Below are 63708 nucleotides of genomic sequence, written 5' to 3'. Positions count from 1 at the left end.
TATTCATTTTAACATATTTTAGTTGTACAAGTGTTTGTATGTTTGTCTATGTTCACCTCTACTTAGTTACTTTCTACTAGAACAGAACAAACATAATGAATGAATATACACGTTTATGATATTTAAATAATATTTAAATAAATTATCAAGTCTTATAAATAAATTAACTGAAAATGAAATGATGCATTAAAATAACAAAAATATTACAAAATTGTGAATAAATCAGTAGGTGAGTTATGAATTGTGAGTAAGTTGATTTACTTATTCTGTGTTTAAATTAAACATTTAAACTAAAGTTTTAAATAAAATGGCAAAATTCATTTTAACATTTAATAAATGCTGTAAATGAAACTTTCTGCTGTTTTAAAGTTCAATTCTTGATTAATTGTTTCAAAACAGAATAATGAGACAAAATTATAAATTTAAAATCTTGTTATAAATTTAAGGCATAGATTTGATGCTAATCATTAATAAATCACTTCATAATTTTTCAATTTGATCAGTTTATTAATGGATTATAATTAAATTAAGAAAAAATTTGGTTCAGATTTTTTTTTGCTTTAGTTACATTTGTTGGCTACTTTCCTAATTTAAGCAACTTCGTTTTTTGTTTGTTGTGGAAAAAGTGGAAAAACAACAATAAACATTAAAAAAAATCTTACAAATGTCCGTGAGTTTAGGTTAATGTTTATTTAAGGATGATGATGTGCTGCTTTACAATAAAGACATGCAATAAGAAAGTACAAACTATTTAAATGTGAAAACAATCTAATGACAGAAATGAAGGATAATATAATAGTGGAGCAGAAGCAGTAAAATAATCATCAGAAGAAAAAACAATGAATAAATGAAAAGTATTTATGGATGAAACTAAAGCAAACAATCTACATCAAACTTAAAATAATAAAATAATGTAACACATTCAGGAGTTGCTCATCCTGTAATCTGTAATCTGAGCAGGTATTTCTGTGTAAGCTTCTTGAAATATTCTTCATTATTTACTGGAAGGAGCGAACTGATGACGCACACATCAAACGGGCCACACCTCATCTCAGATCCACCGTGTGAATGAAAACCCGCAGCTCCTCGCAGATTTCATCTTTATGTTTCTCTCAGCTGTTGTCGAGCAGAAATATGAAGTAAAAAAAATGCTTACATATCATTAATCAGTTCTGTCCTGGAGTAAGTGAATACTTAGTTACTTTCCACCACTTGAAAAAAGCTAAATTTTGAGACTTGTTGCGTGAGGAGAAACGTCATAAACTTTGTGAAACACTGTTTAAAAACACAAAAACAGTATCTGGAACTTTTAGTTAGTTCATCAAACTTTATACATGAATATATTTCTTTGTGTCTGTTTGTTCCAGTGATGCAGGTGTGTATTTACATGAAGAGCGAGGAAGTGAGATCAGATCACATGTTGATACCAGGTGTGAATTGACGGGCTTGAGGACGGATGGTTAAACTAAATGTGACCAGCCTCTTTCTCAGAACGCATCTGATATTTATCTGTTCAAATGTCACTGAGGGTCAACACAACACATGAACCTCACCTGCCACCTCATCGGTTCCTGCTCCTTTGGTTCACTTGTAATCCACAGTCTGCTCACTAGAGGTCGCTGCTCCATCACTTTCTCCTCCTCACATAAACCTCACTGCAAAGCTGAATCTGTCCTAAGAAGATCAAATCAAGTAGATGAATCCAGATGTTGTTAATCAGAGCTGTAACTGTGGGTGAACACACAGAAAACATCAGCTGACTGGACGAACGGATGGAAGTCGACACAAAACAAAACACGACACGTTCTGGTTTCTGTTGTCTTTATTAGTGGAATGGAATATACACCTCTGTGCTTTAATGCTGTTTTCTCCTTCTTTCATTCACCGCTGCACACACACCGAGACCGACTGTCCACCTGTCCACCAGGTGATAAACTGCTGGTTATCACCTCAACACATGACTCATTCACCTCCCGTCTTCTCAGCAGTGAACTGATGTGCTGCGTGTTTGTTGGTTTGAATTCATTTGAAGAACGGAGATCAAACTTGTGAACTTCTGACAGGACGGATGTTTTTAACAACTCAGTCAGTTCAATCAAATGAAAACAGCTGTTGGACAATTTAAGAGCAACTTAACTTCCTGTTTGAGCTGGAAAACACAATTTCACGTAACGCTGGATGAACCTCCAGAGATGTAATAACTGGAACATTTGTTGGTCTACAGCTGTGGCTCCCGGCCCTAAAGGGGTCCTCAGGTGCATCTAAGGGGGCAGAAGACGAATCATTTTCACTGCACAAAATTGCTTATTTTCTTCAGAATATGCTTAAAATTTCACTTCTGTGTTGTGAATTTATCTCCAGTCGACGTGCAGCCGGTGGCGACAGGTCGCAGCAGATATTGCTTTGTTTTAACGGGTCACAGCTTAACAATGTTCACTGGTCAGAGGACAGAGTTACTGGATTTTAACCAGGAAGAAATGAAAGAACAGCTGAAATGAACTGATATCATATCAAACTGAAACTGAACATAAACTGTAATTTTCCAACTTTACTTGAAAGTGTTCAGTTGCTCTTAAAATCTCCCTCTGAGGCCGTGACGAACAGACAACATCTGAGAAGTCTGATGAAGAATTCTTCTCTCACTCCCGAATGTTATGTCAGATACCTTTTTAAAACTTTGACAGGAATGATCAATACTCTGATATATAATTATTATTATCTTAGCTTCATTAGCATGTGTGCTCTTCACATTGATTTTCAGCCAAATACTCATTTTATGCACAAAGATAACGATATGAAAGTAAACAGCTTCACCACACCCCCAAAAATCCTAAATGATAAGTCACATGATGCAAAGATAATCAATTATAATCAGAATTAAGGATCAATCACATTCATCAGAGTTTTCATGATGCTCAAATATGAATACAGGCGACATTAGTTCAATACAAATGTGAAAGTAATTATCTGTTGCAGTTCTGACTGAATACTCTCCAGATGTTTCCTGTTTGTCACGGCGACATCAGAGCGACAGGTGACAGAAATAAAGATTCACGTGACCGGATCAGAACAAACGACAGGTGAAAGAGAACTGACTCCGGATCAACAGCTGATCTCAGTAAAGTGCTGCAGAGCCGCGGCTCCCAGCCAGAACCGAAAACTACCTCAACAAACATTTAATGTCACAGTTTAACGTCACTTCGCTCGTTAAGATCAGGATGGATTTTGAGCAAATGTCTGAAAATATTACAAGAGTAACTTTAAATCAATTCTCAAAGTCATTTTCTGGAGAATTCAGTGATTCAAAACAAACTAAATTTAACAAAACAGGTTCATGACATTAAAAATGTTGAGCAGGTTGATGGAGTGAGCCGTGCATATGGAAGGCCATACGGGACATAAATTCATTAATCAAACATGAAACAATCATTTTAACATTTTTAAATTATAATTACTAATAATTAGAGTGAATGTGTTCAGAAATTGATTCTTTCAAAGTCAGGGACTGCTTTTGAATCCAGTAACTTTAAGCCAAAAACACAATCATAAAGAAAAACTAATAATCAGTATCCATAACATAATCTCAAGGGCCAATCACTATCTTGTTTCTGGAGCTTTTAACAGCATCTGACAAACTCCAATCACTGATGAAGGTGAGGATGACAGGATGAAGCCCCAGGAAAAGTGAGCAAGTGGGCATCATTTTGTTATGTAGGCTCATAGTTATGAGCAGTGCTGGGCAGTAAAACATTACTCAGTAATAAACAGTGTTTGCAACGTGTTATATAAGCAATGTGTTACAGTAATATATTTATTTTAGCAGCAACAGAGTAATATAACGCGTTACTTATAATATTTCAGTAATATATTACTACAGTTAGGTCCACGTTACCGACCGAAGTGAAGTAATATTGTAACATAATATATTACTTTAACATGAAGGTAACTTGTAATATGCAATATATTGCATTTTGAAAGTAACTTGCCCAACGCTGGTAACTGATAATCATAATTTTAAACTATATACAAAAATACATTGCCTGATGAATGAACTTTTGTCCTTTTGGCCTGCTATACAACACAGTTTTAACAGCAGTTTTCATTGTTTAGGTTCAGTCCATCAATCAATCAATCAATCTGTAATATGTAGAAATTTGAAGAGATCCATCACACATCATCGGGGTACAAATAATTAATGTTATCATTCTCGTTAGTTTAAGCACAGAAGTGTTTGTCACTTAAAGAAAATAATCAACTTTTTGACACTTCTGATAATTTTCCTGTTAAATAATGTGGAGGGGAGCGAGGTCAGCTGGGAGCCACGGCTACAAAACAGGGTGGAAACATTAAAACAGCAGAAAATAAAACAGTGACAAGAGTCTCAGTGATAGACGTGGAAGTGTCCAGTGGACAGACAGTCGTCAGTCTCCTCTCTCAGTCGTCTCTCTTTAAACTGCAGGAGAAAACAGATAAAATACCTATAACGGTATCCATGCATATTTGTGACTGCTCATCATACAAACACACACACATTCGTACAAACACACACATACACACACCCGCCCGTTCACACACACACACACACACACACACTCACACACTTTGCATTCTGGCGAGGAACATGCCTGAATGATTTTTATTTTTGAACTCATTTATATAATCTGTTTAGTTTCTTCTCGGTAATCTAACGTACACTTCTCGGTGGTGCAAACACTCGTCTTGAAAAGTTTCGGGTCGGGGGAGGATGAGGAAAACAAACCATGACTGATAGGAGAGGAAAAAAACAGGATTCTTCATGCAAAAGAACGGATGAGATTTTTTTCCCCATTGTGTTGTGTTTTTTTTCTAGCGTTTTTTTTCTCTGATATGATTGATAATTCCTATGATCAGTAGTGCTACTTCTACTGTACGAGGCTCATGCACGGAGGAACGCCGGTCAGACACCCGACGACTTTCATCTCTATCTTTTTTTGTCTTTTTTTCTTAATTTTTTTTTTTTTGGTTTGAGGATTTGATTGGAAGATGCAGGTGAAAGTTTATGATACAAAATATGTTACAGTATGTACGTCTTGTCTCCTGTCTGTGTGTCACTCGCTCACACTCGCTTCTGATTGGTCGAGGAAACGCTTCACCAGAAATACTCACAGCTGGAGTCACATGTGGCCGACGGCGTGCACTCGTTTAGTTTTTAATCTGTGTCTGGGATGTCTCTTCATCAGTCAGGTTACTTTGGTGATTTTAAGGTGAAATCTATTCGTCTTTGGCGGCAATTTCACTGGAGTCGTCTCGTACAGATTCACGGCTCAGACGGCACAGAAAGTCTTCCTGCGCATCCTTGTGATATCAGCCTGTTCTCACTCCCGACGCGTCAAATACAGCAGCATGGTGGACAGCCCGAGCTTCAAAGTTGGACGCTGTAGTTACTGTCGCCCTCTAGTGTCAGTTCTTGAAGCGTCGCTCTAGTAATTTATGTAACTTAGGTAAGAGAAAATATATATGTAAAAGTAGTAGTATATGTAAAAGATGTAAGTGATGTCATGTGTTCGTTAACACAAAGAATAATGTTTTCTTAACCTGACCAAGTAGTTTTTTTTCACATTTAAGTAACCAAACCGCCACCATTTGACAATGTTAATCACATTCGAAGCATTCAGGACGCTTTATTTTGAAAGTCTAACCAGACGTTGTATATGACGCATCAGTGGTGACTTGATCGTGGAGCCCTTCACGTCCAAAACTGAGCCCTTGACTCGACTGGGAGCGTTTTAGGAGCGTCATGTCCGCCTGATGTTGTTGACCTGCTCACATTGTGTTTATTTCATCATTTCCTTCTGATTTTTGTACTTCTGCTGTGGTTGAGTAGCTATGTAGTTAAATCATTTGCTATTTGTCAGTTTTAAATGTGTTTATATTTCTGACTGTGTTGTGCTGTAGTTGGCACACAGCACTTTATTTTGAAAACTGACTGGATGCCGCTCTGCTGTCTGACTTCCTGTCTGGCTCGATCTGCTCTGTGGAGACTTCTGGGACGCTGAAGTCTGCGTCCGTAATGCGGCCATGACGGTTCTGGTGGAGACTGGGTCTGACACTGGAGGAGGTGGCGTCATAGTTTGAAGCATGAGGCCGGTGACCGAACTGCCGGATCTGATGAGTTGGGAGTGAGAAGATGTTGATAAATGTTGTGCTAGGATCTCGGTGACGTAGCTGTAGCTGACAAGCTAACTGCTAACATGTTGGCCATTCTCAACTTATCCAAACTAGCTGGTGGAGCTAATCTCAGCAGTTAGGACGTATTTTTACTGGTTGATGGTCAAAGTTAGTGAAAGTTGAGTTTGATTCTCGAGGATTTATTAACTTCACCATCGCGAGCTAATCCGCTGATGGAGGCAAGTCCAGTGAAATGAACTGATCTTTTCACTTCGGACAGTGAAACTCATGAATGTGTTCAGACTGATGGAGGAAACACTTGAGACCAGAAACTCATTAAATTTACTGGCGAGATCAGTTTGGTGGGAAAAAACTGAACAATGTCAACTTAGCTTACAATCAAACTGAGTAGAAAGATTTTGGGTTGGTTTCATTTTGTGTCTCTACTCAGATCTTTTTGCGTATTTCGCACAAACACATCTTTACCGTCTTGACGACCGTGTTGAAAACGATTTTTTCCCTCGCAGAGTGCACGTCATCGGGACAAACATGATTTTGACGCTGAAGAGCTTTCTGCCGTCGCGTTTCTTCTTCCCGTTTTAATCTATTGCAGAATACTTGTGTGTTCTCTCTCTCGCTGAAAAGATCACATAACAAATGAATTTCTTAGTTGCTTTACATAATGTTCCCTGCAATAATTACTGTAGTTTTATAACACACACATTATTATTGTTATAATTATTATTCTGTTCATTTGTTGATGCTATTTTCCTGCTTGTTGTAATGTTGCATATTTTGAAAAGTAAAAGGCTTCCGTTCCGTCTGGGCGTCACACTGACAAGTACTTCTGAGCTACAGCCAGACCAGACCAGTCCACATCAGACCGCATTCATCCAGTCCAGGATCCCTTATTTAACTCTCTCCATAGTCCCATCAAGAAAACCAGGTGAGCCCGGCGCTGCTCAGACCAGCTCGGTTCAGCTCCTCCACGTTAAGATCAGCTCAGTGTAGTTGTGTGAACAGTATTCAGGCTCAGCATAGATCAGTCAGTTGAGTTCAGTTTGTGAGTTCGATTTCGAGACCTTCATCTTCTTTCACCTCTTCAAACTGGACTCTGGTAAAATCTCAAGAGTTCCTGCTCGCGATTTCTTTACGTTCCTTAAAATGTGACCTGAAGAGAGGAGTCAGTGACGAGATCATCCATACGTGCTCCCAAACCGCAATTTCATCTTAAAGTCCCGTTGCAACCTTTACGTCTCAAGCACAAGAGGTCCAACACGACACTCAGCTGAGCAGCATTCACGCTGCAATCAGTCTGTTCCTGTAAAGAAAGGAAACCTTTGATGTTTGAGTCAAAATCCTCTCTGTATGTGTTCGAGCGGTGTTGGCCTGACCAACCATCAACCAGAATAATCCAAATATAGTCGCCGTGTCCATGAGGGTTGTTTGGTTGTCCACAGATCACATCTGTCACGTTTTCACTGTCACAGAAGACTTTGACGCTAAACCAGCTGAGTCTAAAGATCCTCGTCAGCCGGCAGTCCATCACAATCCTTTCTAAATAAGATCATTCAGTCCATCGGCAGCTTTACACCGAAATGTAGGACGTTGTCCTCCACAGATACGTTGCACCGCTCCTCTAAACGGACGCAGAAACAGACCCAACGAAACAAAGCTGTCGGTTGGTCTCGCGATGCTGAATGTCTCTTTGGGAGTCTTGGCATCTTTTCCATTGTTGGTCCAGGATGAACCCTCCCGGGGTTTGTGCAATCAGATCCAAAAGGTTAAAAGTGTGCAGGGAGGAAAGTGCATGTTGGGGTCGAAAATGCATGAGGGGCTCGGGACAGTCGTCAGGAAGTTATTGTTCCTTTTCAGTTAATTAGATTTTTGCTTGATTTCACAGCTCCAGTCGTCTCCCATGAAGCCAATTTCTCTCAATTTCTGCTCTTTCTAGTAATCCACAAAATGGTGAGAGGAGTGAGAGAAACCAGAGGTACTCAAAGAATCCGTCTGAGTCGTCTTTGTCCCCGAGATCTCGGCTAGCAGTGCCCCGGGTTCAGGATCAGCAGTTCAAAGGTAGTTCAGAGTTCATGGGGAGGTTGGCTGGTGGGGCGGCGGGGTCGGTGGTCAGGGGGAAGTCGTGGGCGTGGTCGGAGGTTATAAGGAGGAGATCTTGACAGTGTCGTGGGTGTAGGCGGTGGCCCGGGTGTTGCGCAGGATGCCGGGTATTGGGGCGGGCGACGGGGGGAGGCTCTCGTCAGGCGTGTTGGCGGGCGGCGTGGGGATGCTGATGATGGCAGCGGTGAAATCTTGATCCCCACAGTTCAGCTTCAGGTCGCCCGTCTGAGCGTTCAGACTGGAACGACTGAGGAGACAAACACACAAACACATGGTTTTAATTTTTAATGAGGGAAAATAAGAAAGAAGAAAAGAAATCATCAGTATGTGCGTTTACGTTTGTGGTGGTATGGAGGTGGTCTTGATGTGCAGGGTGTCCAGCTCCTGGACGCTGCCCCGGCTGACGGACACCGTGGAGTTGGCCAGTCTCATGGCGGCTCTCCTCCTGGCTCGGCGGGGGCAGCAGCCGGTGGAGTTGTTCTGCGCCCCCTGCTGGCTGGACAGGGAGGTGCTGCGACTGGTCCTGTAGCCCACCGACTCCGTCATACACAGCTCGCTGTAGGTGATCTCGTTAGTGAACTCGTGGTTCTGTGAGGATGGGAGGAGAATACAGAAACACGTCCGTGTTCACTTAGATCAACAGTTCATTGACAAGTTTCACTGAAAGATTAAGAAGAGCTCAATAAAATGTTTTAATTTCAAAATCTACAATTCAGTGACGAAGATCATGTGATACAACCGAACGCTCAAGAACAGAAACTTCTGTTTGTGATCTTAAGATTAAATTAAGTTTATATAAAGACGTGTGTAGAGGTAAAAACGAGCTGAAGGTATTTTTAAACTCCACTAATGTCTAAAAATGTAAAAGCAGATATAAACTTCAGATGCGTCTGAACCCTCACCGTCGTCTTCTCCAGACAGTGCAGCAGGTGGTTGTGTTGATGCTCGAACGCTGATCTGTTCTTCACGCACAGAGCCGTGCTGTCGCTGTCGTGGTCCTGAACACAACACAAACACCAAATACACACAAGTCAACCTCACACTTCATCAAGTCAACACGTGGTCGTTTCACATCAGCAGATCTCAATCAGCATTTTCATACTCGACCGAGAATCCTTCAAATTAATTGACTGCAGAGCGTTTTAAGTGTTTTATCAGATGATCAGGATGTCGGCTGGTTGGATCATTTGAGTGTGGAGTCTTGAAAACAGTGGATACTGATGAAATCTGCAGTATTTAACAAGATCTGTGGATCAAGTAACTTGTAGATGTGACAGAACAACACTTGGTTTCACTGATGTTGACTTCAGGCTGTAACTTTACACACGTTTGGTCTTCAGTCCAGCGAAAACTTCAGCTCCTCCTGTCAGACTGTCATGAGGTCTGGATCTCAGTCCTCCTGGAGGATGAGCCCTTGACATGTTTTAATGACTGGCGCCACCTTCAGGACAAACTGTGGTACCATCAGCTACACTGAGTCTGGAGGGTGCTGATGTTAATGAGAAGAAGAAGTGAAGGATGAATGTCTCATGTTTTACTCTGTGATAATGTCTGAGAGTCGTCACACGTTCAGACTCTTCCTTTAACTCGTTCAGAAGGTTTAACTGAAGGTCGGTCACGTCTAATAACCTCATCTCCTCGTTTTCTCCAGCACATCTTCTCTTCATCTAAACATCTTGTAGCATGAGACAAGAAAAATCTGTTTTTTCTATCTTTTCCTCAGATTACAAAAAACCAAGAAGCTTCCTCTCCTCTTCCTCTTCCTCTCCTCTTCCTCTCCTCGTCCTGTATCGTAGCTCTCCTCCTTTTCTTCATCCTCTTATTTCCTCTCTCCACTCCTCCTCCTCTTCATCCTCATTATGCACTCTTTAAATCCAACAGCCATCCCTCTCTCTTCCTCAGTGCTGGAGAGGGATTAAGACTCAACAATATCCCTGTGTGTGTGTCTGTGTGTGTGTGTGTGTGTGTGTGTGTGTGTGTGTGTGTGTGTGTGTGTGTGTGTGTGTGTGTGTGTCTGTGTGTGTGTGTGTGTGTGTGTGTGTGTGTGTGTTCTGCTCTCTGCCTTGAAGTTTTAAAGCCATTTCACTGATAAAACATTGAACCCGGTGAATGTTTCATCCTGAGGCTGAGCAGAAGCAGACAGTGGTTGTGATGAAGCTGAGAGATGTTCACAGATGTTCAGAAGCTTCATCTTCATGATGTTGGAAGTGTGTCTGTGCAGGAAGTCGTCTGTACGCCTTCATACTGAAGAGGAACCAGAGTGAATGTGTGCAGCTGCAGCAGCTTCACACAGACGCTTTAACGTCGAGTATCTGGAAGTTTAGTCCTGTTGTTACCTGACACACGAACCAAACTGATGATTTATAGAAATAGAAATCAAAATCCGGAGTCGTTCACCGACGGGAGCAGAGCTCAGAGATTACTTTGTAACTTGTGGGATTAAAAAGGTGATTTATCTTCACTCCTGTTTATCAACCTGTCTGTGTGTGTGTCTGTGTGTGTCTGTGTGTGTGTGTGTCTGTGTGTGTGTGTGTGTGTCTGTGTGTGTGTGTGTGTGTGTGTGTGTGTGTGTGTGTGTCTGTGTGTGTGTGTGTCTGTCTGTGTGTCTGTGTGTGTCTGTGTGTGTGTCTGTGTGTGTGATAATGGAGCTGACCTGCCTCCATTGTTGTGTTGCCAAGTTGCTGTTGGGAAAAAGCTGCTGTGATGTTATTGGTCGAGCTCCAAACTGCTGAGCCAGCAGCTCCTCGTCTGTCCGTGTGTCTTTCTCTCTCTGTCTCAATCTGTGTGTTTGTTTGTGCTTCAGACTTCTTCTTCTTCTTCTTCTTCTTCTTCTTCTTCTTCTGTGGGCCGACCGGAGCTGCTCACTTCACTTCAGCTCTGAGAGGACAGAACCACGTCAACCGACCGCTCGAGAGGCTTTAAGATCAAAATCACGACACAGAAACTGAACCGAGGTGAAAACACGACGAGTTGAGCAGCCGATGTGACTCTGTGATGTCACTGTGCGCTCCCTCTGTCATCTCTGTGAATCTGTTTTCTTTCTCCTGCTCCATCACTGTAATCCACCCTATGGACTGTCAGTGTGTGTGTGTGTGTGCGTGTGTGTGTGTGTGTGTGTGTGTGTGTGTGTGTGTGTGTGTGTGTGTGTGTCTCACCCCCAGTGATCGGTCTTCTTTGTACTGGAGGAAGGCGTTGGCTGTTCCTTTCTTCGCCATGCGGATCCGAGCCAAGCGCACTTTCTGTCGGACAGAAACACACAGGGAAACAGCCCCGTCAGCACATCACACACACACACACACACACACACACACACACACACACACATACACACACACACACACACACACACACACACACACACGCACACACACACACACACACACACACAGAGCACAGGAGCATTAAGGTTAAAGTGAAGCCCGTCAGGCTTCATCTGTTGTCGTTCTCTGAACTCGAAGGTGAAGCAGAGCTTCGTCTCCTGAGCTGCAGGTTCACTTCAGACTTTAAATCATTTATAATACTTGATAATATTTTGCATCTTTAAAGGTGCAACCTGTAATATTTCATCATCTGATGGGTTAATATTTTAGCAGAGTCTCTCAGATGCTGATGCTGAATTTACTCTGCTGCAGCTGAACTAAATTAAAACTTCAGACGCGACAGAGGAAACACAGTCTTCAGCACGGGTTCATTTCATTTAGTTCAGATTTCATTCACCGGATTAATGCATAAAGTAAATAATATACCAAAACAAATGACAGTCTTGTAAGTAGTCAACTCTGGGAGTTTCATGATGGTGAAACTTTACGATAAAATGATTTCTTTTCTGTAAATACAGCATATTTTATCTCACAGAAGGTTTTGTTCTTTTATCTTTAACAGCCTGATTTATAGGAACATTTCAGTCCTAGAGATGTGGAGAGAACAGACTGTTTATGGCTGTCGACAGTATTTTCTGATTTATGGAGTGATATAAAGAGATATTCACTCTGTAAAGAATTCAACTTGAATATTTCATCGACATGAAACAAGACTTTTGATCCTGGCTTCACACTTCAGGTCTAAACACAAACAGAGACTGACTGTCTGAAAGTAAACAAGTGGAGAAGTTTCACATGTGGGACACATCATCAAACTAAGTACAGCGCTGAACTAGATATTAAAATCAGTCACACTGAAATATTGTTCTGATCTGAGGCTTCAGTCCTTCCTCACAGGAATAATCCACTGAATGAACCTTTAACTGAACAGAACCATGAGTCTGACCTGCTGTGCTCTCATCTTGTCCGCTCTCTGGTTCTGGTGGTAGATCCGGCTGAAGTTGGACACGATGACGGGCACCGGCAGGGCGATCACCAGCACGCCGCTGAGAGAGCAGATCGAGCCGAAGATCTTCCCCGCGATGGTGTTAGGAACCATGTCGCCGTACCTGCAGGACGACATCACAGTGACATCATCAGGCTACACACTCGTATCCAGAGACATTACAGGGGCAGATGGGATATGTAGTCCCATCGGCACAATCCGGGTCAGGCCTGGATACATCCTGAGAGGTCACACATGAACAGCTCTGAATCCCTCAGTTCTCACCACCTGCTTTATATCATCCATCACTGACAAACAGACGCCATGTTTCTACTCAAAGACAGAAAGAAGTTCATGGAGAACATTTGCTGAATTTACAAGAAGGAGACAATGATTCAGAGTCTGTCAGAGACAGAGTTTCACTACGTTACAAAGTTTGTTTTAACTCAACAGCTCTTAAAATCACTACATTTGTTAAGGGAGTCTGGTGATGTTGTGTTACTGGTTCACTGGTTGGATCAGTTAAACAGAGTTATTTGCGTCACAGCCTGAATGTGGTCTGACTGATCAGCTTTCTCCACCTGTGACCGGGTCACTCAGGTGTGAACAGGACCAGAAGTAGATTTAAATGCTGATCTCATTGTGGTTGTTAATGTTGTACAAGACATTACTGTCTCCCCACTGTAAGACTGCACACACACACACACACACACACACACACACACACACACACACACACACAGCTGGTTGTTGGCTCAGGCAGCCTTCACCTTTCATTGTACAGAGCCATAAATCACAGGTAGTGAGACGAGGAAGAGGAGGAGGAGGAAGAGGAGGAGGCATTAGAGATCGGGCAGGAGGCCAGGATGGTTTGTGTGAATCTGCTCAGACACACTGAGAGAAGAAAACACTTTACAGCTGCACTGATCCACATGTTACTGTACAGAACCTGAGCAGAACCAGGAGGCAGCTGACTGTAAAAGTAATCGAGTACAGGCTCTGACATGTACTCAGAGTATCAGAGTAAAAAGTCTCCCTCTGAAGGACATCTGTGGTCAAAGCTAACTGAAGCTCACGTCATATTAATATAATTCAAAGACTATTAAAGTTAAAGGTAGAGTCAGTAGGATTTGTCCCAGCTGTTCCTGAACGCACCACAAAGATAGTTGATTGTTGTGTCTCATTCCCAGGACGTCAAATAGCCACATGTTGGGTTGGTAAAGCGTCCCGAGCAGCAACAAAGAGAGAAAATAAGAAACTCTCTGCAGATACGAGACACTAACACGTCTTTTCTCCCCATTCCAGCCTCCCTCTCTGTCTGTTCACGTCTTTTACGTCTTTGTGTCGTCTCGCTGCGTCTGCTGAGCGTGATGTGCTCTGATAGGTCGACATCAGTCTGGTGATGTTGGGAAGGCGGCGTGCGATGACGCCAAATGACAATAATCCATAATTCACCTCAGATGCAGTCACAGTGGAACATGAAGTATCAGATACTTTACTTCTCTACACTGTGAAAATACTCTGCTACACATTAAAGTCCCAAAACTTACTGAAGTACAAGTCTAAGTATCATCAACAAGCTGTACTGCAGTAAAATGTTCCCTGTCAGTGTTTCTGTATTGCAGATGATGTTCTTGGATTAATATTCCTGCATTAATGTGTGTGTGTGTTACATTTTGCACCTGTGTGAACAACATTCACACGCTCACACAGGTGAACAGCCTCCGCTGCTTCATGTTCAGGCTGAGCTCATTTATCTTCACTTCTTCAGGTACCTGAAGTTCTGTTTCACTAAAGTCCTCCTGAAAGAGCAATAATATGATAAATCTCACAGTCGTTTGTAGTAATTGTTTGAACTTTCCTGGAGATAAATCATAAGAGTCCTTCCACTTCCCTCTCGTCTGTCTAACTGTGGAATTAAAGTCTTTATATTCAAATATGCAAATCATTTCAGAGGGTTCAGTAAATCAGATATCCAGGTAATGAAGTGCAGCTCTGCTCTCGTGCACCTGCTGCAGCGGATTATGTCTCGGTCCTTCACAGAGAAAGGCCGCGACCCCGTCTGCTGCGTGAGCGCTCGTATCTGAGAGCTAATTTACTGCCAAGCTCATTTAAAGTTGTGCAGCGTCGAACACGTGGTCCATCATGAATCTCACCCGGTGGAGGTGATGGTGGAGGTGATGGTGGAGGTGATGGTGATGGTGGAGGTGATGGTGGAGGGGATGGTGGAGGTGATGGTGGAGGTGATGGTGATGGTGGAGGTGATGGTGGAGGGGATGGTGGAGGGGATGGTGGAGGTGATGGTGATGGTGGAGGTTATGGTGGAGGTTATGGTGGAGTCGATGGTGGAGGTGATGGTGGAGGGGATGGTGGAGGTGATGGTGATGGTGGAGGTGATGGTGGAGGTTATGGTGGAGGTTATGGTGGAGTCGATGGTGGAGGTGATGGTGGAGGGGATGGTGGAGGTGATGGTGGAGGTTATGGTGGAGTCGATGGTGAAGGTGATGGTGGAGTCGATGGTGGAGGGGATGGTGGAGGTGATGGTGGAGTCGATGGTGGAGGTGATGGTGGAGGTGATGGTGGGCTCGATGGTGGAGGTGATGGTGGAGTCGATGGTGGAGGTGATGGTGGAGGGGATGGTGGAGGTGATGGTGGAGTCGATGGTGGAGGTGATGGTGGAGTCGATGGTGGAGGTGATGGTGGAGGTGATGGTGTCGTCTTTAAAAAGTGAAGGCTCATTTCAAACTGTTACAGTTCATTGATGTTGATTCTGTCGGATCCAAATCCTCAATAAACTCACATTATGTATTTGCATTTAAGATAAAGAGTTAAGTGTCATCCTGCAAACTGAACATCCTACATTTTACTCTGTGCCTTTGAGCAAGGCACTGAACCCTCACCTGTCCCAATAATGTGACAAAACATCAACAAAACAGAAATGTTGACGGTTGGAGCGTCATGAACTGAGTCAGACAGATAATGAAGACTTAATACACTGATGATTACGTTAATCACTTTCTCTGTTAATCAATTAGTTGCTTCTAATCAATAAAGTGTTAGAAGATGATTTAAAAGGTCCTCAGAGTCCAAAGTGACACATTCAAATGTCTGATTCTGTGGGACCGGGCCTGAGCGAGTGGGTCCTGACTGTGTGATGACGCTCCGGTCAGTTCTACTGGACCTCCAGGAGCTCGGCTGGGAGCGATATTGGCAGCTGGAGGCGGATCAATGAGGATAACAGAGACGGTCGGTGAGGCAGAAGTCATCTGTAATTATTGGCAAAAAGCTCTCGGAAGAATCGAAGATGTCGGTCTGTGACTCCACCCTGAACATCAACTGGACCAGAATCCTCATCCTGACACGTTTACGTTGATTATTTCTCTACAGACTCTTCTGTTGGTTGTTTGAAGTTAGTTGTTTCATGGACATAAATTCATTTCAACCACAAATTTGTACATTTTCAGTCAGATAAACTGATTCAGACAAAAAGGTTGAAGCAGTCTGGTTATTGTAACGAGAGCAAAAGTCTTTATATCAACCAGTGTTCAGCAGCTGAAGCTCTTCTGTTAAAGGTTGTGAGACGTTTATTAGATGTTTCACTTCAGCTCCAACATCTAACACCTTCATTCCACTGGTTGTGTGTTCGTTGCAGAACGGCTCTGCTACAGTTTTGGACTTGAGCTGGATTGGTGCTTGGATTTATCTGTTTTCTGAGATTTGAAAATTAACCAGATGTTGTGTTGTTGTTTCGGTGTCACTTCCTGTCTGCTCTGTGCTGAATTCACCTGAATTGTTGCATCATGCTCCAGCATCAGAAACAGAAGCCTTTCGTATCTGCTACAAAAGAGTCCGGACTGCCGGAGCTGCAAGTAGATGCACAACACAGCGGAGCCAGTGGACGTTAACACATTGACTAGAGTGAAACTTCTCAGCTCCGCTGCCGTGGTGGACCAGAGACGGGCCGAACACGGGTCTGGTGGAATTTAGGGGTCAGGCCAAACACACACACTTAGTACATCAGGAAGAAAGAAAATAAGATCAACACACAAGACTCATTAAAACTCAAACTGTAAAATTAATAAGTGCTGATCAGACATGAATCAAGACTTTGTTCCATTTTCACCTCAAATGTTTTCAGAAACGTGTTTTAGTGAACTGTTTAACAAACGAGTCAGTTTAGTGGCTAAACATTAGTTGTTGTTTTTAACTCATTAGCCTATAGCTGGTTTAGCTTAAACAGTTGAGCATCTTAACGTAATGTTAAACTTAATGCTAACCCACTGAAACAGTTTTCTTCAGGTTAGCTAGCTAATAGGTTTAGTCAGTTTAGTATTAAAACACTTCATCAGATTAGCTCATGGCTCAGTTCAGTTAGTAAAATGGTAAAATGCTCAGATAAGCTAACGGTTAGCAGTTACCATCAGCTGGTCTTAAACCACCCTGATGCTGTAAGTTTGGTGTTGTTTGTCAGAGAAAACGTCTCGTATAAGAAACATCAGCTGACTCAGAGGTTCCTCACTTCAAACCCATAAAAGAGATGAAGGACAAAATCATAAACCTCCTCTTCTCGTTCATCTCCTGGTGCTGCAGACGAGCTACAGAGCTGCTGACGGGGAGTAAATCTCACAATGTAAATGTAAATGAAGCTGTGATGGGCAGACAGCCGGCTGGAGCATCTGCCAGCTGTTGACTCACACAGCACAGCTGGAACATCAGCCTCATTAGCCTGAAGTTTATGGAGCTGGTGCTTCATTGGAAGTAAAGTTCCAGTGTGACTTTTGGAGGAAGAAGACAGAAGCCCCCATGCAGCTGACTTCACCAGGTAACACCACCTGTTGAATACCTCCAACTGTTCGAATGTCAAGAAACAACCTCAACATGGTGTGTTTTTTACTTCCCTGAAAAACTGAGTTACTCGCAAATGATTAGGTTCAAGGTGACCAATCAAAACAGGTCAGTTTAGCTGCTAAAAGCTTTCAGCCTAAATAGCAACTAAAAACATTTGGCTCAGGTTAGCTAGCAGGTCATTTTACCAGCTAAAACACAAGGTTTGATTCAGTTAACGGGTTAACGGATCAGTTTAGCAGCTAAAAACTTTTGGTTCAGGTTAGCTAACAGGTCATTTTACCAGCTAAAACAGTTGGGATCTTGTTCGCTAACGCTGCAGTTTAGCAGCTAGCACAGTTGGGGTCAGGCTCGCAAACAGGTGAGTTCAAACAAAACGTGTCTTTCTTTCTATTTTCACTGCAGAATTCTTCTATTCTGTTGTTTTACATTGAACAGGTTATTTTCTCCACCTCCTCTGTTTGTGTGTGTGTGTGTGTGTGTGTGTGTGTGTGTGTCCCAATCAGTCTAATTGATCCAGTTATAGCTGAGCTCCCAGCGGACAGCAGAGTCCAACCAACATCGAACAGAGTCACTGTGACCTGACCCAACAAGTTGGTTCAGTAAACTGTCAGCTCTACACCGACATCAGGAACCATGACGACCAAAACCAGCCATGTTTGGTCAGCAGAGTGACGCTTAAGTGCCTCGGAGAACGGCACATTAGCAGAGAAGAGCTATTGATTTAATGAACGCCCTCTCGTTCTCTGATAAAAAGATGGATAGCAGTTTTAGTTCTGTGTGTCCGGTACAAAGTAACAGGACGTGGTTAGCTTACGTTGCAGTACGTTTCCACTTAATTTTCTCATATTTGTTTGTGCCAGTAAGCAAGAATGAAGCAAAAAAGTCAAATTAACTTCCAGGTCCAGTTAGCGTAGAGTTAGCTTGACCCTGCCACACCATGCAGACTTCGGGATGGATCAGTGATTAGCCTGTTAGCTCACAAGATACGACACGTAAATCAGACAGACTTGGGTTGGACGTTTTCTGTTTTGATAGCGCTAAGCTAGCACCGTCACCCTGCTGGTAGCCTTTGTAGCTGCTAAGCTACGCTAAACATGTCTCCCTCTGTACAGGATGCACAGACAGGAAACAGAAAGGAGAGCAGGGTGATTCACACAATGTCCGACTTCAATTTAACCTAATATCAGTGAAAAACTGGAAAAACGTAATCTTCAAAAGAACGAGACGGAGGGTGGACACAATAACAGAAACACCTTCACAGCATGCAAACACAAGCACAAGGAAAGTGTGTTCATCTATACACACACACTCACACACACACTCACTCTTGTAGCCATAAAGCATCTTGCAGCCGGTGTGTGTATGTGTGTGTGTGTGTGTGTGTGTGTGTTTATTGTCAGCGGGCAGCAGTAAATCTGCAGCAGCCTTGAGTTTACAGCCAAACATTACACACAATGCACCTTTAATAGACTGTAAATTAGCTTTGATGCTGCTCCTGCTGTGTGTGTGTGTGTGTGTGTGTGTGTGTGTGTGTGTGTGTGTGTGTGTGAACTGGTCAGCTGTCCGAGTTGTGTGTGATTAAAATGATTTTAAACTTTGTATACTTTGATTTTTGTGCCATAAAAGAGTCGATGAGTCTTTAAAACGTCTTAGATTGATTCTGAATCGTCTTCATGTGTTCGTCTGCGCAGAGACGAAGGCAGAAGAAGAAAAGAAGGTCAAGAGTTCAACCAATTACAGGCCAGAACGCCCTGCAGGCATCCATCACACACACACACACACACACACACACACATAAAGCAAGATGCATGTTCAACCCCCTGATACCCCCCCATACATCATACATGTACGACACACTGTATGTATGTATGTATATACATACAGTGACACACACACACACACACACACACACACACACACACACACACGCACACACACAAAGAAGCCTGATTTAACTCATTCAGACAAAAAACATGACTTCATTGATTTATCTTTATTCACTGACCCGAAGAGTATTTCTGCACGCACACACACACACACACACACACACACACACACACACACACACACATACACACACACACACACACACACAATAAGTTTGTATAGTAATCTGAAAAGATGATATTTACATCCTTTTTAAGTTGAGATCTTCACGGTATATGCTAAGCTAAAGCGTTAGCATGCACCCTGTTGTATTCAGATCAGGTGGTGATCGCTGTGATCGCAGCAGACGAGCTGTTTGGAGACATCTGATGCTGCAACTCTGATTTACTGTGAAGCTCCAGAAATGTTCGGTGGACGCAATTTTCATTTTTGGGTTAACTGTTCCTTTAAACTTGAGACAGACAAAACTTTCTCTGTGAGTAAATCCTGATGTCACAGTGATGTCAATGTGATGTCACAGCGTGATGTCATCCACGTACGGATTAGTTCACTATAATCCTCACTTTCACTGTGATGTTCAGTCCGACACCAGGCGGGATTTTCCAGAATAATGAAGGTTGTATTACGATTATGCCACGGTGCAACCGAACCAGGAAGAGGCATCATGTTCCCCGGTCTCTTTCTGCAGTGGAACAACTGTGGAAACTCTCCACTGCAGAAGAAGAAGAAGCAGCTGCTGATGGAGGAGGTGAAGGAGGTGAAGAGGGAGAGTGATAGAAACTGAGGTGAAACGAGTGAACAGACGGACGTTCACTGGATGGAGACGCTCCGGTGTCGTGTCAAAGTCTGTTCCCCTGTTGGTCTGTGTCTCCTCTCAGCACGAGACCAGAGACGCTTCAGAACCTGCCGACTGATTAATGCAACCAGCTGTTACACAGTGTTTACAGACCTGAGATCAGAGTTTCTGGATCACACTGGGATTGTTATGGCTGCTGTTAGCTGTAGCTGTGTTGCCAACACCAGCAGTAACACACAGAGAAACACCAGGAGGAGGAGAAGTGATGAGTTGTGTGTTTCTGCTCAAACTTCTGAAGTTCAGTACTTAATACTTAGTTACTCTCCACCTCTGACAGTGTGTCTGAACGGTGTCTGTATCCTGCTGCTCATGTTTCTCTGTAGGCTTCTTGTTTACATCCTGCGGCTGTGGCAGTAGAAAGTTTATCCTCAGGCAGCTTCTGATAATAAAACTGTTTCATATGTTTTTATGTGTGTGTGTGTGTGTGTGTGTGTGTGTGTGTGTGTGTGTGTGTGTGTGAGAAGCTGGGCAGCTCTGCAGCAAACGTTCAGCCAGCAGAGGTCAGTAGACCTGAGCTCAGAGTTCAGCTGCTGTTTAAAATGTCGGAGGTTGTGACTGCAGAGGTGATTAAACCAGCTGTGTGTGTGTGTGTGTGTGTGTGCCTGGAGCTCCTAATGTTGAATAATGGATGGCAGCATTAGAGGGCTTGTTTCGCTGGTTAGTGAAGGCAGACAGAGGGAGGAGAAAGTTTAGATCCTCTTCCTCCCTCACTCCTCTCTCTCTATACATTTCCTTTATTTCCTCCCTCTGTCATGCCCTCGTCTCTCCTCTATCTCCCCTCCCATCTACATCCTCCCCCCTCTCTTTCTTTCTCTGGGGGTCATTATCTGCAGTGGTGGGAGCCAAGTCTCCGTCCTGCAGCAGGAGAGAGGAGGAGGAGGAGGAGGAGGAGGACACATCGAGTGGAAGCTTGTCTCGCAGCCAGAGGAGAGAGGTGGGAGAGGAGGACGGAAGGAGGAGGTCGAGCGAGGACAGATGAGAGGAAGGGCGGAGGGAGGGAGGAAAGAGGAGAAGGAGACGGGGAGGTCAGGAGGAGAGGTGGAGGTGCAGGGCTAATATCTGGATCTGTAAATATGATCAGAGCGATCTGGACTCTGGAGGCTCTGACACCGAGGTCAGGAACACACCGCAGGAAATGTAAAAATAAAGTGTGGAAAGTGCTTTTATTATTTCTATTTGTCATTATTTATTCAGTTATGTCTTTAATTATAAATCGTACTGCTGCAAACCTTCTCCACACCGCCAGGAGGAACATCAGCTGAGCAACGCCGAGAGCTTTATTTATTCATCTGGAGAGTTTTATTGTTGCTGAACGTGTTTGTTTCTTTATTCACAGAAACTATTGAATCACATTTACGTCTCCATTATAATTCTGTGTTCTCTGTCACTAAGTTATTTCATTTATTCTCACTGATTCAACCTGATGGAGAATCTTTGCATTAACATTTCAGACATAATTCTTTCTGCAGGTTGCAAAAACTCCTAAACTCACATAAAACCTAAAGATCTCGTCCATCATCTCTGTACCAGTTTATATCTAATCAACTGTATTTATTACGGCCCAATATATCTAATGAACTGACCATTATCTGATTCATGGAGTTACCAGATTATTAACAGCATAATGAGATAAGCTTTATCGCATAAAAGCTGTTATCGGATTGTGAGAAATCAGATAAACACCCAGTTTTTTGCACAATACTCGGTTTTTTTTCGGTGCATGTAAACCGTCGATCCGGTTTCCTTCGTTCTTTTACACCTGCACGTGTAAAAACAGAAAAGAAACCAGATGTTGTTAAAACGTGAATGTGTTTTCTGCTCGGATGCATCACGTGGAGAAGAACAGTTACGTCGTGTACTTGGAAAGAAATCCAACTGACTGACTGAATCATCATCAATCTGTTTTTTCCCGTTATCGCGTCACTAAAGTGCCTGTAAACACCACAAATCAGATTATTAAATCTGATTATCAGATTATTGTTTTCATGTAAACGTGCTCAATAATATTTAATCTGTGCCACATCCGACGCTGCGTCCTCACAGCCGCCATCAGATGAAGACAAACGAGTGTTGAGCTGCTTTAATACACAAACTCAGATGTTTGAAGCGTGAAGTGAAGTTACAGGTTGTGTAGTTGTTGCTGGAGATGAAAGTGGACGAAGACAAAAAGTCAAAACCTGAGACACATCCTGAGACTGAACTTACAGGACAGACGTCAGTGGAGGAGGTGCGTTCAGGTTCAGATGGAAATAAACTTCACACTTACACTAAGAATATAATCACTCCTGTCAAACTTTAAGTATTAATGACATGTTATGTTTCCATCCAGCTTTATCAACACCAATCAACACGTCCCATCAAATGTGACACTCGTTCAACTGATGTCGTAGATTAGATGTTATTAAAATCTTTATCAGTAAAATAACATCTGTGCAACATCAGAGAGGAACTCCTCCCCCGCAGTGATGAAAAGTAACTAAATACATTTACTCAAGTACTGTACTGAATGTTAATCCTGAGGTAACTGTACTTTACTTGAGTATTTACATGTTCTGTGACTTAATACTTTAGTAGTAAAAGTACTTCTGTCAACATTAATTAGATTCAGATGAATTACACAAAATAAACAATCAACAAATAGTTTATGGTGTATTAATATAGATAATATAAAAAATACAACTTTATTGATCGCTTGGTGAAATTAATGAGCTACCCAGCAGAATATAAAGTCATTACGCTGCACATAATGCATCAATAATCATAATCTGATATTATTATTACTGTATGTAGAAAACAAACTTTAAACTAAAAAAATAAAAAATAAACTTTTAAGTAAAATTTTGAATGCAATAATTATATATTATATATATTATTGTATCTCGAGTATTTCCACACTGTGGTATTATTACTTTAAAAGTAAAAGATCAGATGCATGCTGGGATTTCATTCATCCAGTAACTGTTAAAGATGAAGAGCAGAAGATCTGAACTTCAGGCTCTGAAATGTCCCTTTAAACCCGAGTGTGACATCACAGTCGGCGAGGAGACACTCAGAAAAATGGCTGAATGGAGTGAATAATGCATCACTGATCAAACGCTCCAACAGACGACCTCCGAGCCGGTCACGTGACCCTCTGTGGCGCTGGAGTCAACTGTCGTAATAAATAAAGGTTTTACAAAAGGGGGGAACTCTCAGGAGGCCCGGGTCAGCCCGGTTATTCTGAGCTGCTCTCTCAGTACTTTAAATATTTCATGGACGGGATTATGTCATCCTGCAGCGGGCCACGGTACCAAGACACAGACTGACGGACAGACGGACAGACAGACGGACGGACGGACAGACAGAGACGGCGGACAGAGGGAGGGAGGACAAGAGAGGTGAAGAAGAAGAACGGGAGGCAGAGAGACGTCTCAGCGCCTCCAAATTCACCTGAAAGAAAGAAAAACACACCAGGCAGACAGAGACGGTCGTCTGCAGCCTCGCGATTGGAGCAGATAGGAATCCATTAGTGTCCAGTCAGCCAATCGAACGCACCGAGCGATCCTAATCTCTCACCTGTAATAGGGGAGCCAGCCAATCACAATCTAATAGAGGGACAGACGGCCAATGGTAATCAGTTTAGAGAGGAGAGCCAGAAGGACAATTAAACCTGAGGATGATCCCTCCGATCAGAGAGGAGGAGTTGGAGGAGGAGGAGGAGGAGGAGGAGGAGGAGGAGGAGGAGGAGGTGGAGGAGGAGGAGGAGAAGATCATCAAAGCTTCAGTTTGTTCTTCAGTTTTTTAGATTCATTTTATTTGTTAAGGAAACTGCTAGTCAATGCTAATTTCTTCCCAGTTTGAAGCCGAGCGTCCTGACAGATGTCTCTAAAACACAACGTCCCACTTTTAAATGATTAAAATGCTAAATAATGTTTTCAGTGTTAACAAAGACGTTACTCATGTCCACACTCGTCATTACCTAATATAAAACAAACACGTCTGTGTATGTGTGTGTTGGAGGGTTTAAATTGAAAACTTCCTAAAAGTCAGATATCTCAGCTCTTCTTGCTGCTCTCTGTTTCCACGTGAGCCTCCAAACTGTCTGAACCGGGATCGTTCTTCACAAGGACACCGGTATCGACCGGACGAGTTTGATCATCGGCTCAGTTTGTTTTCTCTCTTTGAAAACTTCTATTCTGGGTTACAGCCGGCTGCTAAAAGCCTCCCTGCTCTCCTCCTCTTTCCCTCCCTCCTGCTCCTCGTCTTTCCTCCTCCTCCCTCCTTCTCGTCACCTTTTCTGCCTCTCCTCCTTTTCCTAAATCCTCTCCCCTCCTTCTCGTCTCTCCTTTCCCTTCTCTTTCTCCCCTCTCCTCCTCCAGTGTAATCCACGGCCATGTTTAATTGATGGAGTGATGATGAAAGTTGCAGGAGGAGGGATGGTTGTTCCATGTTTTCTCCTCCTCTGGTGAAGGAGATCCGACTCTTTAAGCAAACTGAAATCCTCTCTGTCGTCTCCTTTCTCTCATATTATTTTGGTGATATCATATCCTTTGTGTTTCTCTTCTTTTTGCTCTCGCTCTTCTATATTTCATTTATATAATCATGTTTCTAAAGGATCACCGTCCACTTCCAGACAAACATCACGGGGCTGGAAGCTGCTGTCTCTCCCAGATTGACTGACAGATCTTTAAATACGATGGACGAGGTTTAAACATCAGTGTTGTTCTCCTTCCACAGTGGTCGCTATACTGCATAAATCTGACGATGCACAGATCATGAAAGCAGAAAAAAACTATTCTGCAACATAAAGTCATTGTTTTTCTTTTCTTGTGAATAAATATCTATTTTTTTATCTATAAGGGACCACAGAAGGTATTAAAATCAGGCTTCAACTGAACTTCTCACCACCCAGAGACATGCAACCAGTGACAATACCTAAGAGCTGATAAAGGCTCATTTCCCTCTCCAATTTTTACCCCCAGACCTCATTTCCGAGCGCCCTCTTGCACCTCAGAAGTGGTGAAATCTCCCCCTATGAAACGGGACAACCCTTTGAGACCCTTACACATCATCAGTAGTCGTCGATAGTGTTTATGTAAACAGACGTTTGCAATTCATTCACAGCTTCAAGCTTTCAATCAAGTCCTCAAATTAAAAAGAACACCACTTCATTACCTGGACGCTAGCAGTGCTTTACAGGCTAACATTAGCAACTCCTCGATACAGCCTACAAGGCTGCCAAAGGGACGACCACATTCACACCGCTGACCTGTGGACACATGGAGATATTGACAGCTGTTTTTGTGGCGACCAAAACAGGCTTTGTTTGACAGGAAGTCCAACCATCTACATCCATGATAACGGCAACCAAAACAGGTATTTGAAGTCAAACCAAGTGGTTTTTGTGCCTAAACCTAACCAGAGCATCAGCACAGCACAAGAGAGGAACAGAAAATTCAACACAAACAAACGTTAATTTGAAACATAATGAAACGTTCAGTTTAACTTTGTTCAGTTGGCCCAAATCAGAAGTAATGATAACGTAGCTAGCAAGCTAGTTAGCTACCGTGACATCAGCAGACTATCAGCAATTGTTTGATGCCTGTTATAAAGAAAAGGACCATGATACATTGAAACAACAGATTCTCATAACCCTCGGTTTGAAGTCTGAGGTCCGGCCTACCCCTCTATCCAAACGAGAATCAGGACACCCTGCACCTCGACGTGAACACATACAATGGAGGGGTAGAGCTTAGTGGTAGGAGCAAGGTGTGTATTCAGATCAGGGGGTCAAACAAGGGTTCAAAATGGATCAACTGGGTGTAAATGTGTGAATAAAATCTACTGATTGAGCCTTTAATAAAATATATTAGACATACAATAAACTGAAGGGATTAGACATGAAAGAATGATTGAGGGCATAAAGAAGAGAAAAGAAACAAAAGAAAAGAGATGGTGAGATATAAAAGCAGCACAAAAATAAATAGAAAGAATTAAATTCTGAGTCACAGTGAGTCTATTTCCAGCATCGACAGTGGTTATTTAAAGCTGCAGAGTTTTTCAAGTTCAAACAGATCACATCAAACCTTTCATGACCGTAAAAACATTCACCTGACAGAGAATCTACCAGAGAGGACAGAGTGATCAGAGCTGAGACAAGACAGCCTGTTAAAAATATTCTACACTGGACCAGTTTGGAGACAAAAAGTCCTCCACAAACCGTCCAGAAACAACAGTCAGCGTTAGTTTCTTTTATCATGGCCCACCGTTGTTCCCCTCACATTAACCAAGAGTTGCAGCGACTTAAACTCAACCAAGCTTAAGGTTTTTGGGACTTTCTGACTGCAGTGTTTAGGGTTTGCACAAATAGGTATATCAACTCATCCCACGGCTGACAAATCCATCTCAAGCAAATGCAGCATCATCCCATACGCTGATGACACCACCCTGATCGTATCAGCAGAGGTGACGACTCAGCGTGCAGACAGGAGCTCAGAGCCGTGCGTGTACAACAACTGGATGTGAATTAACATAAGAGATGACAATGGAGTTCTGACCACGACCCTGCTGCTAAAATAACTCAGGAGCATCCTCTGTGTGCACATGACTGAGGGTGTTACCTGGAAGCAAAATAACAAAAGAAGAAACATGTCTATACATTTATGTCGTGTCAGCAGGATGATGGAGTGACTTTGGATTGTCCACAGAGAGAATCAGAGCTGGAATATAAATATAAACTGAGAATCAATCGGATATGTGAGCAGGAAGCTGTGCAGGGCTAATATTAGACTCCAAACACTCAGAAAACAAGACTCCGAAACCAGCATTCCCAAAATAACACACACACACACACGCACACACACACACACACACACACACACACACACACACACACACACACACTCTGTGGTTTATCGTGTGTGTATGTAGCATGTTTCCTCTGGTGAGATATCTGATCTACAAGTCAGGGATCGTAAACCAATACTCATGTCGTATACAGATGACAGTCAGTGAAGTCAAAGTCCTGTTACTGTGCATTAGTTTTCATTACAAATGATATCAGCTCAACAGTTTGAGTGAAAAATGTCTGTGATCATCAGAATATCTCAGTTTTTGGTTTGTCCTCCTTCATGCACTCGAGCTGCATGGACTCCACAAGTGAGTGTAGAGCCTGCTGACTCGTGTTACCCCAGCATGATGTGACAGGGCTCCACAAAGCTACTGGTTTGGCTTTCTCAGTCTTCAAGTGCCCCCATAAATGTTGAATGGTGTCGAGGTCGGTCTTCTCCAGTCTTTGAGGTGTGTTTGGGATCATTATCCTGCTGCAGTGTGAATCCTTCTCCACAAACATCAAACCAGAGGGTGGAGCAGTGGTGGTGCCTCTCCTCGGTCAGGGTGGTGTAGAGGTCTGTAACCCAACCCTCGGGTTTTGTAGGGCTCGGTCCAGCTACGGTGCAGCTTTCTTCTCATTGTTTATGTAATAATTCTGTATCTGTGATGAAGCTGCTTTTCTCTCTGTCAGTGAGCGAAGCTTGATGTGATGATCTTCTGATGGTGTGATCACTTCAGCTCCATGCATCCTCCCTTTATGTACGAGAACAGCTACATCTGTTTCAAACGAAGTAGCCGTCACTTCCATGCGTCCTTCACATTGGATATTAAGAAATGCAACCACAAGAGGGCGCTGCTCAGAGTCGCCACTGTCTCCTCCCAGCTGTTCAGTAGTAACATCTAATTACATCTCACCAACTTGCATAACCTCTCCTCAAAAAGTCCAGCCATTCTTAAAAAATCTTCCTCCCGTCCTGTGGTCGTGTCTACTGGCTACACTGCCCCCTGCGACTAACTACTGCTCGACTGGTCTGCTCCCAGAAAACGTGCAGAAATACAGAAGAAATGAAGGCAGGAGAAAGAAAAAGAGCCACGGTGACGTCACCAGAGCCTTTCTGAAAAGTTGAGAGATTTTCTAACTGGAGTGATTTAACAAAAAAAGGTGGAGCACTCTGACAGAAGATGCTGGGTGCTGCACCTTTTCTCTGGACGACTGCCTGCTGCTGCAGACGCTCGGTCCTCACTGGGAACAATGGAAAAAGATGCTGGGGTCCAGAGAAAACACTCTGTGGACACAGGGCCTGAGTCTCACCATGATCTGATGCTGGCAGAGCTCCTGTTTGGTTAGAAAACTAACTTTCTGATTATTCCAGGTTTGCGTGACAGTATTAGAGATCTTCAGTGTGGCCTCAGACTTTTGGACCCTCGTGTGTGCGACAGGAAATAAGAGAAAGCTTTAATACGTCTCATTTACAAATAGATTGAGACAGTTTTCAGCCTCTGACCGTCCAATCCAGGACAGAGGAGCAGCAGGAGCAGCTCTGAATCCTGTGTTCGACATCTACATGGACATCGTCTTCCTGTTTACTGTGGCCTCGGGGGCGTTACACTCGTCCAGCTCAGAATAAAATCCCTTTCTTTCTACATCTCTCTCTCTCTCTTTTGTCTTTCCTCTGTTAAGTCTGCCTCTCTCTCTCTCTCTGTTTTCTACGCCTCGCTCTTCCTATTTTCTGCCCTCTCATTTTCTCCTGTATTTACGTCTCCCACGCTCTCTCTCCTCCCTCCTCCCCCCTCTCCCTCTCTTTGTTATTAACTCATGTCGGTTTGTCGCTGCGAGGAGGCTCACGTTGTTTCAGAGCATCTCTAATGTGTTTTATTTGTTCGTTTTGCATAATCCACATTTCTGTGTTTATTTTTACTTCACACACACACACACACACACACACACACACACACACACACACACACACACACACACACGTGACTGAAACAATCCATCTGTGTGTGTGTTTAAATATCACATGATGTGTGTTAAATGTTTCAGATAGTCTCACATGAAGAAGAGGAGGAAGGAGGAGAAGAAGGGAGGCAGACGGGGGAGGAAGGTAAAGAAGGGAGGGAAACTGAAAGAGGAAAGTGAAGGAGGACATTAGATAAAAATAAAGCGAGAGGAGAAGACGGGAGAGGAGAGAAGGAAGGAAAGAAGTTTGAGGAATAAAATTGGAGGAATAAAAAGCTAGAAGAGGAGAGAAATCATAAAGTTATGTTCAAGAGAAGGAGGACGAGGAGAAAGAAAAAGATGGAGTAAAATAAAGATGGGATGAAGGAGAAAAACAGGAGGAAGAGTGATGGGATAATATGATAGCGAGAAGAGAAAAGAAAGGGGAGAAGAGGAGGAGGAAAAGGGAAGGATGGAGCTGTCAAAGTAAAAGAGGAGAGAGGAGGTGTGGGAGGAGGAAATGATAAGTAGGTAAGTGAGTGAAGGAAAGGAGGAGGAATGATAGAAATTAGAGGAGGAGAAGAAATTATAGGGATGGAAAAGGAGGAGAGAAAGAAAAATGAGAAGATTGGAGGATGAGAGGAGGATGAGAGGAGGACGAGAGGAGGAGGATGCACTCAGACGCTAAGAGGAAATAATTGATGAGAGGGAAAGTTCTCTCCTCCTTCACTCTGCCGCTTTATCTGTTTATCTGAGCCTCGCTCGCCCAGACAGAGCAGCTGCAGCAATTAGGGTCAGGAGAAGAAGAGAGGAGGAGAGGAGGAAGAGAGGAGGAGAGGAGGAGGAGAGGAGGAGAGGAGGAAGAGAGGAGGAAGAGAGGAGGAGGTAGAGAGGAGGAAGAGAGGAGGAGAGGAGGAGGTAGAGAGGAGGAAGAGAGGAGGAGAGGAGGAAGAGAGGAGGAAGAGAGGAGGAGAGGAGGAGGTGGAGAGGAGGAAGAGAGGAGGAAGAGATGGAGACATGTAGGAAGGAAGGATTAAATAAAGTCAGAAACATTATGAATTATTTTTAAAAATTACCTTTGATGACAAAAGCCAGAAAAAAATAGATCTTATGTTTGTTTGTTGTTACGACCCAAAATCAAATAAATAAAAAGAATATTTTCCTGCTTGATTTCACTTTAGTTCTGAGTTCTAGTTTCTAATTAACCCTCCTCGGTCAGATGAACCCACAGAGACAATCCTGAACCTTCACGTCAGGATTATGTGTTAAAATAAAAACAGTGTAAAAACTCAGAGGAATCACTGTAACCTTACGTTCTGTTAAACACGTATATCTAACGCATCCCGGAGAGGAAAACAATCAAAGAACCTGAAACCAGTCATTAATCATCAGGTCTGACAAATAACACACATCTGATTTAGCTTGTGTTTGTGGAGATACAGCGTGCAGCCGAGCCTTCAGTCACAGACTGTACGTCAGCGAGCCGCAGATCGTTATCAAGACATTCATGTGAGAATATTCACGATGATCCCGATAATCAAAATTCACACGATCAGCTTATCCTGAGTGTACTTCACCACGTTCCCCCAAAAACGTCTTTGTCCTTTTTTATCGACGTCCCTCTGTCACCATGTTTACACGTCTGACCTGCTCGTCTTTGTGTCGGGACGTCTCGAGGCGTCCAGACGAGACGCCGGCTGTCGTCCTCTATGATTCACTACACCTACAGCCTACATCTGTAGTCAAATGTTCCTACACTGAGGAACATTTATATAGAAGTCGTAGTTCTTGATCTTCACACACTGATAAAGTTTAATGCCAGCAAATGTCTCAGCAGAATATTTACCACCATCTGCTCATTAATGATCTCATGTTGCTTCATGTGATTCATCTGATCTCATCAGTTTACTGCAGTTAACCCGACACACTGAGCAACGCGACGACCACACGCGACTCCAAAGTGTTTCTCTTTAACGGTCACAACTGTAAACTGCAGGAGGGAGAAAGATGGAAAGAGGGCGGAGAGAAGGAGGGCTGTGGATGGAGGGATGAGGAGGACGATCGCAGGAGTGGAGCAGCAGGAGGACGAGGAAGAGTGGAGGAAAGGAAGCGACGTGACGGAGGGAGGAAAGGTAAGAAAGGAATAAGTAGAGAAGGAGGGCGAGGTGTGGACAGATAGATGGTCCCTGCAGAGCGTCCAGTCATCTGGAAAACTAGGGCGCTCTCTCTCACACACACACACACACACACACACACACACACACACACATACACACACACACACACACACACAGACAGTCTTTACACCACAGACACTGAATCCTGCCTTCTGATTGGCTGCAGGTGTTAAAACCCTGCATTTCTGGTGAAACACATCATCGAGCTCTATTTTCAGGCTCATCCAGTTTTAATGCTTTGATGCTCAAAAAACACACGAACAGTCTGTTTTAGCTGGTGGACACCTCAGTGGTCACTTCACGATGACGACAACAGCTTCTGATGAGGATGTTCAACAGGACGAGTGACGGGACCGACAGAAGAGCTCCAGCGTGGCATCTTATCTGGACTCGTGTCACTGAGTGATAAACCTGCTGCAGAACACCAGAACCTCCAGATGTTAGTCAGCGTGGACTTTTATCCGAGCAGCTTTCTACTAACATGTCCCTGATCGTGTTTCGTTCCCTCGTCTAACCGCTGATGACGTGGTGAGTAACAAAGTTTGTTGTCCTGTCATGCACCAAAGACAAAAACAATAAAATGGTGTCAGTCTCGTCCCGGTGAGCCGAGGAATGAAGTTTCTTTGTATCTACTGTGGTTCGACCTGAACCGGTGCACAGAAGCTCGGCTGTGCACCGGGTTTCTTCTGTTTTTTCACCAAATATCCATCCACATAAGATGTTTCATGTGGAAATTTAACTTTTTTTCCTGCAAAAAACACGTCTGACTGCATTAGTGAGTTTTCATGTATGCTTTTCATACGTTAGTGTTTAATGTTGTCTGACTGCTCTTTAACCTCACGGGCCAGAAACATCCGTCATAGTCCTGATGAACGAGAGAGAGAGAGAGAGAGAGAGAGAGAGAGAGAGAGAGAGGCTGCCCTTGGTCTCTCTCTCTCTTACTCACGCACACACACACACACACACACACACACACACACACACACAGATAGACACTTTCTCTCTGTCCTTCAACAAGCACCAGGAATTTATTGCAAAATGTAATTAAGGATTTGATTCTTTACTTTTACCCCTGAGACACACACACACACACACACACACAAACACACACACACGCACACACACACACACACACACACATACACACACACACACCATTCACAGCGTCCTTCAACATGCCAAGAAAGTAATTCATCTTGTTGCTGTGCGATTAGGAAATCCTTGTTTTTAACCACAAATCCTCCTGACAAACACACACACACACACACACACGCACACACAAACATAAATACCTACTGGGCGGGCCTGTTGCCATGGATACATACGTGTGTGTTTTTTTAGCCAATTTTGGTGGTCGAGGGGTTTTATGATCAGAATTAAGTCTAATTTCATGCGTGATATTGAGACAGATGGTCTGTAACACTCACACACACACACAGTATATATATCTGTGTGTGTGTGTGTGTGTGTGTGTGTGTGTGTGTGTGTGTGGCTTCTAGCTCTGTCAGACTTCGTCACTGTCATGTTGAGTTTCTGCCACTGGCTTAGTCTGGTGTCAGTTCGGTGCCTTGCTCGTGGGCAACACTGCGAATTAACATTTGACTGCAGATCATTGACTTGTTGACAAGAGTGGAGATTAAATTAATATCATCCGTTTAGATATTTGTTCAGTTCCCTGATCTGATCTCACAGCAGCAGGTGAGGTCGAACAGAAGAGGACCGAGGACAGAGCTTTGAGGAACTCCACCTCACTTCTGTACGCTCAGCTGACACAAAGTAGTCCCTCTCCTTCAGAGGGGGTTCAAACCAGCTTAGCAGTGTGCCAGACAGTCCACCGTGCTACGATGCTGCCGGGCCTGTGTCTGCCCTTGGTCTCACCTGGCGGGCGGTGAGGATTTACGGCTTACAAAGGATGTGAACAAATTCAAATAAAGCTGTGAGGTTGTGTTTGGGTGTGACACACAGGTGTGTGATCATGTGGCACGAGGAGGCGAAGATGATACTCGTGTACCTAAAGATTTATTACTGCTGAGACTCAGAATTCAGAAAAAGGTCTTAAGTGAGGTTCCTTCTGGAAACAGGATGTGACGTTATAAACAGGACAGCTGAAGAAATAAAAGCATTTTGTTTTATTTCAAAGTTTCATTCTGTCGGATCACTTTTTTTGGAAAATGCTGAAATAAAAGTAAAAACATGTTTTACAGGTTTTGTTCTGTGATTTACTCTTCTGTGTTTCTGTGTGAAACATGTCTGACAGGATGAAGTTCTGCCGGGTCCATAAATATCTCATCATATAATAAAGTGACTGATTCAGCCTGCGGTTAAATAAACGTGTGTGTGAGCAGCAGCAGACTGCGTGACGATGTTGTGTGAACGTGAAGCTGCACGTTTCTTCTTCCTGCATGAATAAAGATTAACATCACACACACACACACACACACACACACACACACACACACACACACAACTGCTGCAAAGGTCACTGACTTCCAGATAAAAGCCTGAGAGGAGCCGGAGCTGCTCCCCCACGTCCAACAACATTAATCATTAAAAATACCAACGTTACGTGTTGTGAGAGGTGAGTTTGTCGCAGGAAGGTTAATGCATTGTTCTGATCCAAAACACGTGTTGTTCTGACCATCAGGAGAGAGCAGGGACTCAAACCAGCAACCACACGATGACCTGATCCACCTGCTGAACCACAGCTGCTCACAAGTGGAATGTAACTAAGTATATTTACTGAACTACTTCTACTTCTGCTCCATCTCACAGGAAAATATTGTACTCTGAGAATTGTAGTTACTCCTCACATGAAGCTTGTTCATGGTCCCAGCTAGCGATATTTTTAGGTTATATTACGATACACACATCCATATATGGGTATGGAAGTTCGATACACAGCCTTTTTTTATATAAAATATCTAAAATAATAAAATATATTAGTCAGCAGATGGATCTCGAACACATCAGTTGTTATCAAGTATCTCAGATTCCACTTCCTGCCTCGAACACTCAGCAGGCTTTTATTTTAAAGTTTCCAAAACAGTTCACAGCCTGAATCTCTGCTGCACGACTTTTACTTGTAACAGAGTATTTGTACTGTGTAGTAGAAGTACTTTTACTCAAGTAAAGCTTCTTTGCACAAAGAACGGAAGCAGGAGAAAGTGTCATTAAAGCTGCACACAAAGAAACAGTCAGTAACCTCTCTGACTTCATGGAGGTCAAAGGTCAACAGCTAGAACGTGAATTATTAAAAACAAAATCATCCTGAACTATAAATAACAGCTGACTCTTCATCTGAACAGCCACAGAGCTGATGATTGGTTCGTTATGACATCATGAGTGTGAGAGGTGAGAGCAGCACGAGAGGAAGTTTTTATTCTTTCTAGACTTTATTCAACAAACATCAGCTGATAAAGAAGTTCTGACGTCTCTTCAGTCTGTTTTAACTTTACATTTTTACTGAATTATTAATTTATGAACATTTCTTGCAGTGTGCAGTTTCTCCTCATTACCATAACGTCTCATTAGCATACTCTGATAATTAGCCTCACCTGATGGTGGACATGTTACACAACGACCTGAGCCGTGGTAAATGTCACGTCCCTGTGTGTGTGTAACATTATATTATGCAAGTGTGACCTGTTACATAACACACACACACACACACACACACACACACACACACACACACACACACACACACACATGCATGCAGCATATGTTTGGACTCACATTCCCATCATGCCCTGGGAGAACAGAAACAGGCATTATGATGTAAATTCTTGATTTCAGCGAGGAGCACGAGGATTTGTTTCTCCTGCAGGTGTTACAAGTGTAATATTAGCAGGAAGGTCAAAGGTCACCAAACCAACCGGGACTACAGAGCGGTGCTGTAGTCACAAGCTGTGTTTAATTATTCAACATAACGGGTTTTTCAGGACGAAACGGCGCTGAGATGAATCGTTTGTACGCTGAGAGGATAAACACTGAACGTGGGTTTCATATCTTGACAATAATTTTGATAATTGGATTATTTTTATTTCTACCGTGAGCACCGAGCGGAGGACGCTCGCCCTCACACTCTGTATGGACGATGGGGGCGTTGCTGTCGGCTTCGAGGTTGTAGACGTGTTTCTAACGAGCCGTCTGTCAGAGCAGCAGGGGGAGTTAAAGTCTGAAACTACTGAGAGCTGTGAACGTCAAATAAGTTAAAACCGCTTCAATGGTGACTGCAGGTATTAGAAACTCATCGTAACGACGTGAAGCTGCGTCCTCAGGTTGTCCTCAGCAGCACGGATCCACAGCCCAGACGAGCCTGAGGCCTCAGCTAGCGACAACACGCTAACCTGATGCTGGGTGTTCTGGACCTACGGGCTGAAATTAAACTGGACACTGAATCTGTGAGAAGAGAGAGCGGGAGGAAGCAGCTAACCTCGCGTGAGACTCTGTCACACAACTTGTGTGGACGATGAGCTTAATAACGAGGATGTGGCTGCATGACACGATCCAGAGGACACAAAAACACGGTCATCGTCGCCTCGTCCAGGAAAAGGATGAAGAGCACCGGCACCTCTGAAGAGTTGAGAGGATTTCATCATCACCTCCACAGTGTTCCTGTAGTTACTGTTACTGCCAGAGGGGGGAGACGAAGGGTCTCCGATTGATCTGCAGGCAGTCGTTATTGGCTCATATTTGTTCTGAATAGTTTGATCTGTGGACTTATGAAGGCCACACACACACACACACACACACACACACACACACAGATCTGCCGCTCTAGATCTGCTGTTTACACTCCAAACTTCCTGTGCAGATCTACAGCAGCATAGATCAGAGACTCATTACAGCGCCGCTGCCAGGCCCCGGTCGATCGCAGGGTATTGATCGGTTTCACACTGTGGCCCTCAGAAGTCCTCCGCTGAGGGAGACAGCAGCTGGTTTCTCTCATTATGGATCTGTGGTGAGTTCTCACTCCATTACAGGCCGAGAGGAGAGGACAGATGTACGGTCACATAGATCAGAGAAACCCCGACCTGCTGGTCACATGACCACCTCTCCCTCTCTCTCTCTCTCTCTGTCTCTCTCCCCCTCTCTCTCGCCCTCTCTCTCTCGCCCTTTACCTCTCTCTCTCTCTCTCTCTCTCGCTCGCTCGCTCCGTCACTCTGGCGGCGAGTCGAGGAGAAAATCTGGTTTATTTCCAGCTCGTCCACATTAAAAACAGAGAGGAAGATAATTAATTGACTATCTTATTCAAACTAAATGAAATGTGTCCGATTTAATACTGCCCTCACACACACACACGCACGCTCACACGCACGCTCACACACACACACACACACACACACACACACTCACACACACACACAGACAGACACACACACACACACACACACACACACACACACACACACACTTATCTCCTCTGTCCCTCTCGATGGCCGGCCTGCAGCTCTGTTATTCTATAATATAACATAATGTATTACTGGACATGTGTTTTGTAATAATAATAATAACACACTTAATAAAATAAAAGGTTAGCTCGCGGGCCCTGAACAAAAGTGGTCCTGAAGCTGCAGCACACTGTGTGTGGACGGTTCAGGGACAAACACCGAGGCAGGAAGTGAACACCTGACTTTGAGGACTCATTAATCTCTTCCCGGCTGATTGTTGGTGCGGTCGATGGCTTCAGGATAATGAGAGTCTGAGGTAGAAATCAAAGGACTGAAGTCATTAAGACACAAAGTTATAATTGTTCTTTACTTTCATGTTGCAGCTCCACAGGTCAGCCTGAGTGAATCTCCTGTTTTTACTTATTAAATGTTGACATGAACAGTGATGAGACGTTGGTATAGACTCTCTCTGTAAAGTCTCAGAACACTGACCTCTGCTCCTGCTCCGGTTATTAAAACTCAGCCTCATCACTTCTCCTACAGGATCAATATTTCCCGTGTGGGTTACATAATCTTTTATTCTCTTTTTTCATGCTTTTATACAAATTGTTTAACGTCTCCTGTGAATTTAGATCGATGCTCTTCTTTTGCTTTGTGCATTGTGCCGCGCTCAATGAACTCGTTAAAGACTATTTGCATAAAATGTTTAAACATATTTGTGTTTTCCTCCTTCAAGTTTCTGAAGAGTCAGATCATACGACCTGTTGTCTCCTCCAGGACGTTTCACTGTTGGACGCGTGGAAAGTGACAGAAATAACTATAGAGCTACAGTCAGAACAGCTTTAGCCTAGCTTAGCATAAAGAGTGGAAGCAGGGGGAAACTGCTAGCCTGGCTCTGTCCAAGGTTCAAGAAATAGTAGGCAGCAGATACAGAAGTACTCGGTGGATGACTACACTGTTGTTGGTCAAGAAACTGCTCCAATACAACCTCCATGATGGAGTGCTCAGGTCCACGGCGGCCATTTTGTGCCCTGGTCCGTCAGCTGGAGGACTTTCAGGCAGAAAATGGAGGGTTTGACCCAAGAAGCTTTACAGCATCCAACCATCTCCTCTTCCTGTAACTCTGTCTGTCTTTGATTACATTTTTTTATTTCTTCCTCCTCTTCCTCTTCCTCACCCTCTCCATCCCTCCCCCCTCCCCCCTCTCTCCTCCCCCCTCCCCCCTCTCTATTAAAACATTAACAGTGTGAGCCGTGCGTTGAGATGGTCTATAATACCGTGCAGGCTGTTTTATAAGGCCGCCTGCTACTCTCGCTCTCAGGCTCGTATACATCCTGTTCCTAAGAGGAAATGGCTGCTTCCCCTCTTGTTCTTATAAATAATGTCGATGTTAAAGTGCTCTGCAGCAGCACCGGCTCTCTATACAGGCACGCCAGTAAAGTTCGTCTTATAGACGATCAGTCTTGTCTTGTGTGTTTCATGTAAAACTGAACTGAAGAGAACTACTTTTACCTTTTATTCATTATACATCGACGGGAGTGATCAGTTCATCATAAAGAAGGATTTGTGTTATTTCTGTGTTGATGTTCTGATAACTTTAATAATGTGACAAGAAGAGATGTGACGGGTCAGTTTGTGTTTCTGTGTTCATCAACTCTTCACACGGTTAGCTCCTCCGCTAGCTGAACAAAAAGCAGGATGTCATTTCCGTCTGTGTTTGTGGCGTCGGAAGTTTTCGTAAGGAGACTTTGTGTCACAGAAGTCGGATCTTCTCCATCCATGATCGTGGCGACATGATGTTTTCAGGACCAAGTGGTTTTTGTGGCTAAAAACGCTGGACGTTTGAAACTCACCGTTACCTTCAATAAAATCAGGATTTCTGTGGTTTGAACGTTGTAGGAAACATTTGGGATGATTTGGAAACAAACATCACAAAGTCTTGTTGTTTTCAGACGTTTTACTGCAGAAATGTTTGTTTATTAAATCCTGAAACAGTCGGACACAGATCTGTTGACATCAGGTGGAAACTGGCTGAAAAGGTTTTAACGTCTGTTTGATTGAATTTTCTTGCACTATTCTCTTTTTTCCATCAATAGAAACTTCATGTGAGATCAGATCAGCTTGTTAATGGATGAACGAACCGTTAATTGTTCATCTTTTAGTTGCTGTTTTTTTTGCCGCTCCACCTGAAGGAGAGTGTGGACGATCTGCGGTGGAGACACAAACAGTCTGCGTGTTTTCCTGGCAGCAGCAGCTGCAGCAGATTATGTTTCCCCTCACATATATTGCTTCTGGAGGGGCTGCAAGAGGTTTATGATTTCACTTCCAGTTTATTTGCACAGTGATAAAACACAGGAGCAAAGCAATAAAAGCAGCATGATGAAAAACAATGATAACAAACTGAACAAAGAGAAACAAATGAGCAGGAGTGCAGCTGAGGAGAGGAGGAGGACGAGGACGAGGAGGAGGGGGAGGCACAGAGCAGAGAGGAGCAGTGGAGTGAAGGACAACAACTCGTTTCAGATGAATCTAATCCATAAATGTTTATGAAAGACGATCACGATGCTGTAAAAAGTTTAGAAACAGCATTTTAAAACATCACAGGGATGGAAAACTGAAACCACACAGACAGAAACGCAGGACAGAGCTGCTGTGTCTCACCGCTGCTCGTCAGACTGCGGCTTTTACTTTTACTTCTGTTAAAATGAAACTTCAACCTTCAGATTCGGCAGGAAACTCGATCACATCCACACACAGACGTCTAAAACACTGACAACATGTGAAGACGGTGTGTTTCCACGTCTGACGTCTGAACTGAGACGTCTCAACAACAAGACGACAGCAAGGAAATCTCTTTTATTCACACCTGCCAGGCGCTTCACATCCTGATTAAACCCAGATCTGATTCAATCACTGACATTTATTTATTTTCTGTTGGCCAGATCACAAATCTGAGATTCTTCCAGAGAAACAAAAATGTCCCAACAGCTTCGATGGTGTTCATCGTGTTCACAGCTGCTTTGGTCCAAACCATCAGATACACTATGTCACAAACTAACTTGCTCTGGTATCCTGACTGATCCTGGCTGATCCTGACTGATCCTGGCTGATCCTGGCTGATCCTGTTACTGTGACGTGATGATAAACACTTACAAATAATGACGTTACTGCTGCTGTTTGTCTCACTGTGTGAATATTTAGTCTGCAGACGCTCGTGTGGTTCCTGCTGCTGTGTGCTGCTTCAGGTGATTCATCATCATTATTATAAGCAAACAGATAATCCGTCACTTGTACGGAAGCCTATAAGAGCCATGGTTCAAACATACTACTTCCTTCATTTTCCCGTTATTTATTAATGTAAATGATGTGCTCTGATAGGTCGACATCAGTCTCCTGATGTTGGGAAATAACAATAATCCATAATTCACCTCAGATGCATCAAACTAAAGTAACGAGGCTGTTTGAAGCTGTGAGGAGGAGAAAGTTCAGATGTTTGTGTTCAGATGTAGAGAGGGAAAGTCTCAGAGATACTCAGGTACAGGACAGATACCTGAGACATGTACTGAAGGACAGGAACAGAGTATTTGTACTTCATCACTCATGCAAATGATGATAACTATTGTTATTGTATAATGACTGTGATACTTTCAGCTTTCATTAATAATTCACAGGCAATGAAAGAGTTTTAACTGCATCACCACAAACAACATTCAGCAGATGTAAACGAGTCTAAAGTTAAACTCAGGCAGGAAACACTGTGACACGGTCCCTCCTCTTATTGATCTGTGACATCTGGGTCTGTGTGATCAGTCTAATCAATCAGATCAATATTTTACTGGAACAGTCTGATGATCAGTGACGTCTGAGACGCTGTGAAGTGAAATGTATTTATCTGGTGATTCACTCTGTTCTGATGTGATCCAAAGGAAAACTTCCTCTTCAGGAGAAAAGAGACAGATGGAGGGATCCTCCCCAGAAGGAGGAGACAGGGAGGAGGTGAGGAGGGGGAGGAGGTGAGGAGGGGGGGAGGAGGTGAGGAGAGGAGAGGGGGGGGAGGTGAGGTAAAAGCCTTGGTTGTGTTTTGCTGTGTGGAGAATCCATTTAGAGGTCGGCCTCTCCCTACTGATAACTAATGGACCTGAAGACTGAGAGGAGGAGAGGGGAGGAGAGGAGAGGAGAGGAGAGGAGAGGAGAGGAGAGGAGAGAGGAGGAGAGGAGAGGAGAGGAGAGGAGAGGAGAGGAGGAGATGAGAGGAGATGAGAGGAGAGGAGAGGAGAGGAGAGGAGAGGAGAGGAGAGGAGAGGAGAAGAGAGGAGAGGAGAGGAGAGAGGAGGAGAGGAGAGGAGAGGAGAGGAGAGGAGGAGATGAGAGGAGATGAGAGGAGAGGAGAGGAGAGGAGAGGAGACGAGAGGAGAGGAGACGAGAGGGGAGGAGGAGAGGAGAGGAGAGGAGGAGAGGAGAGGAGGAGAGAGGAGAGGAGAGGAGACGAGAGGAGAGGAGAGGAGAGGAGAGGAGGAGAGAGGAGGAGGAGAGGAGAGGAGAGGAGAGGAGAGGAGAGGAGAGGAGAGGAGAGGAGAGAGGAGGAGAGGAGAGGAGAGGAGAGGAGAGGAGGAGAGGAGAGGAGGAGAGGAGAGAGGAGAGGAGAGGAGAGGAGAGGAGAGGAGGAGAGGAGAGGAGGAGAGGAGAGGAGAGGAGGAGAGAGGAGGAGGAGAGGAGAGGAGAGGAGAGGAGAGGAGGAGAGAGGAGAGGAGAGGAGAGGAGGAGAGAGGAGAGGAGAGGAGAGGAGAGGAGGCTTTTCAAAATAAAAGCCTCTACCCTCAGGTCAGTGTCAGATGTTTCCTTCAGCTGTACAGAACTGGAATTTATTGCTGCAACAACAACTCTTACTAATAACTCTCTAACTTACTTCTGACTGTTGGTTGGACATAAAAAGACGTTTGAAGACGTCACTTTTGGCTCTGGGATGAACATTTTTCACAATGTTCTGACATTTTATAGACTAAAGCATTAATTGATAATCATCATTAGTCGCAGCCTTAATTAAATGTCAGCTTCGTATTTGTTTCACCAAAAACCACCAACTTTGAAATGAGGAAACAGGAAGTGAAGGATGCAAACTGATCTCTGGTATTCAGGACTCTGAAGCGGAAACATAAACTGAACACAGACGAGTCATTGAGTGAACATCAAGTCGAGTCTCAAGTCATTTGAACAGTCACTCAAATCAATTTAACACCACATCAGACTCCATGTTTCCATATCATGTCAAGCAAAAAATGAAATAAAATGTGAATCTGCTGCGTTTCCAGAAACAGTTTTGAGTGAATTAACTCGGCTGGTAACGCATCACCAGGAGGACGACACGGCTGCTACGTGTCTGCGTCACCCGGCCGAGCTGAGCAGTCACGTGAGTTAAATGTTCGCTAGTTTATTTCTCTGATTTCCAAAAGACGAAAACCACGTCAAGCGAGCGTACAAACATTTTTGCAAATTCAAGAACGTTTTTTTTTCTAAATTTTAACGTTTACATAAAAATTCTGATGCGATATTCTTCAAAATGCTTCATGGAGACTCGGCTCGGACTCGAGTCCACCATCAGACTGTTGATGCCTCGTCCTCCACCTCACGAGCATCAACACGTTATACCACAAAAACACATTTTCATTCAGGACGATGAGCCAAACCTCTCGTGTGCACCAGCGTTTCACAGCTCTATACGGTCCAACAGCACCGATGGTTCTACTATCACAGGACTGAACCGTCTGAATCATTCACACGCTCCCATTCACACCTTTGAACTCACATTTATCTCCTCCTCTCCATTCACAGACAGGTAGGAGTATAGAGTCATATAGAGGAGAGAGAGGTGTGTGTGTGTGTGTGTGTGTGTGTGTGTGTGTGTGTGTGTGTGTGTGTGTGTTGAAAGCAGTATGGTCGGTTCAGTCTGAGCTTATGGCAGATTCCTGACTCACTCTCTATTTCTGATGTTTCCAAAGGCTCTTTGAACAGCAGATAATAGATCAGTGCTGAGAGCTGCAGGGTGAAGACACCATCATCCTCTCACACACACGCACACACACATGCACACGTGCGCACACACACGCACACACACACACGCACGCGCGCACATGCACACACACTCTAACTCTCCATCCACATGGCAGCAGTGAGTGTGTGTGTGGGCGGCAGCAGGGTGAAGATACACCACCGTACTCGAGAAGCAACGAGTGGGAGGCAAACACACACACACACACACACACACACACACACACACACACACACACACACACAGTTTGGGTTTTTCACACTTCATCTCTTTTCATGGTGGAAACAGACTGTAAAACTCTCCCCGGTAACGACACATCCATGTCCCGACACACAACGGGACGATTAACGCCGAGACCACACGTTCCCGTTGCCATGGCGATGGTATTAACGGCAGCGCAGTCGTCATGAGATCCGTTTTACTGTCGGATATCGCAGCAGTCAGCGAACACGCGACATTAAAACCGGTGTTAACTCACCCCAGCGTTGTCATGGTGACGATGGTGTACCAGAAGGAGGCCGGGATGGAGGTGAAGGTGGAGCCCTTGGTGCCCTTCTCGGCGTAGAACATTACAGTGGCGAAGATGATGATGGCCATGGTGAGGGAGAAGAGCAGGAAGCCGAGCTCGGAGGCGCAGCTCTTCAGCGTGTAGCCCAAAATCCTCAAACCCTGCGAGTGACGCGAGAACTTGAATATCCGGAAGACGCGGAAAACCCGGAGGGTGACGAAGGCGCCGCTCACGTCCTCGTTCTCGGGCATCACCAGGCCGATGTAGTAGGGCATGATGGCCACCACGTCGATCACCGACATCACAGAGCGCATGAACTTGCAGCGGCTGGGCGCGGCGAACAGACGCATCAGGTACTCGAAGGTGAAGATGAGCACGCAGGCCGTGTCCATGCAGAAGAAGGCCAGCTGGTATTTCTCCCCACAGGGAAGGTCTTTGACGCTGCCTTTGGGAGGCCGGCACGGGACCGTCTCCACCACGTTGGCGATGACGGAGACGGCGATGAAGAAGCCGGTGACGTAGTAGAAGACCAGCGCCATGGTGGAGGTGTGGGGGTTCTCGAAGGCTCGCCACAGCCGCTCCCTGGAGGTGCTGTTCGGAGGGAGGGGGGCGTCCATCCCCTCGTTAGCCTCCGTGTCCTCGGCCAGACGCTCCTGGTTCTCCTTTTTCCTGTCTCGGTATTCCTTCACAAAGAGAAGAAGAAGATGACATTAGCCAAATGATTTATCAGTGTATCCTGTTAGCTGGTGTTGGTTTGCCATTTGCACAAGCGACAGTCTGAGTTGCTTTTCCTGTTAGCTACTAGCAAGATAGCAAGCTAAGACTGGAACACAGTGCTGCAGGAATGATCCTTAAAGCCTGGAAATACAGTAAATTAGCACTTTTGGCACTTCCAGCTCTCTTGTCTTAAAGTTAGTGTTTTTTTTAAACGGGTTTGCAGTTAAATACCTGAAATAAGATCTGAGGTTGAAACAAGCACAAGAGATTCACGTGTTTTGTTCTAACTACATAAAATAAACTAGTGCGTTAATGTGGAAAAATCCCATCGACCTTTTGCCGAACCAAGGCGATGCTAACTTCCGGGCTAGCCTACAAAAATACGTCATTCCTGTCACTTTCTCTAAACTAAACTTTTACCCACTGCTAGCAATCACAACGGGCAACCTACTAATAAACTAAAGGAAGTCAAACACCGTCTCTTGTTGACAGAACGTCCAAATCACCTATCAGAGTGTTTATTGACACCAAAACAGACCCGATTGATCCAACAAAATATCAATAACCCTTTTCATGCTGCCTCATTTGAATGTGTTAAGCTCCACCAAGCTTCTCCTGTTAGCTGTTAGCAAGAGGGCAAGCTAAGTATAGCAATAGATCAACCAGCAGGGACTAATAAACGAGTCTGGAAGGCAGTTCAGTCCCTTCTTCTAACATTGTGTCTCAAATTCGTGCTGACAAGACAAACGCTGCTGGTGACTGTAACAGAGGCGATGGTGAGAAATCAGCAGAAAGCAGCAGAATGTGTGAAATTACTAAAGGAACAAAAATAAAAGTCATGAAGACCGTTACTCGTGGGACATTGTGGGGGATGTGTTGAGCAGGTAATAAAAGAAATCCAGAAATTAGAATCTCTCACAGTTGAATCAACATTTGTGAACAAATCTGAGGAAATAAAGTTTCCCATTCATGAGTCATTGGACGTTATAAAAAACAAAGATATAAAAGATATAAAAGCTTCTGAAAACAGAGCCAATATGACAACTGGTGATATGAAGACGCTCCCAGGGTGATTTGTCGCTGGGAGAGCGAGCAGGGAACTTGTTTATGACTCGTTAAAGAAATCACTTACAGAAACGCGGCGAGCAAAGCGGCCAAAATCAGCAGCAATAAAGAGCTAATTCAGATTGCATTTGAGCTGCTGGTGTTTCAGAGCGCTCATCATCGCCGTCTTAATGAGCTTCAGTTTTAAAATGGGGTTTGAGAGCAGCGCAGTAAGTAATCCCCCTCAGATACATCCACGTTTTGACACTTTAGTCATTTAGCTGATGACTCTCCTCTACAAAGAGACGTAATGAGAGCAGCAGCAGAATAACCAACATTACAGAGGAAGCAAAGAAATCCACAGCATCCACACAGCCAGGACACTAATGCTGCAGGAGTTACAAACATCATGATCTGAATGTGCTCGAAACAGGAGCTCATACATCTGGGAGCTACTTCGAGTCCATGTTCGACATGTTCCTGCAGCTGTTTCACACTAAAAGTCTTCTTGCTGCCAGAAATCAAGAAACTAATCTGAAGCAGCTGCAGGAACACTAACTGCCTGGTATCAGCTGGTCACCAGTCGGCCCACTGTGCTCAACAGCTGGTGTTTTTCCTGAAACACGAAGCAACGGAAACCAACTTAGTCTTAAAATGTTGGCAGTTAACATTTGTGCAAATCAGGGATACGTGCACATTTGTGTGTGTCATACGTATCAGACTGACGTGTGTAAAATACAGAGATGCTGTAGGCACGTGAAGGAAAAGTGCGGCTTGATATTCGCTGGGAACTATTCGGTATTCAGAGATCGATGCCCGGAGGTATCGTGTCTGTGGCGCCGCTACAAATAAGAGAACAGAAGACAAAACATTTTTTAAGACAAAACGATAGTTGCATGAACTACTTGAGTTTTATAATTTAATGACTATTCGATTGTCACATCACGTCCAGATTACAGTACACAAGCTTACTTTCATGTCCAGAGGTGGAGGAGGTGGTGGTGGAGTTACACGACGATGGTTCCTGACTGTTGAACAGTTATAAGCGTGACACCAGTGGATACTTTCAACCAGAACATGTAAGTGATTATCTGCGACTTCCAGACATTCAAACAAATGCTTCAGCTCCTTCTTGGTCACAACCACAGCGTTTTTTAAAACTAAAAATGAAGTTTCTCTCACCTCCATGCAGCAGTCTCCGATGATCTCCGGCACGATGCCGTAGAAGGCCAGCTCTTCGTCGAAGGCCTGGATGCACTCGTGTCGAGGGTAGTGGAGCTTCCCGGTGCGGTAAAAGTTCAGGATGTGCCGGAACATCTCGGGGTCTCGGTCGAAGAAGTATTCCTGCGTGTCCTCGTTGTAGAAAAACTCCTTCTCTGAGGAGCCCAGCAGCGTGTCGGGATAACGATCCAAAGTGTTCTTCCATGTCTGGAGAAGTGAAAGAAGAACAAATGAGAAGGAAAGTGGGAGAATCAGCCCTTTAACGAACGATATAAAGCTTCTGATGCTTTGTTCAGATGAAGAGTCCACAAACTCATTTCTAAATGGATTTGTCGCTGGTGGTGGCTGAACAGTTGCTCGGTTGCCATTTTGAAATACCCGGGATATATATATATATACAGTATATATCCTCCAGCCCTACGACCTGTTAGCTGGTGATATTACCGACGGCTTTCAAAAAGGTTCAGTACGCAGATGTTGTCAGTCTAATTACTGCAAAAGGAATTATGTCCAAAAAACACCCGCAGATGTAATTTCATCTCTGTGTGGTATTTATAACTTTGATCAAATATGTGGACGTGCCAAAAAATCATTCTTCACAAAAAATAATTTTAGTTGCAGTTTAATTTTTATTTAAGTGACGATGAGGAACTTTCAGTTTTTGTTGATATTTACATGTGATACATGTGATCGGACCCGAGCACAGGATCAATAACAACTGTATAAGACCAGCAGTCTGTTCTCTGATGGTCCGGTTCGCTGCTACAGGTCATTTATAATCATCAGAGGAATCAGAGACTGTTACATAAACACTTAAAAGTTCCTCGTAGTCACTTTAAATTCCAGAGCCGGTCCAGTAAAAACAGTTTTCGTGGTCATTAAAAGGTTGTTGGAATAAAAGTAAACAGTTTAAAACACACCAGTTTCCATGTGATGGAGCTCCTGAGATGTTGAGTGAGACGGGAGCGCTGAACCGTCACTGATGGTAAAAGTGAAGTCAGGCCCACTTTATGCTTAGATGTTAACTTGGCACTCGTTATTAAAAGCAAGCATTACTGTATGTTTGTATTTCTATATATATCACTTCAACTTCAAGCTGCTGCGTGTTGTCTTTTTAAAATTAGGACAAAGTCACAGACTTGACAAGAACTTTCTTCTTGTTCTGCCACTGCAGCAGAAAGTACTTCTGGTCCTGCTCGATTCCTGAAAGCCACAAAAATCTATTTTTGTTGTGGAGCCATTTTGTCATTATTTCAGCCCAAATGCACATCAATGCGCTGATTAAACGTACAGTATTTACAGCCTTCAGCCTTCAGCCCTGGAAGTAGGAGCAGAACCGGAGCACATGAGGAGCAACATGAATCTCTGAGTTCAGTTCTGGAAGTTTCTCACAGCAAAACATGTTTCAGCCTCAGCTGAACAGTGAAATTAATCCAATGAAGATTCAAAAACAGACATGTATCATTGATGCATCATGGAATTATAATTAAATGCCATTAACAGATCGCTCAGGTCCGGGGTGCAGGGTGTGAATGGAGCTGCTGGTGAATCACTTCTACAAATATAACATGAGAGAAACGTTCCTGACATCAAAGAGGGACGGCGGGGGGTCATGTAAATTTAAAAGGATTACATTTCACCGAAGAAACGACGTCCCTGTTCTTCGATTAAAGGGAAGTGCCTTTAACATCGTGTGGAAGAGTTTTAGAGGAAGAACGCTGCGAGTTATAAATGAAATGTTGGAGTGTTTACAGCAGGTAGAAGGTCCAGGTTCATCTTATCTGATCTCCCACTGCATGTGGTCAGGAGAGGTGTTAAAGCAACAGCTCGTCCAAAAATATAACCTCAGCCATCGTCTCCTCCTGATGATATAAAGTCAGGCTCAGCCATCGTCTCCTCCTGATGATATAAAGTCAGGCTCAGTCATCGTCTCCTCCTGATGATATAAAGTCAGGCTCAGTCATCGTCTCCTCCTGATGATACAAAGTCAGGCTCAGTCATCGTCTCCTCATGATGATATAAAGTCAGGCTCAGTCGTCTCCTCCTGATGATATAAAGTCAGGTGAAGTCATCGTCTCCTCCTGATGATATAAAGTCAGGCTCAGTCGTCTCCTCCTGATGATATAAAGTCAGGCTCAGCCATCATCTCCTCCTGATGATATAAAGTCAGGCTCAGCCATCGTCTCCTCCTGATGATATAAAGTCAGGCTCAGACATCGTCTCCTCCTGATGATATAAAGTCAGGCTCAGCCATCATCTCCTCCTGATGATATAAAGTCAGGCTCAGCCATCATCTCCTCCTGATGATATAAAGTCAGGCTCAGTCATCGTCTCCTCCTGATGATATAAAGTCAGGCTCAGTCGTCTCCTCCTGATGATATAAAGTCAGGCTCAGCCATCATCTCCTCCTGATGATATAAAGTCAGGCTCAGTCGTCTCCTCCTGATGATATAAAGTCAGGCTCAGCCATCATCTCCTCCTGATGATATAAAGTCAGGCTCAGCCATCGTCTCCTCCTGATGATATAAAGTCAGGCTCAGTCATCGTCTCCTCCTGATGATATAAAGTCAGGCTCAGTCATCGTCTCCTCCTGATGATATAAAGTCAGGCTCAGTCGTCTCCTCCTGATGATATAAAGTCAGGCTCAGTCATCATCTCCTCCTGATGATATAAAGTCAGGCTCAGCCATCGTCTCCTCCTGATGATATAAAGTCAGGCTCAGCCATCGTCTCCTCCTGATGATATAAAGTCAGGCTCAGCCATCGTCTCCTCCTGATGATATAAAGTCAGGCTCAGTCATCATCTCCTCCTGATGATATAAAGTCAGGCTCAGCCATCATCTCCTCCTGATGATATAAAGTCAGGCTCAGCCATCATCTCCTCCTGATGATATAAAGTCAGGCTCAGCCATCGTCTCCTCCTGATGATATAAAGTCAGGCTCAGCCATCATCTCCTCCTGATGATATAAAGTCAGGCTCAGCCATCGTCTCCTCCTGATGATATAAAGTCAGGTGAAGTCTCGTAGTCCACAGAACATTTCTGGAGCTTCACAGTAAAACAGAGTTGCAGCGTTCTGCTGAACAGCTGAAGCAGCTGGAGATGATTTAAACATCAGATGTCTCCATACAGCTCGTCTGCTGTGATCTCAGAGATCACCACCTGATCTGAGGAGACGGTATTTACACCCTTTATCACGCTGAAACCTTCACTGTAGCTGCTAAGCTAACGTTCAGCGTGTAATTAAGGTCTTATTAGATCAGTTTGAGGTCTCAGGGCTTCTACGTTTCTTCAGCAACATCTAACAGAGAATACAACATCATCAGCAAACGTGTCGTCCAGTCCAAAATGTGTTTCTGGTGAAATGTGTGTAAAATGTCTCCTTCTGAGTCGTGACTCAAACTTAAACACACACATGAAACACACACTTTTAGATTCAGTGTCACAGATCGTTATCTTTGATAATCATCCAGAATAAACGTCCAGAAATCCACTCAGAGGTCAGAGAGCAAAGACGAGAAAATACGTTATTTACACCATTTTTAAGTTGAAGTTGAGGGTTAAATCTGGTCTCCTCAGATCAGGTTGTGATCTCTGTGATCACAGCAGACGAGCTGCATGGAGACATCTGATGTTTAAATCATCTCCAGCTGCTTCAGTTGTTCAGCAGAACGCTGCAACTCTGTTTTACTGTGAAGCTCCAGAAATGTTCTGTGGACTACGAGACTTCACCTGATTGGACAGCATGTAAAGTAGAAGCAGCAGAAGAGGTCAACACTTAGTGGCAGAAACCTACTGTCAGTCAATAACGACATTATTACCAGTGATATTGGACAGGTAGGTGAAACTGATGGCTCCGCCCCCACTTTGCTACCACGCTGTATTTTGGAGCATGCTCAGTAGACGGCAGCACCCACCTGAAACCTGACCCCGCTCACGTTGACGTACAGGATCTCATCTGATCTGGACGTGTTGTCCACGGGAGGTTTGGGCATCGTCTTCTTGGCCAACGGCAGCCATCCCACCGCGGCAGCCCGCGCAAACGGCAGCCACGTCGCCACGCCGGCCGCCATCTTGCATCAGCACGTCCCACCTGAGAGAGTCGAGTTCTGTCCTCCGGGGAGGCCGGAGCTAATGGATGTGAGGGAAGTGCCTTAACTCAATCCTCGCTCACTGCTGTTCCTGCCCTGACTGGCAGCGAGAGAGGAGGTGGTCGGACATGTTGAGGGGGGAGGAAGGGGGGAGGAGGGGCGGAGGGAGGGGTCAGATGGCAGTTAGGTGTCAAGCCATGAAAAAAACGCCGTAAAGGAGCGGGAAAGACGATGCATCTGACAGGTATGTGGCCTGTCTTTTATTTTGATGAGTTACTGGCTTCCTTCTGGTGGGCGGGGCAGGAAGTCCTGTTGCCCTCCAAAATAAAAAACAGCCCTCTTCTTTGCCTGCGAGACGTAAAAAGTGACACTTCACTGGAAGATTTCCTGACAAACTTCAGCCGAGCGTCAGTCGTCTTCTCCTAAATAACAAGAAGTTGCGCTCCAAAACACAGACTCTCCTGGTGGAGAAACATAATTTCTTAGAAACCTCAGCAGTCGTAGAATATGTGTAAAATAATAATAAAGTTACTCTCTCATATTGCACTCGCAGGTTTATTGCTGCTGGGACTGGGCAACAAAAAAAGCAGAAGGATATAAATCCAGGTAGGAAAGCGTTAAAACACGGGTGTCTGGCCTCCACCTCGCTGCAGCCTCTCTCTCTCTCTCGCTCTCTCTCTGTCTGTATCTAGCTCTCTCGCCCGCCGTCTCTCCCTCTGAAGACTGATTTGTTGCAGCGCCGCAGCCTTTCAAATTCTTATTAAATTGTGATGATGGTTCCTGAAGTTGCCAGATAGACAGAATCGCCTGTGTTGCCTCCCTCCCTCTAAGTGTTTCTCCGCTGTGGAGATTATGGATGTGCAGCCTCCCTCTTCCTCTGTCTCTCTTTCACGTTTTGCTTTTGCTTGCTGTTTTGCCCTCTCCGATTCTGCCTTTATCCGGCTCTGTGTTTTTACTGTCTCTCTCTCTCTCTGTATCTCTCTTGTCCGAGACTGTTGGGCAGTAGTAGTAGTAGTCGTGCCGGTGGTGGAGAGACAGCAGCTTTGTGTTGGAGAGTGAGGAGGAGGCGTCAGGCCGTCCTTACTCCATGTCCATGTATGGCCGTCCTGTCAGGAAACACACAAACAGAAAAGAGACGGAGAGTGAGAGACAAACCAGGAGGAGAGGAGAGGAAAGAGTTGGAATGGGGAAGAAAGAGAAAGGAAGAGAGAAAACAGGGTGTAGTGAGGAAAAGAAGGGAAGGAAAGAGGAAGGGGAACATGGAAGGATGGGAAGATAGAAGACGAGGGAGGCTGAGAGGAGGAGGAGAAGGTGTTTGGACGGAGTGACGAGGATGGAGGAAGAGAAAGGAAAGAAAGAGCAAATGAGAGGAAGAAAGAGAAAGAGTTGTGAGAAGCTTTCTGACGTCCTGTCTGGCTCTCACTGGTTCCTCCTGAACATCTTCACAGGTATTTAGTTCAGTTTCATGTTTAAAAAGTGCGTTTGTCGGGACTATTTTCAGCGGCCGATGAATCCACACCTGCTGCTCTTGTGAGTATTTGTGGCGGCAGGACGGTGTATTAATAAACTCCAGAGTGTGTGTTCATGATAATGAAGGATTATTGACGTGTCTTTAATGGTTTTTGGACAACAACGCAGCTCTGTGGAGCGGAGAGAGACGATACATCCGGCTGTGATTAGAGTCGACCGCTACTCGTTTTATGAATATTTTATAAATCCATCTGCAAGAGCATTAACATCATGACTCTGCTGCTCACACCTCTCAGAGAGCTCGACGGAAAAATGGACGTCTCCTCAATTACTTGACTGTATTGTTTGTGGTTGCTGAAGTGAAATGGCTCCCGGAGCAGCGCCAGGCCCTGAAGACACTTTTCTTAGTGGCCAAACAGTGTAATTACATCGTCACCTGATGGACCAGCCCAGAGGACTTTTCTCCAAAAGAAGTAGCAGCTGTAAAACGCTGGATAGTTTTTTTGAGCGTCACAGTGAAAATATTATCACACATGACGGCCAATATCCTGATATTTGATCATATATCGTCCCAGGCTTCTCATCCTGATGCATCTCAGAACAGACAGATTTTTGCAATCAATTCACTGTTTGAGTCTGAACATGAGATTTATCGATGAGAAGAAAACTGTAGATATCACCAGAGTTTTACCTTTTAGAGGAAGCTGAGAGCAGGTCAAACATCAGCACTCTGCAGGTTTAAAACTATAAATATAGTTCATATACAGGTAGAGCTGCTCACACTACACAGGAGAAGTATGGACACTGATGTAAACATCTGCAGCTGCAGAGACTGAGGGTTCAATTCCCACCAACAGAACGCAACTCAAAACTGCCTCACACTTCAATAAACTGTTTAAATCCCCATCAGATTAGCTTAAAATTGCACCGTCATCAAGTTGAAAATATAATAATAATATAAATAATAATATTCACATCTCATAACGTTGATGGTTTGGAGATTTTGCACTCGGGGAAACTGTGAAAATTGTCAGAATGTTCCTGTAACAGCAGATCCTGAGAACATTCAAATAAAAAGAAAAACTGAACATGAATAAAACTTTAAAAACAAAACTTATGATGAGAGCAAGCAGAGTTTATGATTAATTCACCTGACTACACGGATGAAACAACCAGTCTTCATCGTCAACACCGCAGCAGATAAGAGCATTTACATTCACCTTTATTAATTATGTACAATTTTAAAAACACAGAATATTTTTAATAAAAAATCTGAGAAACGTCACGTCGGCTCTTTATCGATCGTTTCCTTCCTGTTTCTAAGTTCCCCTGACAGACGCGTGGAGCTGAAGTCTAGTTCATGTGTTTAAGATGAAGATATAACGCTGCAGGTTATTAAAGATGCTTTTTATGATCAGACCAACAGAGCGTCCTCGGCCGCAGAGGAGAAACACAGCCGGCCGTCTCTCTCTTTATTTCTCCCTCTGCGTTCTTCATTCAATAAACCAGCCACAATAAAGTTTCCTCTGAAACCGCTCGTCGTCAGATGAAAAGTTATTGTCGCGGGTTTATTGCATAAAGTCCACAGTGGGAGCAATAAAACTCTTTCCTTCTGCAGGTTTGGTTTGAATCACGGCGTCTGATTCAGGAGCTTTAAAACCTCTTCAACTCTCGAGGACCATCAGTGGGTCCACTTCAACAAACTGTCCAAGAACTCCATTCAGATTCTGGTGCAGAGCCTCAGACACCAAACACGTCAGAATGAATTTTGGGGAAATGTGTCTGCACGTCTCACAGTGCTGCTGCTGGAAGTACTACGACTCATTAGTGCTGCAAACACAGCTGTCAATCCAGCTCAGCCTCCAGGATCTAATGTTAGCCGTTAACGTTTCTGCAAACCACTTTCACATTCCGCTTATTAGCCACCTGTTGCAGCGGGAGGTGGAGAGGAAGGTGGTGGAGTTATTACAGTCTGCCAAACACACGACGAGTTCACACTGCTGGATATCAGCATCTTCATCATCTTCATCATCTTCATCCGTGATCGTGGCGACCAAAACATGTATTTTAATCCAAACCAATGTTTTCTGACCCTGACCAAGTGGTTTTTGCATAATCACAGCGTTGTGACGAAAGAGAAAAACGTGAAGTTGCAACATGAAGACAGAAGAAGAAGAAAAGATGGCGTGTTGGATGTCGTTTCGTGAGTGGCTGCAGCATCATCGTCTTTATTCACAATATTTTCTCAGCGTGGTTTTTAAACCCACAGAGGTACAACGTTGGTGCAAACCACTTTCATAACAACATATTTAATCTTGACAGCAGCGTTTGACGTTTTGTCAGTGAAACAATGTGACACCAGCAGAGTTAAGAAATGAACCTCAGCCATCAGAGTAATTACACTGACAGCACAGACGTCACTCATTACATAACGGCACCTTAAAGAGCTGCTGCTGGTTGAAAGCTGCGTTTGAATATATTTTGTTCGTGTTGAGGAGGCTGACTGAGTCCCTGACACTACAGATCAATACAGATAAATGATCACAGCACACCTTACAGAATATTATGGGAAATCGTGCGGGACGCTCAGACTGCTCGCAATAATTAAAACAGAAGATACAGCAGCGACCAGAGGACGACGGGACTGTGAAGGATTCACCTCAGTGGCCTCCGTCGACGACAGGACTGCAAACAAGCTCATTAAAGTCCTCAGAGAGGGGACATGTCCTCGCTCTTACAGGTTCAGTCTGAGGACTAAAGTCTCAGAGTGTCTTCTGACCGTCCAGCTGCCAAACCCAGACTGAGACAGCGACATGAATCTAATGTTATCATGAGTTATTACAGAGCAAGAAACTTCACAGTCTCATCTTCTAGAAACAAGGTGTTTATAAAATGATCTTTTATGTTCTGGGTGGTTTGTTAGAGCTGAGGAAACATCAGCGCTCGTTTCACACTTTTACTTTTCAGGGTAAAAGGGACCAATTTCATTATATTGTTTTCTTTTGTAGACTAAAATAACTGGAGTTATTATATTATGTCAGGGTAAAACCACCAGAACTACAGTTATACTACACTATACTGTGCTATACTATACAGCCCTTCCTCACCACAAAAACAACCATATTTTCCGTCATGGTTTGGGTTTTAGGTTTGTTATTTCCTGTTTTATTTTGTAGTTATGACCTCATGTGTTTCCCAGTGTTCCTGGGCTCCTCCCCAGTCTGGTTTTCCCTCCACACCTGTCTGGTGTCAGCCTCGTCAGCACTGTTGCCAGTGTTGATCCCAGATTATCAGCTCCTCCCCCGTGTTTCTCCGCCTCTCTTCACCTGCACCTCATCGCCTCGTTAGTTTAGTTTGTAGTTAACCTCAGTCATTGCTTCAGTCTCCTCTTGTGTTCCTGTGTTACAGGTTTCTTGTCCTGAGTTTTGTATTTCTCTTTAGTTGTTTTCTGTTTGTTGCTTGATTTTTGATTTTGCATTAAAGCTCCAAGCCTTTTGTTTTTTTCCTTCCTGCCTCTGTGTGTACCTTGATAGGTGTTGACCTCTTGTGGCTGTTATAATTATTACTGCAGCAACAGAGAAAGTCAGGTGAAGTTGAATAACCGGTGACAAAGTGTGAATAAGGATGAGGTCGGGGTGGATGTTTGAGTTAAACAGGAAGAGGACTTTCACTCAAGAGACCACTGTTCACGTCACGAGTGGAACCGAAAGTCACTAACGATGTGAAGTTCGTAGCTGCAGTTTACAGCTCGCTAACATTAACTAGTAACAATGAAATGTCCGCAAAACATCATTGCATTTTAGGGAACAGCTAAAAAGCTAAAGGTTATTAGCATTAATGTAATCATGTTTTGTCTAATTATATTCTCAACACGATGAAGTTGTGCAACATTTAATTTAAATGTGATAAGTTATAACTATCTAATCTATGCAAACTGAAGGACGAGTGATTACTTGACCTTGGAAACGAGCCATAAACGTGGCCGTGTACGTGCACGCCCCTGAGCGTGTCTCAGGTGCCATCTGGCACTTAAATAAATAGTACCACACCCATGTTGGTAACTAAAATTACATAAGTAATAGAAGTTATTTTAAAGCTTGTACGCTGCCATGGTCACGTTGTTTTGGTAACAACCGACAATCCATCTATACATTTATTCATTTAGGTCTGAGAATGTGTTGGACTGAACTACACACATCTGAAAGTAATTATTTTAAATCTGTCAGATACAAAGCAAACTCAACAATAGACAGGTCACACACACACACACACATACACACACATGGCTGGGTTTGTGTGTGTTGATGAATTATGAATGAACCTTCAGCCTGACTGGTTTCTCCGTGTTCAGCTGCACTGCCTCGAATCACTCAGCACACACACATACAAACAACAGCAACAACACACACACGTATGAACACACACGCATATAAACAAACACAAACACACAGCCTCCAGCTGACTGGTGCTGGTCCAGCAGCCGGTCACTGTTCTGTCCAACCAGGCTGTGTTATTATTATGTCATCTGAGTTTGGTATACGTGACACCTGCAGCTGTTTGAACAGTCTGATACAAGAATGAATCATCTGCGTATTGTTTCATATCGTGACTGTCATGAACACTGTCGTCCTCAGGAGGCGCTGTAGGGATTCAGATTATTCCACCTGTTCTCATTACCAGGTCGCCAGACAAACATTTTGTAACGCCCCTTGGACCCACAAGGTTTCTGGGAATTTCTCTCTGCAATACCGCGAGTTGCCACTGGGTCAAACTGAGAGCATGGCTGAGCGGCGCCGCCATAGCCAGGTCGATAATATGACCCACACATGCACCTGGACTTCCTCCCGTGCATCTCAAACAGACGCTACAGGGTCGGTATGTGAAGAGCTGTGATTATTTGTTGTTGTTTTTGGATATTTACGAAATCACTAATTAGATGTTCATTGTTTGTGTTTACAGCAGCAGCAATCGTTGGTCCAGTATTAAGTTGTGGTAAAAGAAAAGAGAAGTTGTCACAGCAGCAGGAGCTGTGGTCTTCATGCTGGTGGAGTTACACCAGCATCTCACTGAGGGGTCTGAAACTACGCTCTCACAGCGAAGACTTCATTTTTAAATCCTGTAACTTTCACTTCATATTTTATTACAGGTCAGTGATCAATAATAACTTCCAAGGACAGAGTTATGTCATCTGGTTTACAGGTGAGTAAAGACGATGTTCTGGCGTCAGTATTGGAGTTAAATTAGCTGTTTTGAGTTTATAAGAACTTGTTGGTTTCCAGATTAATTTTGCATGAATGCATAAGATGACTGAGCAGATAAATGTGAATAAAGTCGGTGTGTTGGGCGTCTTTGACTCTAAAATCCTGCTAACTTCTGTCCTCCATCTGTCCGTCTGACTATCCGTGCTCTCTGTGGGAATCCCTGCTGACATCATGTGTTTCTGAGCACACATTAGATATTTAGAGCAGCCACACGATGCTTTTTATCCTCAGCCACAGCTCTGGGATCAGCGTTTCCCCTCACGCCAGGAGAGCTGCTGCTGCTGCGGCTTCGACCCTGGAAGCTTCCGGTAATGGGAGGCTGCTGGTTTTTATGGTTATTACTTCTCATGAGCTGCACCTGAGTCAGTGGATTTCCTGTCTGACTGCTGAGTGAAAGAATGTCCTCAACCTCCTCCAGAACCAAGAGGAGCGGAGGAGAGGCAGTCGCACAGTTTAGGAAGAGTTTTGCGACTTTAGTCACCAGACAGTCTTGAGTCTCTTCCATCCAGTCTGCTCAGTAAACCACTCAAGTACTGTATTTAAGTACACATCATGAGGTAGCTGCAACTTCATACACAAATCAGGGGAAGTACTGGAAGTAGACACACAAATCACAAATCAGTCGTCGGATTCATCGATACCTCTACTCCACTACAACAGAGACAAGTATTGTACTTTTTAGTCCACTACAGTTGTCTGACAGCTTCAGTGTTAAATTCAGGTCAACCCTCAACTCTGCACAAGTAAACACAACATAATGTGCTGCACTGCTGCAGTCAGGTTGATAAACAGGAGTGAAGATAAATCCACTTTTTAGTAATCTCTGAGCTCTCCTCCCGTCTGTAAAAGTCTCCGGATCAGAGCAGAATCTGATGAGACTCCAGGTGGATCTGATCCAGACTCTCTGGCCCCCCCAGCTCCGCCCGGCCCTCCACACAGCACTCTTTAGCAGTAGAGGTTACATAATGTATGTTTAAAAACCCTCTTGGATTAGCTGGAAAATGCATCGTCATGAAGCTCAACGCAGGCTGTTTTTCTGACTTTTCACAGATACAAACACATGAAGCTCTGCTGTACATTAAACGAGCCAACAGTGTATAAAGGAGTTAAAATTAGCTCAACCTTAAACATCTACAGCAGTATAATGACGCATACGCATTAATGCAGCATTAATATTAACACTATAATTACTTCCATACTTTTACCTCAGTTCTGCGGTAAAGGACCTAAATACTTGTTTCATCTCTGGTAAACTCTGTTCATGTCTTATTCATCTCACCAGCAGCCATCTGCGTCTCATCTGTTCATCTTAAAAGCTTCAAACCAACGTGGCAGCAGTTCTCCTCTAATGCGCTAATGTATGATGATGGTTCTGTTTGTTCATGACGAGCCTCCACCTGCCTGTACATCCATCTGTTTGTGATGATGGAGTGAATACACCAAAGTAAACATCGTTCAGTACTGTGATGGGGAGGGTGTCACGTATCTGTGTATTGAGACCAGGCCGACAACAAACCGTCCAACTGAGACATGTCAACATATAATTATTTCACATTAAAATGTTCGAGAGGAAGATGTATGAAGAAGAAGTTCACTTGATGTGTGTGTGTGGCGGCTGAACTCTGGTTGAAGGAGGTGACATCTTGTTTAATGGCAGCTGTGGAGCTGGACTGTGTGTATTTTCTCTTTAGATGGAGCTACGCTAGCAGTTTCCCTCTGTTTTCAGTGTTTGTGCTAAGCTAACGCAGCAGTAGTTCCTGGGTGTGTAAATACAGCAGACGCTCCTGCAGGTTTGTGTTTCTGTTTACTGTACATACGTCTCGTTCATTATTTAAACAGTTGATTGTTTTTCTGTAAATCGACAGTCAGCTAATTGTTCTACAATATTAACTTGTGTCATTAAATGATGGCTTTCTGTTCAAATGGACATTTTTGTTGTAAAATTATAATTAAATTCTCATAATACTGACTTTAATTCATAAAATCACGTTTTCCTCTCATAGTGTTCACTCTTTCTTGGGAAACAACAACATTATTCTCATTAAATAACAACTTTATTTGTATAGTTAAGTTTTTTGATTCTGGAAATGATTTTGAATATTATGTATTCATCTTATTTAAACCCAAACAGATGCAGTTTCATTGTTTTCTGCACACATTAAATTCTCTTTGCTGACGAACTGAATCTGTCTCTAAAACAGCGACAGTTGAATTACAGATATGATATTTTTACAGATGTGATACGCAGCATTTTTAAATAAACAGGATACAACCTGATCTACTGCTGATAAGACAAACGTTCCTCTGCTCTGTTCTGTGTGTTATCCGATCAATAACAGGACAACAACGTGTCTCCGATCACTGATCAATGGAGCAGAAAACATGTTTGTGAATACTGATCGATAACGAGGAAGCAGGGCTCTCCGATCGCTGATCAATAACGAGTCAAACAGACACAGAGCTCCACCTTCATCAGCTCCAACATTCATGTGTTGAACAGATTAATGCAATAATAATAATAATATATATATTCGTTCTAAGTGCTGTATCGTAGGCAACTGATACTATATAATTTATATTCGTTATAAGATTGATGATAATACTTTTGTCTTTTTTTATTTAAGTAAAATTTTGTAAAGTAAAAATTATCATCAGTGTTTCTACGAGATCAGAGTCCTTCTTCCACCTGAACACACGAAACCGAAACCGTCCGTCTCCAAAAAACTGTCGGACTGCTCCTTTAAACTAAAAAAAATCGTGCAGGAAAAGTGCCGTCAGTCAAGCCGGAGTAAGTAACAGGAGGGAAAGTGTTTCAGCTGGAGTGGAAACTGCTGTCGACACACACAAACACACACACTCACACACACACACACACACACACACACACTCACAAAGAGTGATGAAGAGCAGCACATGGCCGGTCAGTCTGAGTGTTTGTGTGAAACCATTAGACAACCATCAGTGAGCAGCACTTCACTGCAGCACACACACACACACACACACACACACACACACACACAGAGTCTATTAGAAACACAAGAGAAGGCAGGATTCAAACAGGAAACAGCAGAATACAGCGGATCATGATGAGGCAGAAGAATGAAATATGAACAGTAAATGAAGCAGTAAAGTGTCGCCTTCAAGCTCGTTTAAGCTCAACGTTAAATACACACAGAAACAGACGGAGCCTTTTGTCCATATTTTTGCAGGTTTTCTGAAAGCGTACAGATGTGGCTAAAACAAAGCAGTACCACTGGATACCAGGGGGGGCAGTGCAGCCAAAAGTTCAAACGAGACAACAAAACGACAGGATGAAGAACGACCTGAAATAACATCTCTCGTTTGTGATATTAGTGAAGAGAGCTCTCCATAAACATGTTGCGATGTGTTTAACGACCTCACAGACCACCGACATCTACAACCCTGTATGTATGTATTACTTAACATCCACGTAAATGTGAAGGACGCATGGAGGTATGTGCACAGTGAGTTACACAACGTAATTTTACATGACATAAGGGAACCTAACCTAACAACAGAACAATGTAACAGAACAACAGAACAACATAACAGAACAACAGAACATAATGCAACTAGATAGACAGATACTTCATTTGTCCTGAGGGAAATGTAGACATGCAGTAGACATTTAGAAACATATAACACAAAACATAATGCATAGTAACCTAACAACATAACATAACATGTAACACAATGTAACATCATGTAACAACGTAACATTGCGTAATGTAGCGTAACATAATGCAACCTAACCAAAGTAATGTAATGTAACATGACATAAAGTAACATTACATCACATAATGTAACAACATAACATAACGCAACATAGTATAACATAACAAGCTAACACAACATAACACAACAAAACATACCATAGCATAACGTAATGTAACATTACATAATGTAACGTTACATCACATAATGTAACATAACATAACAACATAACGTAACATAACTTAAAGTAACATAATGTAACATAACATAACAACATAACGTAACATAACAAAGTAACATAATGTAACATCACGTAATGTAACAACTTAACATAAGGTAACAACTTAACATAATGTAACAACATAATGTAATGTAACTAATGAGACAACATATCGTAACAACGTAATGTAACATAACGTAACATTACAACCTACTGTAGCGTGGCATGATGTAATGTTACATCACATAATGTAACTTAATATAACGTAATATAACATAATGTAATGAAACACCATGCAACACCACATAAACATACATGTGTAACTGTCATCACATACATAACATACTTATTTTAAACTTGGATCTTTTCCTGAACCTTGTTCAGGAGTTTTCAAACTGAACCAACAGAACATGAACACGTCGGAGAGAAGTTCTGTTCAGAGGCTGAAGGGCAGCGAGTGCGTCAGTCCAACATGTGACAGCAGGAAACGGTCTGAAGCTCTGATCTGATGTATTTATTTATAGGTTGTCTCAAATGTTTTTCTGTTCACTTCTGGACTTCATCTGATGGGCACATCACAAACATGTGGACATTTCTGGACAGTCCTCTATTCCTCTGCTGGATTAGATTGCCTACCTTCACACAAACAACCAGCAGGTCCAGTATGCACTGTAAACCCTGTGTCTCCACCACTACATGTCTGAGTCTGTGGGCTGCACCGTGAGCAGATCTACCAGCTGCCCGAGCGTTGAGTAGCTGCTCAGATGCTGCTCGCTGCCTCCAGACTCCTTGGGTCTGTCGTAGGAGGGGAACTTCAAGTTCAGCAAAAATAAACAAGACAACACTGAAAGTCTGTTACACAACTTCCTCATGACTCAGGTTAGACCACGTTTATGGACGGATGAGGATGTTTACAACCTGAGAAGGTTCATGTTAGTGCAGAGCCTGGTGGTTGTCTGACTGCAGAGTCGTCACGTGAGGGTGAAAACTTGTTAATTGACTAAATAACGACCACGTAGTTTATATCTGGGTTTAGTTAACTTGAGCCTCAGATTTTGGCCGATACATGACGTCCATGTTTGTTTTGTTTTCAGGTGATTCTTTATCACTTTGGACGTACTGAAGCTTTTCTCCTCGTCTGTTTAAAAGACAGATCTGATCATTCTGAACTCAACCGGACATGAATGCAACATTTTTTTGAGACTTCTTCCCTTTGTGAATTTTCACTAAATAAATCAATAAAGCTCACATACTGTACACAACAGTGAAATACAGCTACTAACGAGTTCTCCTCTGTGTCACAGAGCTCCATTAAAACACAGCAGTGAGCCACACTGTAGTTTATTTGGCCACAAACACTCACAACGGCACCAAATGTGGATTCATCCGCTGCTGAAAATAGACCCCATCAAAAGGAACCAATCTGATGGAGAACCACGGACAGGAAGTCAGAAAGTAATGAGACGCAACGACCACAGCGGGCACGCGACACCCGTCACCACCTGATGATGCGTTTTTTCCCGTCATCTGAGCTTCAGAAAGACTTTTTTTACTTCAGTTTAACTTCTAAATGTAAAGATTTACGGGACAATATTTCACCGTGGACGGACGACAGAAGCAGAAGGTGTGTGAATATTAATGAGCACTGTGCGTGTGTGTGTGCATGCATGCATATGAAAAGTGTGTGTGTGCGCATGTGTGTGCGCATGTGTGTGTGTGTGTGTGTGTGTGTGCTAACCACCGGTAATAGCAAACACACAGAACTTCATCACTAATTCATACCGCTGGATTACGTCAACCTCAACACACACATGCACGCACACACAAAAGCACACACACATAAACGCACAAACACAATCATATATTTCTGTCTTCTCTCCTGTTATTATTTCTTTTTTACAGTTTTCTGTCCTGAGTCACCTCCAAACTGGTTTTTCCAAACTCAGCCCGCTCTGCTCTGATCTCTGATCTCTGGTCTGTTCTTATTTTCTTCTCTGTCTCTCTGCTCTGACTCTCCTCTCCTCCTCTCCCTCTCGTTACTTCAAGTCTTCTTCTCTGATTCTATTTTCTTCTTCTTCTTCTTCTTCTCCAAACTCTTCCCTCCCTCCACCCCTCCGTCCCGTCCCGCTCCTCCTCTCCACTCGACTTCTCCACTCCCTTCTCGTTCTATTCTCAGCAGTAAGCGCTGTATCTGGAGCAGTTTTCATCCTACTTACCACCGCTGATGATGATGATGGTGATGATGATGAAGGTGAGGAAGAAGAGGAGTGATGAGGAAGAAGGCAGCAGCAGCAGGTTTTTTTTCCCAGGTGTTAACGGGCGGACGGACGCAGGAGGATGGAGGAGTAATAAAAAAAGAAGAAGAAGAAGAAGAAGGAGGAGGAAGAGGAGGAGGAGTGTTGTTTTACTGTCTCAGATCTGTCCTGCTCTGCTGCCGCGGCAACAACCACATCTCCTGTCATCCCTCCTCTCTCTCTCTCTCTCTCTCTCACACACACACACACACACTCTCTCTCTTGCTCGCTCGCTCGCTCACTCTCTCTCTGGCTCCACCTCCCATTTGCTCGCTCGACCCTCCCCTCCATCTCCCTTTTCTCTCTCTCTCTCTGTTCGTTGTCATTTCTCACCATCTTCTTCTTCTTCTCTCCCTCGTGTCCCTCCCTCTCCTCTCTGCACACACACTTAAACACACACACACACACACACACACACACACACACACTGCTCCACATTAAACAGACTGATGGGAGTTTCATGTTGGGAGAAAAGAGAGAGAGAGAGAGAGAGAGAGAGCAGGATTACTATGTGATGATGTAACAAAGTGATGAAGTGTTCGGACTGAAGAACTGATCTGGTGTCAGCCATCTGAAAATATCTTCACTTTACAAGCTGCTGTTTAAAACACAGATCTGACGTG

At 43.7% G+C, this 63708-nt stretch overlaps 1 protein-coding gene across 1 annotated transcript; it reads right to left on the bottom strand.

Annotated features, from left to right (window-relative positions):
• Window positions 1-3602: 3602 nt before the first annotated feature.
• kcnd1 (potassium voltage-gated channel, Shal-related subfamily, member 1) lies at window positions 3603-63224 on the bottom strand. Its single transcript, XM_084366219.1, has 9 exons — window positions 63008-63224; window positions 49932-51211; window positions 45978-46223; window positions 43005-43717; window positions 12532-12694; window positions 11421-11504; window positions 9168-9263; window positions 8603-8853; window positions 3603-8512 (listed from the first exon to the last, which is right to left on the bottom strand). The coding sequence occupies exons 2-9, from the start codon at window positions 50085-50087 to the stop codon at window positions 8305-8307; spliced, it is 1917 nt and encodes a 638-aa protein (XP_084222345.1). The 5' UTR covers window positions 50088-51211; window positions 63008-63224; the 3' UTR covers window positions 3603-8304.
• Window positions 63225-63708: the final 484 nt, after the last annotated feature.

The sequence above is a fragment of the Pagrus pagrus genome, assembly GCF_965226575.1.
Source record: "Pagrus pagrus genome assembly, chromosome: 11".
Lineage (NCBI taxonomy): Eukaryota > Metazoa > Chordata > Actinopteri > Spariformes > Sparidae > Pagrus > Pagrus pagrus.
Note: the sequence above shows the minus strand (reverse complement) of the source record. Positions and strands in the feature narration are given on the sequence as shown.

What these genes read in the sequence shown, in the direction of transcription:
- kcnd1 (XM_084366219.1), bottom strand. Translation starts at nt 50,087, where the DNA reads ATGGCGGCCGGCGTGGCGACGTGGCTGCCGTTTGCGCGGGCTGCCGCG. An exon ending in TCGGAGACTGCTGCATGGAG is followed by an intron (nt 43,718 to 45,977) that starts GTGAGAGAAACT and finishes CTCTTTGTGAAG; the next exon opens with GAATACCGAGACAGGAAAAA. An exon ending in AAGAAGACCGATCACTGGGG is followed by an intron (nt 9,264 to 11,420) that starts GTGAGACACACA and finishes TGTTGTGTTCAG; the next exon opens with GACCACGACAGCGACAGCAC.